At 45.2% G+C, this 71318-nt stretch overlaps 1 protein-coding gene across 4 annotated transcripts; it reads left to right on the top strand.

Moving 5' to 3' along the window:
- Positions 1 to 20669: 20669 nt before the first annotated feature.
- Kmt5b (lysine methyltransferase 5B) lies at positions 20670 to 70082 on the top strand. 4 transcript variants are annotated; one of them, XM_041660900.1, is made up of 12 exons: positions 20671 to 21621; positions 38438 to 38673; positions 44421 to 44568; positions 47715 to 47783; positions 53161 to 53326; positions 53937 to 54046; positions 55844 to 56010; positions 56255 to 56274; positions 56359 to 56495; positions 59134 to 59330; positions 65924 to 67326; positions 67841 to 70082. In XM_041660900.1, exons 2-12 carry the CDS (start codon positions 38514 to 38516, stop codon positions 67964 to 67966), a joined length of 2703 nt encoding a protein of 900 aa, XP_041516834.1. In that variant the 5' UTR covers positions 20671 to 21621; positions 38438 to 38513; the 3' UTR covers positions 67967 to 70082. The 4 variants fall into 4 exon arrangements, with proteins under 4 accessions (XP_041516836.1, XP_041516834.1, XP_041516833.1 ...); XM_041660899.1 differs by having other exon boundaries at positions 20672 to 21609; XM_041660902.1 differs by lacking the exon at positions 38438 to 38673 and having other exon boundaries at positions 20670 to 21609.
- Positions 70083 to 71318: the final 1236 nt, after the last annotated feature.

The raw sequence follows: 71318 nt of genomic DNA, 5'->3' as shown, positions 1-71318 counted from the left end.
CACACACACACACACACACACACGCACGCACGCACGCGCGAAGGGAAGAAGGGACCAAGGGAGGGGAAGACAGTATTCAGACATAGATGTTTAATGAAGATAAAAGGGCGAGCCAGTGAAGCAAGAATGTCTTTGAACAAATGATGGAACAATGGAACATCCACAAACAATTGGAGGAATTGAGGGGCAGGCGGTGGGGGGGGGAGCTCAGAAGAGAGAAGTTAGCAATTAGCCTCTGCCCATCCCTCATATAAAAATTAAACAAACACAGAGCCCAGACGTAAGTATAAAATAAAACTATAAAACTTTTAGAAGAAAATGATCTTGGCTTGGAAAAGTAATTCTTAGATTTGACACCAAACCATGGTGCTTAAAGGGGAGAAAAATGACGAAGAGACATCACATTTTAAAACTCTGGCTTTGCAAAAGACAACATTATGACAATGGGAAGCTCAGAGACAGGCTGAAAAAAGAGGGTGTAAGTCTCATCCTACAGAAGATTATGGAAAATATCCGAGTGGGAAGCCCCGCAGATTCTCTCCGCCTAGACATTGCACAGGCAGAATCTTGTCCGTTTCCATTATTTTCCAACTTTCCAAGGCAGCCCCGGTTTGCAAGCTCAGGGGAAAGGGGGGAACCAAAGCCACGCAGTTTGTTTTGGGCAATTTTAGTTCTTGGTGTGGCAACAGCTGTTCACTCTCTGGTCCCAGCCCGCGGGCAGCCAGCTGTGCACACACGCTCCAGGAACAGCCTGCCGCAGCCGAGTTAGAGTAAAGGGGTCTCTGTCCTCCAAACACTGGGGTTGCCGGCTCCGATCTCGGACTGCTGCAAGGGATTGGAGGTGCAGACAAAGAAGCAGGTGGCCACCGAGGACGCACCTCCCCCATTGTTGCAAGCCCCTCCCCCCAACAGAAGTGACACGACTGGGGATTTAAAGGGCCAATGTTCCTTTTTTCCCCCATTTTCTGCTTTCAGGGACCAGAATGTAAACCCCGGAGCGGTCAAGAACATGCAAGAAAAATTGTGTGTGCCTGGGGAAAGGAACAGGCCTCTACAAAGACCGGAGAGGACCTCAGAATGTGCTTCCCAGGCTGACTGTTACAGAGATTCTCTATAACAATTAGAACACTGATAGGGCCGGTGAGATGGCTCAGCAGTAAAGGCGTTTGCCGCCAAGCCTGATGATCTGAGTTCCATCCCTGGGACGCACATGGTGGAAGGACAGAACTGACTCCCAAAAGTTTTCCATTGACTGCTTCGTGTGCACCTGGTGTGTGCTGGGGAATACACAAAATTAATGGATGAAAAAAGATATCTAAAATACATATATTTTGGATGGATAAATATATAAATACACAAAAATAACTAAGCCCAGAAAACTCTCTGGAGGAGGAGAAATCTGATTTCTATAGTTGACATATTTTTAGACTCCCCCATCCAGTGTTCAACAACAGCAAAAATCACAAGGTGTAAAAAGAAACAGGAACATATGGACTTTTTCTTTCTTGGAGACAGTGTCTCACTGTGTAGCCTTGACTGGCCTGAAACTTGCTGTGTAGATCAGGCTGGCTTGGAACGTTCTCAGTAGACCAGGCTGGCCAGGATAGTATGGCCCAACAAAAATGGTCCCTGAAAAAGACAGGACAGCAGATCCCAGAGAGCAAAGGTCCCTTCCAGCTGCCACAGTCCTTGTCTTTCTTGCCGCTGATGCCACTGGGAGAACAGCTAGGGGCCAAAGGAATCAGGATCAATTATGGGAAATAGTTTGCCATGCTCTGAGCTTTGAAACTTCCAGTGGAGCTGGTCAACTTGGTACACGTCTGTATTTCCAACACCTGAGAGGTGAAAGCGTAAAGACAGAAAGAAGTTCAAGGCCAGCCTGGGCTACACGAAATTCTATCACAAACAAATAAACAAAGTGAAAAAGAAGAAAGGCAAAATAAATAAATGAATGAATAAATGGATAAATAAATAAATGTAAATAAAGTAAGTAAGAAAGAAATTTCAAATGGTGGTTTAATAAGAAGACAATTTTGTGTGAGGCAGTGCATGCATGTTTGTCATCCCAGCTACTTAGAAGGCCAGCCTGGTCCACCTACTGAGAGGCTATCTCAGAGAGAGAGAGAGAGAGAGAGAGAGAGAGAGAGAGAGAGAGAGGGAGAGAGAAAAGGGAAGGAGGGAGGGCCAAGGAAGGCAAACTCCAGTAGACAAAGTTGGTTGGCTGTAAGTAAAAGCCCATGGGGAGAGCAGGTTCTCTGGAAGGTTCTGTGAAGCTGGCGCCGATCTAACAGCAAGGAGATTTTTGTCGGGCAGTATTGAAGCTGGAAGTCAGGCGTGGTGGCGCATACCTGCACTGCAGCACTGGGGAAGTGGTTAGTAACTTTTCTGTTGCTTTGAGAAAGCACCACGATGCAGGCCAGATATAAACGGAAGCCTGTATTTGCGCTTAGATTCCAGAGCGCCAGGGCTCTGTCATGGTGGGACAGTGTGGCAGCGAGCAGAAGAGCAGCAGGCGGGGCAGCTGAGCGGAACATTGAATGCTCGCTCACATCCTCCACCACAGCTGCAGAGCAAAGAAAGCAAGTTAGAAATAAGCGATGCTTTTCGCTCTCAGAGCCCACCTCCATTCTTCTCATCCGTAGCACCGCAGGAGGTACAGGCAGAGGGATCCCAAGTTTGCCGAGGGTAGTAAGTTCCAGGCCAGCACAGTAACCAGTCACACAAAAAAACAAAAAAAAAAAAATCTAAGCTACCCTTGGCAAAACGTTCAGTGATTGGTTCATCCCGTGTGTGGTGCTGCAGTAGTCTGGATGAGGGGTACCCCAACAGTGTCTAAGTACATCCCGTGTGGAGTATTGCAGTAGTCTGGATGAGGGGTACCCCAACAGTGTCTAGGTTCATCCTGTGTGCTATGCTGCAGTAGTCTGGATGAGGGGTACCCCAACAGTGTCAAGATACATCCCGTGTGCAGCGCTGCAGTAGTCTGGATGAGGGGTACCCCACAGTGTCAAGATACATCCCGTGTGCAGCGCTGCAGTAGTCTGGATGAGGGACACCCCTACAGTTTCGAGAACTTGAATATTTGTGGCCTTGTTGGAGGAAACGTGTCCTTAGGAGTGGCCTTGGAGGTTCCAAAGACTCTGCTGTTTCCAGTACCCTCTCTCCGCTCCTGTTTGCTGCTGAAGGTGTGAACTCTCAGCTGTTGCCCAGCCTCCTGATGCTTCAGAGCCACCATCATGGTCGCTATCCCTCTGGAACCACAAGCCCAAAATAAAATCTTTCTGCCCGAAGTTGTCTTTGTCATGGTGTTTTAGGAAAATAATGACTAGCTGTATCGATTAGATATCATAATATCTAATAATATCTAATAATGACTAGCTGTATCGATTAGATATCATTAGCATGTGCATTTCTGAGTCACTTAAGTGTGCTGACCCCTCCCCTCTCTCCTCTCTCCTTTCCCCATTCTTCTTTCTTTCTTTCTTTCTTTCTTCCTTTGGTTTTTCAAGACAGGGTTTCCCTGTGTAACAGCCTTAGCTGTCCTGGAACTCACTCTGTAGACCAGATTGGCCTTGAACTCACAGAGCTCTGGCGGCCTCTGGCTCCCAAGAGCTGGATTAAAGGTGTGTGCTACCACTGCCTGGCTGTAAATAATTTTTTAAATCAAGAAATTTGGTGCTAGGGGTGCAGTTTAGTGGTCACATGCTTCCTTCGTATGAGATGCTCTTCAGCACCAAGGGGAAAACAAAACAAAACATTTTTAAAAAATGCTTGAAGATACTAAAAAAATGCTTGATCAAAACCAAAGAAAGAACACATAAACAAATAGAAATATGAAAGAAACAAAAAAACTAAAAAGAAACAAGAAAATTTTGGAGATGAAAAGTATAATTCAAATGTTTTTGTGTGTGTTGGTATATGTGTGTGAGTGTAGTACCGGAGGAGGCCAGAAGGGGGCATCAGATTCCAAGGAACTAGAGTTATAGGAGTTTGTGTGGCACCTGATGTGGATGCTGCAAACCAAACTTGGATCCTCTGAAAGAGCAGCACACACTCTTAACCCCTGAGCCATCTCTCTGGACCCTCTGCTCCTCTTCTTACAAAGTTCTCCTGGGCTGGGAAGATGTTCTGTAGATAAAGCGCGTACATGCATGCTTAAGCACTAGGCTGGCATAGAGAGCAACGTCAGATAGATTCCCAGAGCTCTATGGCCGGCTAGTCCAGGGCAAATAGCGAGCTCTAGGCTCCGTGAGAGAAGCTGTCTAAAGAAAGAAGGTGGAGGGGCAGAGAGATGGCTCAGAGGTTAAGAGCACTGTCTACTCTCCCAGAGGACCCGGGTTCAATTCCAAGCATCCACATGGCATCTCACACCTGTACATAACTCCAGTTCCAGGGCTTCTGACTGCCTCACGCAGATGTACATGAAAGCAAAACACTGATGAGCGTAAAATAAAAATAGTGAAAGAAAGAGAGAAGAAAGAAGGTGGAGAGAGTCGAAAGAAAACACCTGGCCGTGTCTTCTGAACTCCACATGGCCATGCACAGGTGAGAACACCCACACACATGTGTGCAGACACATATGTGCACCACATGCAGAGAGAATTGAAATTTGCTCATGGAATTCAAAGGCCAATTTGAGCTGTCAGGAAAGTCAGCCAACTTGAAAACAGGAGAATGGGGGAAATTATCTAGTCTGAGAAATAAAAATGTTTTTTGGTTTCTTTTTTGAGGAAAAGTGAACGTAGTCTCTGAGACAGTCTGTAACACACAGATAAGTGAGCCAACACACACTGTGGTGTTCCAGCGGGAACGGAAGAACAGAAGGATGTTTAAAGAAAAGATGTCCAGCTGGGCCTTTACTCCTAGCACTCGGGAGGTGGAGGCAGGTGCATCTCTGTGAGTTCAAAGCCAGCCTGGTCTACAGGTGAGTTTCAGGACAGCCAGGGCTACTCAGAGAAACCCTGTCTCCAAAAACAAAAACAGAGAGAGAGAGAAAGAGAGAGAGGGGGCGGGGGGGGGGGGGGGAAGGAAGCCTTTATGTTCCCAGATCAGTTGAAATATAAACATATTAGAAAAAGTTTACCAGACTGCAAGTCAGAGGAGTTCAAGGACCCACAAAACACAGGTAATAATTAAACTTCTGACAGAAAGATATACTGAGAATTTTGAATGCACTCCAGGTGTGGTAACACAAGCCTTTAATCCCAGCACGTGGGAGGCAGAGACAGGATCTGTGTGAGTTTGAGGCCAACTTAGTTCACATATAGAGACCCTGTCTCAAAAACCAAAATTAAAAACGTAAAACTGGGCAGTGGTAACACACATCTTTAATCCCAGCCCCTTGGGAGGCAGAGGCAGATCTCTGTGAGCTGGAGGCCAGCCTGGTGTACAGAGAGAGTTCCAGGACAGCCAAGGCTAAACAAGGAAATTTTTTCTTTAAATAAATAAAGAAAGAAGCAAAGAAACAATGAAAGACAGACAGACAGACAAACTGCTATACGTTGAACAAGCGAGAGAGAAGTGATCTGCTGCACAAGGGACTCTCAAAGGCCATCAGCAAATTTCTCATCACAGACTTTGCAATAGAACAGGTTTGCGCGGTCCCAGAAGCAAACAAGGGACTGGAGAAGTGGCTCAGAGGTTAAGAGTACTAGCTGCTGGGATATAGGAGCCGAGTTTGGTTCTCTGCACCCACACGGTGGCTCACAAGCACTTGTAACTCCAGCTCTAGAGGACTAACACCCTATTCTGAGCTCGAAGGGGAGACTTCACCAGTGTGCACAAATCCACACTCTCACACACGTATACATATGAAGCCAGAGAGCTGGCTCAATGATTAAGAACATTTACTTCAGCTGGGCAGTAGTGGCGCATGCCTTTAATCCCAGCACTCAAAAGGAAGAGGCAGGTGGATTTTGCAAGTTCAAGGCCACCCTGGTCTACAAAGCAAGTTCTAGGACAGCCAGAACTGTTACACAGAGAAATCCTGTCTCAAAAACAAAAAGGAAGAAGAAGAAGAAGAAGAAGAAGAAGAAGAAGAAGAAGAAGAAGAAGATTTGCTGCTCAGATAGAGGAATTGGGTTCAGTTCCCAGCACCCGCATGGCAGTTCACAGATCCAGCTCCAGGGACCTGGCACCAGGTACTCATACATTCAGGCAAACACTCACACACATAAAATCAAATAAATAAATAAGTCTTTAGAAAGAAAGAAGATGGGGCTGGAGAGATGGCTCAGTGGTTAAGAGCACTGGCTGCTCTTCCAGAGGTCGTGAGTTCAATTCCCAGCAACCACATGGTGGCTCACAACCATCCGTAATGAGATATGGTGCCCTCCTCTGGCATGCGGGCATACGTGCAAACAGAATACTGTATACATAATAAATAAATAAATCTTTTTTAAAAAAGAAAGAAAGACAGACAGAAAGAAAGAAAGAAAGAAAGAAAGAAGACATAAAACAGTGACCAGAGAATCCTGGGTCCTACAAAACTGTCCTTCAAGAGTGAAAAGAACATTAAATACATTAACAGGTAGACAAGAGCAGGGAGAGCTCCTTACACAGAGACTTGTTGCCCAGCATGCTTCTGTCAGCCCTTCTAAGAAGAAAGAAATGCCAGTCAACAGTAGCCTGAAGCTGTGAGACGTAAAGCCACGGTGCACAGATGAGCCATTGCACACAAATGAGCCATTGCAAATAGATCGCCATTGCACAAGGATGAGCCATTGCACACAGATCGCCATTGTACAAGGATGAGCCATTGCACACGGATCGCCATTGCACACGGATGAGCCATTGCACAAGAACGAGCCATTGCACAAGGACGAGCCATTGCACAAGGATGAGCCATTGCACACGGACGAGCTAATACATAATGATCACCCATTGCACATGAATGAGCCATTGCACAGTGAGCAGTCATTGCACACTGTTCTAGTTAGGTTTTCTATTGCTGTGATGAAGCACTATGACCAAAGCAACTTGGGGAGGAAAGGGTTTCTTTGACTTATGCTTCCAAGTCACCGTTCATCATTGAAGGATGTTAGGACAGGAACCTGGATGCAGCAGTTGCTGCAGAGGCCATGAAGGCATGCTGCTTACTGGCTTGCTTCCCATTGCTTGCTCAGAGCAGGATCACCAGCCCAGGGATGGTACCACTCACCGTGGGCTGGGCTCTACCCCATCAATCACTACTTAAGAAAATGCCTTACTGCTGGATCTTACGGAGGTATTTCCTCAATTGAGGTCCCCTCTTTTCAGATGGTTCCAGTTTGTGCCAAGTGACGTAAAACTAGCCAAGACACACATGGACCAGCCATTGTACACAGATGAGCCTCTGCCCATGGATAAACCATTGTATCCTGGCTTTGTGGCTAAGGATGACTTTAAACTGCTGATCCTCTTGCCTCTGTCTCCTTAGTGCTGGAATAATAGGTCTTTGCACCACACTCTTGACTCAATAATTTCATTGCATGACATTCTAACAAGAACTGGAGAAGACATCAGTAGCTATCAGGGCCGGGGAATGCAGGGTTTGAGGTGGCTGTGAGAAGGCACAGGCCCAATCCCCCTGCTCTCTGGGGTCACCTGATCTAGGGGTGGCAGCTGCTGCTTGGTCTTTCCCAGCTCCTCTCCTGTGCCCTCCTGGGTTTGTTTTCTCAGGTCTCATCCATACATTAGGCAAGGTTACAGTAATGCCTGCAGCGCTCCAGGTGTCTGCAGCGCTTGTGTGCTTTGTCAGCTCGCTGTGCCCTCCTGCCTGTGTGGACAATTTGCTGAGACTTTGAACCATTCCTCCCTGCAGCTCAGTCTTCCAGGCCCATGCCCAGAGGCACACCCTGGTCCTTCAGTCACCAGGAAGTCCTAGGCTCTGAAATAGGTCATAACTTAAGAAAGAAAGAAAGAAAGAAAGAAAGAAAGAAAGAAAGGAAGGAACAGCCTTGAGCTATTGGCTCCTCGGTGAGGGTAATATTACCACCAAGAGCCCAGCCCCTGAGACAAAGGATTGCTTGCCAACCCTGAGGACCGGGGCTTAAATCAGTTCGTAGAATGCTTGCCCACAAAGCCACGACTTGATCCCTAGCACCTCACAAAAAAGCTGTGGTGCTGTATAGCTGTAATCCCAGTACTGGGGATGGGGGTAGAGGCAGAAAGATGTGGCCTTTAGGGTCGTCCTCAGCTATGTAGGGATCTGGAGGCCTCGTGAACTAAACAAGTACTGCGCCACTGGCCTGCAGCCCGGTCATTATTTAAAAGGTTTTTCTATTATTTGACTTATTATTTATTTATGGTGTGGTGTGTGTGTGTGTGTGTGTGTGTGTGTGTGTGTGTGTGTGTCTGTGTCCTCTGGCTATTCCGTTGTCCATTTTTGTTTATGGAAGATAGCCAAGTCTGAGAAAGATCTGGTAATAACCAGGGCCGGGGCCTGAGTCACACCACTAGGTGAGAGACTGGAAGCAGCTTTCTTAGCAGGGGTGCTGGCTGAGGAGGAGAGGGGCCCCAGTCAGTTGTAGCGGCCCCGCCCTTTCCAAATTCATCTCCTTCTTCCAACTCTCTCTCTCTTCCTTTCTTTCCTCCTCCTCTTCCACCACCCTCTTTTTCTTTTTAGGTTTTATTTTATTTTATCTTATTTTATTTTACAGACAGAGTTTCTGTAGCCCAAAAGGCCTAATCCCTCTAACTTCCCACTGGGAAGAGGGTCCACCTGAACCGGGAGGAGTGACCCCTAGAGTCCAGGAAGGATTGCCAGTGATGTGAAATGTCCTTTACAGACTCATGTCTTTGAACAGTTGGTACTGCGGTGAACCTGCTTTGAAATGCTGTGGAACCTTTGGGAGGTGGAGCCTGGTGGGAGGAAGAAATCTTGGAGGGCAGCTCTTACAGCTCACAGTCCAGCCAGCTTCTTCCCCCTTCCCTGCTTCCTGATCCACCCAGACAGGAACAAGCGTCTCCCACTCCAGCTGCCACAGACCAGAGCCACTCCCAATGCCAAGCCCTTCCCTTATGGTGGATGGTAGACCCTGAAACCTTGACTAACGAGAAACCCTTCCTCCCCGAGTTGCTTATCAGCTATTTGGACATAGTAACTAATCAATTAGCCAGGTCATGGGCCCAAGCAGTCGGGACAGGGCTCTCATGCACTACTTAGATCCCTTCCCCAACTGAAGCCCCTGCATGCGGGCAGCCCTGCTCCAGGTCACCTCCGAGTGGCCTCCATCTAATGACAGACTGGAGCAGGATTTGGAGAGGGGAGGAGGCTCAGTACTCCTGGTCCAGCTCCCAGTTTGTGGTGGAGACTTTCATTCCTAATGACTCCTCCCTCCGTCCTTGTTGAACTGCTGCCTCTCCTATCCTCTCATCAGGCTCTTGCCTGGAACCCAGGAGCTTGGCGGAGCAGCAGCTCTCTGAAGAGAGCATGCATCCTGTGGGAACAGGAACGCTCTAAGCTTGACTGCTATGGACGAATAGGGCTGAAAGGGAGACATGAGGACCCACTTCCATGGGGCAGCCCCATTCTTCTGCATCCACCAACTGTCCCCACTGTGGCCACTCCAGTACCTGTGACTGGAATGGAGGTTTTTCTGTCCCTGGGGTCAGGCAAGAGGTAACGCTGGTCATTGGTGATAGACAGATTCTCACTCAGACCCTTTGCATCCTTGCTGGGACAACTCTACTCTGAAGTGTTTCCCCCACTGACACCCAGATGCCGAGTAGTCCTGAACCACAGTTGCCCACAGAGTTACCCAAACCTTCATACCAGCTTCTTGCTTCCTTCCCCGCTTCCCTAACTTCATGCTGGAGCTTCCTGGGGTGCTCTCTAAAGTCTTTTTCTCAGGGTCAGCTTTTGGGAAACCCAGGCTGAGAGAGATGATCTGGGCTATGATAACAGGAAGGAGCCTGTATCAGTCAGTTCTCTAGAGGGATTGAAGCAGTACAATGGATATACACTCTGAAGGGGGGTTGTTAGCTTGCCTTGCATCGCACAGGCTAGGGCGTTCTATGACGAGCCGCACACCAGATGAGAACCTAGTTCGGCACATAAAGCTGGACAGCTGAGCACTTCCAACTTGCCACTGAAGTCCTGGAAGGTTCCTAGAGAGCCACTGGTCTCCATTTCAGGGTGCGAGCAGAAGCAACTGGACTCCAATGTAGGGATGGCAACAGCAACAGAGCAGATGGACGCACCAGCAAGGGGCGGGCACTGGTTTGGGCTGGTGGGATGGCTCAGTAGGCAAAGGTCCTGCTGCCAAGTCTGAGAGCATGCGTGAGTTCCTTCCCTGGGACCTACATGGTGGAAGGAGAGACGTGGTTCCGACCAGTTGTCCTCTGGCTTCCACACCTGCCTCATGCTATGCAAATGTGTGTGTTCATATGTACGCAAACACACACACACACACATACACACAAATAAAAGTATAAAACAGCGTTTCTCTAAGACTTCCTTATATCTGAGCCACGGGTGGAAGGCGTCACTCCCTCCAGGACAGGGTTATTCTTCTGTCCAGGAAATACTCTTTCAGACTTGCCCATAGGCGTGTCTTTAATTGATTCTAGATCCAATCAAGTTGATAGCTGTGGTGATTTGAATGAGAACACCCTCTATAGACTCTTATGTTTAAAAACTTGGTTAGGAGTTGATGAAACTATTTGGGATTAGGAGGTGTGACCGTGCTAGAGGAGGTGTGCCACTCAGGCTGGGCTTTGAGGTTTTAAAGGCCCATGCCATTCCTAGTTGTCATGTTCTTCCTATGCCTTGGGCTTGGGACTGAGTTGTAAGCTTTCAGCAAGCGTGCCATTGCCACACACTTGTGCCTTCACCTGTGCCCTCACCTGTGTGTGCCCTCACCTGTGCCTTCCACCTGTGCCTTCACCTGTGCCTTCACCTGTGCCCTCACCTGTGCCTTCACCTGCAGCACACACGTTACGTTGCGCCTCTGCCCTCAAACACATATGCATGCATACACAACACATACAAAATGAAAGAGAGGAAGGAAGGAAGGAAGGAAGGAAGGAAGGAAGGAGGCATACTCAAACCAAGTGTAGAGATTCTTTTCCAGCAGCCTTGTTCCTCCCTTGTTTACAGAGGGCCTGTCCTAGGACCTGACGTGGGTGCCTGAAACCACTGCTAGTACTAAAGCACCATAGTATATGCTTTGGATTTCCTTCCTTCCTTCCTTCCTTCCTTCCTTAGGTTTATTTTGTTTTTATTGATGTGAACGTGTGGGAGTGTGCGCATGCATCTAGATGCTTCAGGGGCCAGAAGAGAGTGTCAGATCCCCTGGAGCTGGAGTCACAGGCAGTTGTGAGCCATCTGACATGGGTGTTGAGAATCATATTTCAGTCCTTTGGAAGAACAGGAAGCATGCACCCATCTCTTCAACTCCTAAAGTGGAACTATCCAAATATTCAGTTGTTATAAAGATGACTTAGTATCCCATCTGTGTCCTCCGTGGAGTGGATGACTGTGCCCACCTTGGGGAAGGTTGTTGCTGTTCTCTGTCCCCTGATTTGCTGACTTATTTCTTCTAGAAACATCCTTCACATGCACCAGAAAACAGTGTTTATCCAGCTATCTGTGCACCCTGAGTCCAGCAAGGCTAACAAATGATATTGGCCATGACATCCAAAGGACAGCACAAGCCTTCCTTTCTGCTCTGGTGAGCCAGCTCTTGACTCCTCACCTGGGAAGTCATCTCCACTGCGACCAGCGGGAAGCAGTCTTTAATCTCTCAGAATATGATCTGGGGAAATCATCACCGCAGCTTTTTGTGCAGGAATCACCATTCCTGGGAATTTACCAAGAGACAAGTCAGCTGCCCAAAGTGTACTCCTATGAGGGAACCATGAGGGAAGGATGATGTCATAGATTCATCCTTGCCAGAGGCTTAGCTTAAGAAAGGCTCTCAGTCCAAGCAGCGGCAGGGAGGCACCTTAGGAAAGTCTCAAGTGTTTGGAGAAGGTTCTAGAACAGTGTCCCTCTTCCTCAATGTCCTCCAGAAATAACTGGCACCTACCTGGCCAACGGAACTGGAATCTTCAGGTTTTTGCCTTGCACCTGGAGCTGATCTGTGAACTAAGCCAGTCCTGGATGTGATGACAGAAACATTCTAGAGGAAACAACATTGCAGAGCTCCCTGGGTCAGAGACACCGTGGGAAGACTGGAGATGTGTTTGCCGAGTGGGAACTAAACTCAATTAGCTTTTTGTTGTTGTTTTTTGTTTTGTTTTCCAGCTTCACCCTCTAATTTGAGTACATTTCACATAGAACTTAGATTTCACTTTTAGAATTTTCCAACATGCCCTCCTGAATAATTGGAGCCCAGAGACCCTTCTAGCTGACCTAAAGTCTGGGGTCTACATGGGCAAGCCACCTACCAGGGCACAAATGGCTCTTCAAGTCTCTTCCTACTGAATAGGTTTTTAGTTCTAGGAATTATGCAGTTTAAATCAAACCTTCCCCTCACCCCCTGAAACAGAGTTTCTCTGTGTAGCTTTGGAGCCTGTCTTCAAACTCACCCTGTAGATCAGGCTGGTCTTGAACTCGCAGAGATCCACCTACTTCTGCCTCCCAAGACCTGGGATCAAAAGTGTACACCACCACTACTCAGCCCATTTTTTTAAAATGATTTATTTATTTATTATGTATACAACATTCTGCCTCGATGTATGCCCACACGCCAGAGGAGGGCGCCAGATCTCATTACAGATGGTTGTGAGCCACCATGTGGTTGCTGGGAATTGAACTCAGAACCTCTGGAAGAGCAGCCAGTGCTCTTATCCTCTGAGCCATCTCTCCAGCCCCAGCCCATTTTTTTTTTAAACTGTGGCTCATGGCTTCATTCTGTCAACAAGATGTTTGTCAACAAATTCACCCATGCTCTTGGTAATAGTAGCTCATTCCTTTGTATTTGAGCAGCATTCATTCTTTCATTGACTGGCATTTGGGTTCTGTTTGTTTGTTTGTTTGTTTGTTTTGAAATGGGGTTTCTCTGTGTAGCCCTGACTGTCCTAGAACTTGCTCTGTAGACCAGGCTGACCTTGAATTTAGAGATCTGCCTGCCTCTGTCTCCCAAGTACTAAGATTAAAGGGATGTGCCACCACTGCCTGGCTGGCCTCTGGGTTCTTTACAGTTTTTGCCTAAAATAAATACAACTTCAAATAAAGACAAATACCAAAAAGAAAAAAGACTGGGCATGATGCTACATGTCAGTAATCCCTCTTGGGAGGCTGGCACAGGACACAGGCATGTTTAAGGCAGCCTGGCTAGCATAGTAAGATACTACCAGGAGAGAAGAGGGGAGGGAGGGGGCAGACAGGAGGAAAGAAAAACAGAAGAGAGGGTGAGGACAGGGAAGGAGACTGAAAGTAAGGAGAGAGGAATTTAAGAAGAAAGGAGGGGCCGGGTGGTGGTGGCGCACGCCTTTAATCCCAGCACTCGGGAGGCAGAGGCAGGCGGATCTCTGTGAGTTCGAGACCAGCCTGGTCTACAAGAGCTAGTTCCAGGACAGGCTCCAAAACCACAGAGAAACCCTGTCTCGAAAAACCAAAAAAAAAAAAAAAAAAAAAAAAGGAGGAAGGCCGAAGACAGAGAAAAGGAGAGGGGGAGGGAGAGAGAAAGACTGTTCAGCTTTCTGCTACTATAACAAAATGTCTGAGACTATCCAAGAGAAAAGGTTTTTTGTCGGCTTAGTTTTACAGGTTTCAATCCATCTTTGCTTACCCTGTTGCTTTTGGATCTGGTGAGGCAACATCTAGGCCAGAAGTACTTGGTGGAGCAAAACGTCACTCACCTCACAGCAGGGAAGGAGAAGAGAGGGAGATAAAAGGTCTTCAATCCCAATAACAACGCCCCATCTTTTAATGCTTAATATTATTGTTGTTTGTTTGTTTTGGTTTTTCAGGACAGAGTTTCTTGTGTAGCTCTGTTATCCTGTGCTGTGGGACATTGGTCTTGTACCCTGTCACTTATATTGTATTGTTTTAATAAAATGCTAATTGGCCAGTAGCTAGGCAGGAAGTATAGGCGGGGCAACCTGAATAGGAGAATTCTGGGAAGAGGAAAGGGTCAGTCTGCATTGTCACTCAGACAAGGAGGAAGCAAGATGAGAACACCTCTCTGATAAAAGGTACCAAGCTTTGTGGCTAACATAGATAAGAATTATGGGCTAATTTATGATGTAAGAATTAGTTAATAAGCCGGGCGGTGGTGGTGCACTCGGGAGGCAGAAGCAGGTGGATCTCTGTGAGTTCGAGACCAGCCTGGTCTACAGAGCAAGTTCCAGGACAGGCTCCAAAGCCACAGAGAAACCCTGTCTCAAAAAAACCAAAAAAAAAAAAAAAAGAATTAGTTAATAAGAAAGCCTGAGCTACTAGGCTAACCAGTTTATAATTAATGTAGACTTCTGTGTGTCTCTTTGAGACTGAAAGGCTGCGGGACTTGGCGGGACAGAAATCTCTGTCAACAATCTTGGAACTCACTCTGTTGTCCAGACTGGTCTTGAACTCACAGAGATCCACCTGCCTCTGCCTCCCAAGTGCTGGGATTGAAGGTGTGCACCACACCACCTGTCCATCTCAACATTGCTACCACCTGGAGCATGAACCTGTAGACCAAGATCTTCCCATGTTACAGACCAGGAGTACAGGATGGATAAATAAGTTGCATCTGTGGTGGTGGACGCCTTTAGTTCCAGTACTTGGGAGGCAGAAACAGGGGGATCTCTATGAGTTCTAGGCCAACCTGGTCTACAAAATGAGACCCTGTCCCAAAACCAAAATAAGATGAACGAGTAAAGAGCCCGGCGAGGAATGGACACTCCCCCCTCCCAGTTCCAAGCCCCTGAAACCTAAGAAGGAAAAGAAGTGACTTTCCAGCTGACATTGCACCATGAAGAGACGCAATGGAACCAACTTCACCAGGAGGCTCAAGCTGAGGTTCTTTGCCATCTGCCAGGATGCAGTCAGAAGACATCCTTCTGAGACCATCTGGCCACTGAGCCCTGACCTTGATCTGATCACAAGGAAACATCAGAAACCCAAATTGAGGGGCATGCTTCAAGATGGCAGGTGAGGCTGCTCAAGGGATAGAAGCAGATCTGAATCCCATCTCTGGGAGCCACACGGTGGAAGGAGAGAAACACTTCCTCAAGTTGTTCTCTGACCTCCACATGGGTACCATGGCATGCACACATCCTCTTATGCTCATTGCACGCACGCACTCACACACACACATACACATGCGCGCGCACACACACGCCCAACAATAAATAAAATAAAACATGAAAAAAATACAAAGTCAAAGCTCTGTTATTTTTTGTTTTTTTGGGGGGGTGTTTTTTTTTTTTTTTTTTTTTTTGATTTTTGAGACAGGGTTTCTCCGTAGCTTTTTGGTTCCTGTCCTGGAACTAGCTCTTCTAGACCAGGCTGACCTCGAACTCACAGAGATCCGCCTGCCTCTGCCTTCCGAGTGCTGGGATTAAAGGTGTGTGCCACCACCGCCCAGCTGGTTGGTCCTTTTGAGACAATCGTCCCACTGTATTGTGGACTAGGACAGGTGGCAACCCTCCTGTCTCAGTCTCTTAAGTGTTGGAATTACAAGTGTGAGCCCCACATTCAGTTCTGCTGGTCCTCAGGTGACGCCCTCTGTTGCTGTGATTAAACACTGACCGAGACAACTTGGGTGGAAAAGAGTTTGTCTCACACTTCAAGGCAGAATGTTGAAAACGTGAAGGAATATTGTTTATGGGCTTGTTCCCAGGCTTGCTCAGCTTCCTTTCTTACACATCCAGGCACACCTGCCCAGGGAGACACCACTCACAGTGGGCTGGTCCTTCCTACATCAATCAAGAAAATGTCCCCACAGACATGCCCATAGACCAAAGTATGCTTTGTTGTTTTTGAGACAGTTTCTCTGTGTAGCCCTGGCTGCTCTGCAACTCACTTTATAAACCAGGCTGGACTCAAAGATCCGCCTGCCCCTGCCTCCTGAGTGCTGGGATTAAAGGTGTGCGCCGCCACCACCTAGTGATTCAACAGGTCAGTGTAATGGAAGCAGTTGCTCTGTTGAGGTTTCTCTTCCCAGGAGTGTCTAGGGTTGTGTTAATGAAACTGGCAGCTGTGTCTCCCTGAGTCCATGCGTTGGAACTTCATCTTCAGGGTCACACTTTTGTTGCATTTGGAGGTGGGAATTTGGGACAGTTAGTGTTAGAAGAGGTCCTGGGGGTAGGACTCTGTGACGACATCAGTGGCTGTTTTCGTGTGACGTGCATATGTGCATTGCATTCGTTTCTGCATGTAGAGGACACTGACAATCTCAGGTGTCATGTGCATGTGCACGCATGTGTTTCTGTATTCAGAGACACTGACAATCTCAGGTGTCATGTGCATGTGCACGCATGTGTTTCTGTATGCAGAGACACTGACAATCTCAGGTGTCATGTGCATGTGCACACATGTGTTTCTGCATGTAGAGGACACTGACAATCTCAGGTGTCATTCTTCAGGAATTGTCCACCTTTTCTTATCTTTTTTTTTTTTTTTTTTGGACAGGGTCTCACTATGTAGCTCTGGCTGTCCAGGAGCTCACTATATAGATGAATCTGGCCAAGAACTCATAGAGATCTACCAGCCTCTGCCTCTCAAGTGATGGGACTAAAGATGTGGGCCACCAGGGTTTTTTTTTTTAAGACTTATTTTTACGTTTATGGGTGCTTTATTTGCACGTGTGTCTATGCACCACATGTGTGCAGTACCTTCACATGAGTGAGGTCACAAGATGGCACCAGAGCCTCTAGAAATGGAGTTACAGATGACTGTACACTGTCATGTGGGTTCTGGGAATTGAACTTGGGTCTTCTGGAAGCGTGGCCAGTGATCTTAACCACCGAGTCATCTCTCCAGCCTCCATCTTGTTTTTTGAGCCAGGGTCTCTCACTGACAGGATACTTGTTAGGTAGTCTACGCTGGCCAGTTAGCTCCAAGGATTCACCTGTCTCTGCCTCCCATACACTGGGGTTGCAAGCCAATGGCCATTCCTGGCCTTTCACATGGGTTCTGTAGGTTAAACTCAGGTCCTCACACTCGACAGCAAGCATTTTAATGATAGAGCATCTCTCCAGCCCACGAGGAGCTTTAGAAAATGTGAATCAGCGGGACAGGAGAACTGGCTGAGTGGTTAAGATCACGCTCTTTTCCGGAGGACCCAAGTCCCATACCCAGTATCCCTCAGGTGTTCACAGCTGCCTGCTGCTCTAGGGGATCTGATGCCATCTTCTGACCCCCAGTGGCACATACTCACATGCGCAGAACCACACAAGTATGTATAATCAAAAATAAATCTTAAAAAAAAAAAAGAACAAAGACTTGAACTAGCAGTGTTCTCCTGTCTCACTGTGTGAAGAGCCATCCAGAAGGCAGACACCAGACATAACATCATGGTGTCAGATTTGCCAGACTGCCCCAACTAATAAACTGCTATCCTTGTCAATGACCTAGCTGCTTAGCCACAGATATGTGGCTATCATAACAAAAGAAGGATGAATAGAGTCCTCTGTGCTTGCTTCCAGGTGTGTGAGTTAAGAAAATAGTATCTCATTGAAAATACATTTGTAAATTTTGGAAATTAGTATTACAAATATAAATTGCTTCAAAAGGTCTAGATTTAGTTGTGTGTATGTGGGGGGTGTAAAATGATGCTGTGTTGTGGGAACCCTAAGAATGACATCTTTTGGCCACATTTAACTTGGTATCTGATTATCCCAGGTAGATGCCCTGAACAAAAATCCAATGTTGTTCACTGCTTCTGAGTTCAAGAATATGAAGAAGAAACGCCATCAACTGAACAACCTTGAACCCCTAGAGCTGGGATTGGGGTCAGCCCCCTTATCCTTGGAGCACCAACTCTGGAACGTTAAATAACTCCTCCCCACTCCCTCCCATAAATCATAATTTCTGTCCTCCACATGGCATTCCAGGGGCAGCCTTAAAGGCTGGAGAGGCAGCGATGAAGAAGACAAGGCCCCTTAGCGGCAAAGACTAAGGGCTCAAAGAGAGAGTCAGCTAATAGAACAGTAAGTCAAAGAGGTAAGGTCCTGGGCCACTGGTGATCTGTGCCACTGCAGGCATTAAAGGACGAAGGGGACAGCACTGGAGCTGAGTGACAGAAGTGTCTGAGAGGAAGCAGTCCTCCAGGGACCTGGTGGTGCCCAGACCCAAGGCCAGGAAGCCAGCCAGTCACCCAGAGGGTTCCCAGAATGTCCAACTCTATCCTCCATTTCTCCCCAGTTTCAGATACTTGTTTTCAGCAGAGCAGTCTTGTATTTGCTGGGAAAGAGGCTGGAGAGGTGTGCATAAGCATCTAAACATCCAGGTGGGCTGTGGTGGCACACGCCTTTAATCCCAGCACTAGGGAGCCAGAGGCAGGTGGATCTCCGAGTTAAAGGCCAGTCTGGTCTACAGAGTGAGTTCCAGGACAGCCAGGGCCACACAGAGAAAACATGTCCAAAAAAAAAAAAAGTCCAAACATCCAAACTGCTTTACAAGTAGAAGTGACTTCCCTAACCTGGAATTCCAGGGTCAGCTCCATCTGCAAATACTCTGGGTCTCAGCGAGCAATCCCCTGCAAGCAACAGGAACTACTCAAGCTGACCTTTTGAGAAGGGGTACCCTGGGGTGGGCCAGGCTGCGTGTCTATAGAGTGCTCCTGGGCATACTAATCCCCGCCTGCTGTGGCCACCGGAACTGACTCTGTGGACTTTGTCAGTGTCCTGGCAAGGGTATTGCTTGCTCAGGGGACCTGTCAGTAGGACAGTGGCTCCTGCTGGTCAGCTTCAGGGTGCTTCTGCCAGGGCTGACTGAGACCCTCCCGCCAACTCTGCCTTTCTTTAGAGCTGTTAAGCCTTCGCCGTCCAGGCACTCTGGGTGGGGGCCTAGGCTCTGTGGCTGGCTCTCCCACCATAGAGCATCCAGAGGCTTCACGTTGTAAATGCCAAGGCTCCTGTCATGTGGGGGCCCAGCAGGTGCCTGGCCTTCTATTTCCTGACCCTGTTCCTTGCCATCTGGCAAGGGCCAGCTCTGCAGTGACCTCCCTAGATCGAGACCTCTAAAAGCTCCAAGATTTCAGCACGGCCAATAAAGGTCCTGAGCCCAGCCCAGTTTCACTAATGATCATGGTCGACCTAGGCCTCACAGGGGCCACAGAAGAGCAGCAGCTGATGTTAGGGACTCGGAGGAACAGCCTAGCACTGGGGTACTCAAGGCTGTGCTGTGCTCATGTATCTTCCATGCCCAGCTGGAATCCCAGCCCACTCCCTTAGAAGGCAATGCCCACACCACCAGCCTGGCATTCAGTAGGGAATAAATGGAACCACTGGCATCTGGGAAGGTTAGAGCCTTACAGAGTTGGGAAGTTGGGTGAGCCTGGAGGGTCATGTGCTAGTTTGGGGTGGAAAAGACAGGGTCACTTGGGACCAAGGGATGCTGAGGTTTAGTTGGACTCGAAATCTGAGCATCACATCCCTGAAAGCCAATCTAGGGCCATAGGTGCCCATCGGAGATAGATGGTGCCCCACGTATGCTCACCTCCTCAGCAATCAGTTTCAGTGTCTCTGGCATGCATCTGGAGCCAAGCCCTACAGAAGTCTTTGGGAGAAAACGTTCAGTAAGAAACTAGGGAAAAAATCAAAACAAAGATCAAAAGAATTGTTAGCTGTATCAGCAAAACGGGAATACAGCATGATGGACCTGATGCCACAGGTGACTGACTGCACTTGGAGCGAAAGGGCAGGAAGTAGACCTGGGCGTGTCAAGACCTGCTTCCCCTGTGGCTGGTCAAGGCTATGCCCACTGCCCACTCCCGAGATGGTCTGTGGAGTGAGGATACAGGTCACAATTCTGAGTACCCTGCAGGAGTTTTTGTTTTGACGAACTACACCCTCCCAATTACTCCTCACTGAGCCTGTTTCCCGTCGGTGGAAGGACAAACGTCAGGTCTACCACTCAAGATCAAAGAGGAAGCAATAGGAGGTAAGTTGGTAGTAGCTGGACTTTAGGACCACGTCCCCCGCTGAGCTACCTTCTAGAAAACGCCTACTGTGCCAGGGTATGTGCACGGGCGCAGGGTGGCGGTGGTGTTTGCCGGGGAACCAAGGCAGGCTGGGGTTCTGGAATCGCCTCAGCTGCCTGCCCGGTCTGATGCGTCTGCGGATCGGCATGCTTTCTTCTCTTCCACCGCCTGAACATTTTCATACGTTTCCCTAACACCCTCCACCTCACTCTGGGGTGCTTGCTTCTGTATGCGTGTGGCAATCTCAGACGTCTCCTTGCAGGTCCCAATCACCAGCTTTACTAATTTAAAGTCTGAGTTTTAGACAGAGTAGTGTGCAAGGGGCTCTGGCTCCAGCCCGGACCAGTTGAAAAGTCACTTAACCAGTTCGTGCCTCAACTTCCCTGTGTGTAAACTAGGACCCACAATGCTCTCTATCTCCGGGGATTACCCTGAGGAGTAAATAAGGTAGTGCACCAGCTCGCTTCGCTGGGAATGATGTCTGGTTGGGGACGAAGATGTGACCCTCGTTATTGTTGCGTGACACCCCTTATCCGACTGCAAGATCCAAGGGGTGGGGCTTCGCCATAACCCAGGCGTGGGTGCAAGCCACTCCGGATCTTCCGCCCTAAGCTCCCTGAGGACCAAACCTCCTTCCTCGCGCCGGTGGAGCCCGAGGAGGGTGAAGAGTGGCCGTGTCGCGGAAAAGCTGGCACTCAGTAGGTGCTCAAGGAGCAGCCAGTGTCAACACGGGTGACCCAATGCAACTCCTTCCCGCCTCCCGCGTGGTAACGCTCCGGTGGCCCACATGGTCTTGAAGGGTGTTTCTGCTCCCAACGACACCCATCCCCACAACAAAGAAACTCGCCATCCCCGGCCGCCTCCCCTCGGTGCACCCCAGAGGCACAGCGGGCCCGGAGCGCCGCACGCCGGTAGCTGTCCCCCGAAATCGCGGCTCGGGAGCTGTCCCTGGTAGGTGCAGGTGCGCGCGGGACGGGGGCGGGAGCCGACCCCGAGGGGCAGCGAGCGGCCGGCGAACTAGGTGGCGCCCGCCGGGCGCGCGGCGACACCGCCTCCACCGAGATTTAAAGGGCAGCCGGGCGGAGGGATCTTCGAACGACTCTCGCTGCGATCCCTCCGCCTCAAGGCGCAGCGACGGCCAACGACGCGGCTCCTTCTCGGAAAATCGCTCCTGTGCCTCCGCCGTCGGGTGCTGCGGAGCGGAACTCCATTCTCTCTGGCGTCTCTCCGCCTCCTCCCTCACAATTCCGTCGAAGCCATCGCGGTGACTGGCGTGGGGCAAAGGAGCGCGTACGCTCGTAGCCTGCGTGGTGTCCCTCCGCCGTCATCCGTGGACTTCTTTTCGTGTCCTTCCACCAAGCCCGGGCGGTGTCCGGGTGGCTCACCGGGGGCGGCGACGCGTCTGCGGCGCGGCAGCGAGACTCGGGGGCTATGAGGTGAGGACACCCGGGGACCGGAGGCGGCACCCGGCGCTGTGCGAGAACGCAGGACGCGAAGCCCCGAAGCCGGCGGATGCCTCCCAGACCCCGCGGCTGCGCGCGAGGCGGAGGTGAGGCCCGAGGTCTGTGAGGTCGTAGTGGCCCAGCGCTGCGAGTCAGGGCTCGGGGACCGGGGCTGGGCGCGGGCCGCGGTGACGGCCGCGGCGGCGGGGTTGGGGGGGCGCTCGGCGGCCGCGGACTCCTTTCTCTCGCCCCCCCCCCCGCCCGTCAGCGGAGGCAGCGGGCGGTGCTACGTCCATGACGCCATATTGGATTCTACTCTCCAGTTTTTTTCTAAGGAAATATTTTTTTGGTGATTAATTTTCTGGAGGGACGGGAAAGTGTGGCCGGGTGCTTCGGGAGTCCGGTTTGGGGGTCTTGGATGGGCCCGGTACCGGAAGGCGGGCAGTGCTGGCGGTGAGCCGCGGAGGGCGTGCGTGCGTGCGTGCTTGCGGGAACCGGGCCGCGCGCGGGGCGGGGCTGCGGGGCCGGGGCAGCTGGGCGAGCGAGCGGGCGAGTGAGCGCGGCCTGCAGTTGTGGCCGCGGCCGGAAGGGAGCGGTAGCGGTCGTCGGGGGCTGGGTCGCGGCCGCACGAGGGGAGCTGCTCGGCCGCTCGGGATTGGGGGACTGTGTTTTGCCTCTTCTCCAATGGGCGGCCGCGAAGCTTCTCGCCCAATCTGCTCGCGCTGGCGCGCCGAACTTTCGGTTGTTTTTGTTTTGGCCCGAGCCTCGTTTCCTGTCGCTCCAGGCTCAGCCTGTCGCCCTCCCCTCGGTGCTGTCCCGCGGCGTCTCGGGGCCCGGCTCGGAGGCGCTGTCGTCACCCGGTCGGTCGTCCCGATCGTCCGACCTGGGGGTGCGAGAGGGAGACGAGAAGTTCGTTTTGAAGAACTTTCTGACGGAGTTCACTCTGAGAGACTCTTCTCTCCAGGGGAGCGGGCAAGATGAACTGCCTGGATTGGTGAAGATTTTTTTTTTTTAACCTGCCTTCTAGACTTAAAACCGTGTGCCACAATGGCCTGATGGGTTGGAAGTCTGCTGAGCGGACGGATCTCTTAGAAGTCGCTTCCCCTGCAACTTTTACCCGTTCCGTTTTTGTTTTTTTGTTTTTAATCGACAGTAACGCCCGTCGATTTGTGTGTGAAGTCCATGCCTGAAGAGTGAATTGCCAAATTCACACCCTTACTGTGTAGATGCAGGTTTGACCGAGCCCCTCACTAGGAGCGCCCTGTGGTCCGGCGTTAAAGTTAGAGTGGAGAAAGCCCAGGTAGTGTTTGAGTCTACACCCTCTCCCAGGCTCACCTGCGCTAGTTTCCCAGCCCCTCTTGTCTCAGCACATACCTATCTTCAGAAAAGGCTCAGGAGAATGTGGCCCGCTGGAGCAAGCTTTCTGGCTGGCCCCCACAGAAAGCACCTCACGAAAGAGATAGTTTGTTAATCTCCAACTTGTCAGACTGGTTGGTAGTTTTTCAAAATGTATCTAGTTAGCGCCATTTAAAGTATTCCTTAAATTGTCTTTAAGGAAACAGAAACAAGGGCTGGAGAGATGGCTCAGTGGTTAAGAGCATTGCCTGCTCTTCCAAAGGTCCTGAGTTCAATTCCCAGCAACCACATGGTGGCTCACAACCATCTGTAAAGAGGTCTGGTGCCCTCTTCTGGCCTTCAGGCATACAGACAGAATATTGTATACATAATAAATAAATATTTAAAAAAAAAAAAAAAAAAGGAAACAGAAACAAAACCCTTAGCTTCAGAGTATTTATACTCCAAGAGAATAGGCCTCCACCCTTTCTCAGCGATTGAAACCAAACTCTTTCAAAAACCGTTTCCAAGGATTCTTTCCTTTCTCTCCCAAGTGCTCCCTAAAACGTGTTTGACTCACTGACGATACTGGGCTGCTACTCTGAGCTCTCCACATTTGTAGGACCATGTCCGGGAAGGCTGGGTGGCAGAACTATATGCAGATGAGAGGGGTGTGCCCTGGGAGTTTGTGTGGTTGAGTAGGGGTTTTATAAGTGGGGGGGGGGGGGGGCAGTCCCTTTAGGTCTTCCTCTGATGTGAGTTCAGAAATGATTTTCTTTTCCATAGGTGTCAGCTTGTAGGTTTATAGGGCCAGCTGTGTGGCTGGGTTGTACAACAGATTGTGTATAGTGTCTGAGCAGCTCCCTGTCTTTAGTACTTTTCCAGTGGCTTGCAGAGCAAATCCTCTTAGATAGATCAGCATGGTTCCATTCCTTTGTGCTTTGCTGTCACCTGTGAACTTTACCTTCTCTCCATTCACCAAAATCCTTCTCTGCTCAGAAGGTCTAGGACTTCGTTAGCTCTAGAGCATTCTTTTCTTGTAAAACAAGGGACCATGTGTCATCCCTCTATGGGGTGACATTATTGGCTACCTAGCATATATTGAGTAACTAGGCAGAGACAGCATGGAGTGGTTGTAGCTCGGGTAGAGCCAGCTCTGTTCACCAGAGACTAGCTTTATGTGTATGGTGTAACCTTTTACTTTTTCTGCCTTGTTTTTAGTTACCTCTTTGTTTTGGGAGTGGACAAAACACCTGTTTTACTGGCATATTAGTGGAGAAAGTGGATTTAGCTGTGGTAAGACTCATAAATCAAAGTTACTGCAAGGTCCTGACTTGCTCACTAGGAATCCTTGTTTGTACAATAAATTTATGGAATTCAGCCATTCAAACCTGCTAAGTTTGGGATGTGGAGAGATGGCTCAGTGGTTATGAGTACTTGTTACACTTGCAAAGGATTCAAGTTCAGTTCTCAGAACCCACACCGTGGCTCCTAACCATCTGTAACTCCAGTTCTAAGGGATTGGATGCCCTCTTTGATCATTACCTTTAAATAGGCTCATGAAGAGTGAAGATAGTGTCTGTACTCAGTGAGTCTCTTAGTTACATTTTACTTTGCCATTCTCTTCCCATGATGCTCAAGGACAGCCAAACCTGTTAGCATCTGCTGTCTCAGGCCCTGAGTTGGGGCTAGCTGGTGTGGGAATGGGACATGCACAGATATCTTGCAGCTCTCTAAGATTGTTAGTAAAATATCATTTAGGGACTAGTCAGAGTACTGTGTAGACTCTGCTGTCACTGTATTTATGGTACAGATAGGGCCAGGTCTTTCTATAGAATGACTAGACATTCTCACTGAAACTGCTTCTAGTCCTAAATTCTACTAAGGATGAATTCTAAATCCATCTTTCCATATCTTCCCATTTCTAAGAACCTCCTCAATCATATTTAACATCTCTGGTTGGTTTACTTAGCTCATCTGTAGACTTCATTTAGTCTTAGATCTTTTGAAGTGTCACAAGACACTTGGCAGTTCAGGTGGCTTTTCAAATTAAGATACTAGCATTCATCAGTGGTCCGAAAATCTTGATATTTAAGCCCCATATGGCTCCTACTGGCCATTACATCTTCGCAGCATCTCTTCATTTGTGTGTAGTAGGGCACACTAACCAAGTAAATAGACCCAGCTTCTGTAGGGTTCGCATGTGGTTCTTCAGCCTGAGCTGAATTTCGATAAGAGTTTGAGACCCAGCATTGCCACCTAAGAACAGCTTTATTTGAACAGCAAAATTCACTCCTGAGCCTTTCTTGTTTGTGATGCGAATACCTGCAGAGTAGGATAGCTGAACCGAGAGTCCTCAGTCACACATACTAGTGTGAACACTTGGTACAGGTAACTGTGTGCACCTGTGTGTGGATCTGTATGTGCATGTGAGTACAGGTGGTCATGGAGTCCAAAAGAAGATCCACTGAAGCGAGAGTTACAGGAGGCTGTGAGCTGCCTGATGTAGTTGCGAGATACTTAACTCAGGTCCTCTGAAAGAGAAGCAAGTGTTCTTAACCACTGAGCCTTCATCTTTTCAACCTTTGGAGTTGTGGCTCTGCGTGTTTTTTTCTTAAAGTGGAAGCTCTCGGGGGCCCTCTAGTGTTCCATGGCCACAACAGCTATTCCAGCACCACGAACAGTGCCTGAAAGCTCCCAGCAGGCTTTTGCAATGTTTGTGAAAGTGAATGGATTCCAGATCTGCAGAATGAATCATTTCTTCTGATCTATAGGACTAGATGAATTATCTGGTGTGTCTTAATGACTCAGTGATCTCTGAAAAGTATTTTTGTTTTCAAGGCGATGCTTATGTTGCATCGTGGGAAGTATGTAGAAGCATAGCCCACACACTAAGAAGAAAGGGTCCTTGACCCTTTAGCCAGTGAACTAGTGGAGTCTGGGGATAGAGAGGCCATAGGAGACCTTTCCCCTTCAAGAAAGAAGCAGAAGCAGGCTTCACTCAGGGTCCTAGAAAGTTCAGGCAAAGTTAGATGGCTCTTAACTTGTTTGGTGGATAGAAGTAAATAGCCAGAGTGCTTTTCTTTCTCACACCATGAGCCTTTTTATTTTTCCCAATTAAAGTCTCTTAGTGTAGCTTTTGATTTCCTCAAATCTTTGTAGTTCTTACCAGATTGTGCTTATTTAGATGCCTGCATATGGAGTCATTTCTTCCCACACTGGACTCAACTCCATGAATGCAGAAGACATTACCATTCTGTTCTAGAATCTTCACAGTTAGGGCAAATATATCCAAGATCTGTTTTCATTGAGGCTGTATTGCTTCTTAGTATAATGCTAAGAGCATACAGTTTTTCAATCTGACCTTGGTTTCATCTTGTCTAGTTCTCCTGGCCTTGTTCTCTTTAGTACATTGGGGATGACAGTGGTAGCATTGTGCATGTGTTACGGGGCTGCATGTGGACACACGATGGTGTGCCGCCCAGTTCTTGGCACAGCTCTTGAGTGAAGCCGTGCTCTGGAGTGCCCAGAATACTAGTTAGGAGACTGCTTCTGTTGTGTCAGGGCAGCCACGTGAGGTTTTCACTTTCATCTGAGCTAATGGCTGCATTGTGGACATTGGATAGATACTCAGCCACACAGTCCTCGTTCACTCACTGTAGGTGGGGTGCTACTTTGTAAGACATGGCTCTCTTGCATAGTGCCCATGTGTCTTGTCATCCTTGTTCCCTTCCTTGTCATTGAACTTCCTGTGGTAAGCCTAGACTATTTTTGTTTTGTTGTGTACCATGTGTTACTGGATATGGTACTTTGTTGGAAGTGAATTACTTTAGTCAAATAACTTACTACTACTTAAGCCTGCTCAGGTTTTTAATTTATTTTATGAGAGCTTCTTACTCAGTAGTGTAGGTTGGCCTCAAACCCTAAGTATCCTTGCCTTAGCCTCCCAAGTAGTTGGGATTACAGATATGGTCCAGTATGCCCAGCTAAGCCTCTTTCTTTCTTTGGTTTTTATCTTTACCCATGTTTGTGTGAATTTATGCTGTATCTGAGAGTATCCACAGAGGTCAGAATAGGACATTGGACCTCCTGGAGCTGAAGTTACAGTTAGACACCCTATGTGGGTACTGAAATCCAAACTCAGGTCTTCTGCAAGAGCAGTATAGCCTCTTACCTGCTGACCCATCTCTCTAGCTCCTGAGCCTGAGATATTTTGCAGTAGAGATGATGAACTCTATAAAGAGTAGAAGTCTTTTTTTTAAAAATCTATTTAGTGGGGGTGGGAGGTGGGCATAGGCATGCCATGTGGAGGTTAAAGGATAACTTGCAGACCTTGGTTCTCTCCTTCCACCGTGTGGGCCCTGAGGTCAGACTCAGATTGTCAGAGACAACTCACTGGCCAAATTTGTTGTTGTTAAAAATGAGTGACATTGTGTGTGTGTGTTTGTTGTTTTTGTGTGTGTGTGTGTGTGTGTGTGTGTGTGTGTGGGGGTGAGAAGATGGGGGCCCTATCTGGCCATCTTTGCTTTTGCCCTAGTTACTTGGAAAGAACCGTTAGGTACTTTTATTAGTTATTTCTGCTCAGCCTATGTGGCAAACCTTGAAATTGGGCCTTTCATTTTACTTAGGTGTTAGTTAAATGACTTATGCTTGGTCACACTGTCAGTAAGCATGGGGTGAAGCCAGTGTGGGCTCCAGTTGTTTTGACTTCAAAATGGTCTCCTACCCACTGGGTGGGCAGCCTTTGGTAGAGCACACCACCTGACAAACTCAAGCATAACCCTGAAAATACAGCCCAAGAACCACCCTTTTTGCTCAGTTGAAATTGAATACTGTTTGGAGCTATGGACAGCAGAGGCTGCACTTACAGGTATGCAGTGGTCAGTGGTATCTGTTTCTGGAGAGGTGACTGGAAATACAGCAAAGGAAATGCTGGTTGTATTGGGTGTTCCTATTGAGTGAGCCCCAATCAGGTGGGAAGATGGAGACTGTGTGTGTGTGTGTGTGTGTGTGTGTGTGTATACTTGGTTTTTGGTGTTTTATTTTTGTGAAGTTTCTTTCTTTTTTTTTTAAATAATTATTTAACTTTATTTTTATGTTTTTTGGTGTAAGGGTGTCAGATCCCCTGGAACTGGAGTTACAGACAGTTGTGAACTGCCATATGGGTGCTGGGAATTGAACCCAGGTCCTTTGGAAGTGCAACCAGTGTTCTTAACTGCCAAGCCATCTCTCCAGCTTCTTATGGAGTTTCTTTTTTTTAAGATTTATTTATTTATTATGTATGCAGTGTTCTGTCTGTATGTATGCTTGCTGGCCAGAAAAGAGCACCAGATCTCATTACAGTTGACTGTGAGCCACCATGTGGTTGCTGGGAGTTGAACTCAGGACCTCTGGAAGAGCAGTCAGTGCTCTTAACCTCTGAGCCATCTCACCAGCCCCTGGAGTTTCTTTAATAACTAAAGCCTTTATTTTAGAAATACCTGTTGAGACTGTTAGAGTCAAGGGGTTCTTACATAAACGCCGTGATCAGGCACCCAAATAAACTGTCAATCAGTATTTTCTCTGCTGAACACTTTGGAGAGGACTGTATTTCAGGTCCAGCTCTAGATCGGCAGCCAGGAACTGTAACTGCCTGTGAGAACTTACCAGTGGAGGGGGTTACTGTTTAAAATGTTTTGGTAAGGGGCTGGTGAGATGGCTCAGAGGTTAAGAGCATTGCCTGCTCTTCCAAAGGACCTGAGTTCAATTCCCAGCAACCACATGGTGGCTCACAACCATCTGTAATGGGGTCTGGTGCCCTCTTCTGGCCTACAGGCATACACACAGAAAGAATATTGTATACATAATAAATAAATAAATAATGTTTTGGTAAATTGAAATTTCTATCTCAATAGACTTTCCACAAATAGGATAATGTCAGTTATATCATTCTTAAGGAATTATGTTTATGTGACTTAGCACACACCACTTTAGTACCTAGATGTGTAATTGAGAAGCCAGCTGTATTTTTTGAACCCATATAAGTCTGTACCTGTGTCTCACACCTGTAGTCACAGCAGGAAAATAACTGACGGTGTTTTCAATCTGTTGGTTCTATAAGAACAGTGTCGATAGTGGCGGGATTTTGTGTGACTGGAAGTTTCTACCTTGGTGTACTTTGTTTGGTCTTTGTAGCAGTTTCCTGTGGCTGCTGGAACAAACTGCCTGGCTCTTGGTGGTTTAAAGCAAGTGAGTGTCACAGTGTGTTCTTGTATCACCTGGTTCAAGGCAGAGTGTGGAGAGGAGCTAGCCATAGCTTCTTCTCTGTCTCTTATTCAAGGATATTTTTTAGCATTAGGGTAGCTTACTTAGTAACGAACTATAGAAAAATGATACCTGAAAGTATAGTCTTGGGGTAGCTTACTTGGATGATTCAGGATTAATCTTTTTATAAAGCCCTAAATTTAATTTAATAATAGCATCTTCAGAGAACCTTTTCCTCATAATAGTCACAAGTACCAGAGGGTAGACCCTAACAAACGTTGCATTTTCAGCCCTCTGCCTTCTTCTTTAGAGTAAATTACCCTAGCAAACTTACCACGATCAATGGTTTTTGAAACTAGCCTTCATATTATCCTGAAAAGGTGGTAGGTGAGGCTCTATAGAGATGTTTTTGACCTCAGACCTGATTCTCTTGGTTCCAGATGAAGGTATGACATTGAGAGCATCTGGAAGAGTTCTTGATTGACAGAACAGGTAGATCTGACCTTAGTTGTATAGAATCTAGAAATAGAAATTGGAAAGAAATTGCAGTTTGTTGGTGTGTGTGTATCTTGTCATACAGGTATAGAGACCTGTTCTTTGATTCTTTGACTGTAGGTACTGATAAACACTTGTGGGACATCTCCATTGTAGGTGGAGGCATCCTGTGAGTTTATAGGAATAAATAAGCTTCCTTCTTTTGTTTCCTAACACTCTTACCAAGTATCCTGGCTTCTCAGACGGGATGCTTTCCAACAGTACAGTCACAGGAGCAAGAACTGGCCATAAATTCATGGTTGCTGCTGGGTGGTGGTGGCGCACACCCTTAATCCCAGTACTCAGGAGGCAGAGGCAGACAGATCTCTGTGAGTTTGAGGCCAGCCTGGTCTACAAGAGCTAGTTCCAGGACAGACTCTAAAAAGCTACAGAGAAACCCTGTCTCGAAAAACCAAAAAAAAAAAAATCATGGTTGCTTCCTAGAAAATTGTCAACCGGGGCTGGGGAGATGGCTCAGAGGTTGGGAGCATTGCCTGCTCTTCCCAAGGTCCTGAGTTCAGTTCCCAGCAACCACATGGTGGCTCACAGCCATCTGTGGTGGGATCTGGTGCCCTCTTCGGGCCTGCAGGCATACACACAGACAGAGTGTTGTATACATAATAAATAAATACATTTAAAAAAAAAAAGAAAATTGTCAACCGAGTATTTGTCCCATCAAACTGCCTAAAGTCTCTGTAAGAGCATCCAGTGCCCTCTTAACCATCTCTCCACCCCTCTCTGCAGAATTTTTACAAGCAGTTTGTGTAAAACATTAAACAAAAAAGTACCATCTTGAAGTTAAAAAGAATTGGAAGCAGAGTTCTCCAAGTGGGCCAAGACTGTCAGCTCAGGAGCACTGACCAGCACTGCACTTTCATCCAGAGACTGGGTGGGTCCATTGTTGGTGGACATAGGGCAGGTGTACTTCCTGAAACAAGTACGTTTCCTAAGATAACTATGCTTTCTTCTGAAATGGGCTAAACTATCTCAGCTTTGGTGTTTTTTCTGACTCTAAGTAAATAGATTCATTATAGTCGTTTAGGGAAAACAGTCCCTCCTCCTGTAAATGCAGCTGTCGTGTTCTCAAGGGAGGAGCCTGTGGTAGTAGATTGGTGCTCTTTTCCCTAGTGATACTATAGCACAATATGATTGCAAGTTTCCATTTCATTACTTTTGGAATTATTTTGTGCTAGTTTTGAGGCAGGGGTCTCACTATATAGCTGGCCTCATTCATGATCTTTTGTTTAAGCTTCCAGAGTGCTGAGATTACAGGTTGTCATGCCTAGCCTTTGTCATCCCCCTCCCTCCCCCCACAGGGTTTCTCTATGCAGCCCTGGCTGTCCTGGAGCTCTGTAGGCCAGGCTGGCCTCGAACTCACAGAGATCCACTTGCCTCTGCCTCCCAAGTGCTCGTATTAAAGGTGTGTGCCGCTACCACCCTGCAACCTTCCCTTTCTTTTAATTCCCTAAATTTCCATACTGGTTCTAAACAGCCCCCACGCTTCTGTTTAGTACTAGAACCTGAAAAACATTACCTCTTCCCCCAGTTGTTGATCCACTCACTCTTTGTCCCTTAGTGTTGGTGAATCAGCCTCTTGGGAATGATGCTGCCATTCCTAGTGCAATCACGGTATGTCTCCTCAGAACCTAGTTGCATCATTTTTAGATGCAGGGTCACCTCTTGGGACTTCATCATCTTCCAGCTAGATAAGCATGTTAAATAGCAAATTCTTGATGTATTCTTTGGCAATATCCTACACAGAAACATGTATCTTGATCATACCCCCAACTCCTCCCAGCAACCCCCAGCACACCCTTTCTACTCCTTATGCCTCCCTGTCCTTGTAACCCATTGAGTGCAGTTAGTGTTGCCTGTTGCCTGCTGGAGTACTGACCGAGGCTGCTGTCTTGATCTTGTGCAGATGACCACAACTGGAGTGCGCTCATGAGCGAAACGGCTCCATCATGTCCAGAAGACAGCACTTAAAGTACTCCTCCCCACCACCCTGCTCTTGCGTTCTTTCCACCCCTTCCTCTCTGATGCTCTCTGAGCCTTGGAGGTAGGAGTAGGTTTGATAGAGATGTCCCATTTTGGGCTGAGCACTCAATAATCATTTATTCTCAGCACTTTGACCAGTTTTGAATCTCTGGATTAAGTGCTGACCATTGCAGAAATAACTTCTCTGCCCAAGGTTGAGGGCAACACTGACCTGTATATATAAACATAAATATTTAGGAGGCAGTTTGACATGCCCATTTAGCAAGTCAGCAGTAATAGGTTCCTACCATCACTACCCTCCCCCATTTTCCTTTGAGGCAGGGGCTTATGTGTTTAGCTGACCTCAAGTTGAGGCTTGTGTTTTAACTACTAATCTTCCTGCTTCTGCATCCCAAGTTTTGGGATCATAGGCATCTATTACCATGTTCACCAGTTGTTAAACTTTAGCACTAGAGTTAGACAGGTGGCTCGGCACTTACTGCTTTTTCAGGGGCCCCAGGGTTCAGTCCTTCCCAGCATCATGTAGCAGTTCACAGCATTCTGTAACTCCAGTTTGAGGTGGTCCAGTATCTCCAGGTAGCACACTCCCTGAAGCACTTTAAGTCCCAGCATTCCAGAGGCAAGGGCAAGGTAGATGGGTGGTATTTGAGGCCAGCCTGGTCTACAGAGTGAGTTCCAGGACAGCCAGGGATACACAGAAACCTTATCTCAAAATACCAAAATAAATAAATAAATTTTACTTAAAAAGTAAAGAACAGTGCATGCTCTTAACTATTGAGTCATTTAAATCTTTAGTCTTCCAAATAAATAAATTAGACCCTAAAAGCCATCTCAAATTAATCAGTCTATTATTAAAATCTTTTTTTTAATATTTATTTATTTATTAAGTATACAGTATTCTGTCTGCGTGTATGCCTGCAGGCCAGAAGAGGGCACCAGATCTCATTACAGATGGTTGTGAGCCACCATGTGGTTGCTGGGAATTGAACTCAGGACCTTTGGAAGAGCAGGCAGTGCTCTTAACCTCTGAGCCATCTCTCAGCCCCCTATTATTAAAATCTTTGAGTTTAATTTACATATATCTTTCCTGACATTTGAGATTTCTTTCTTTTGCTAATCTTCTTTCTCCTGCCATCTTTTTCAGTACATACTCTATATTCTTCAGTGCATGTTTAGAGACACAAATCCATGTAGGATGCTTATTTCTTAGCAGGGCTGTCATCAGTGACCTGTCCTGACTTGCCTTCTGAATCTCTGCAGCCTGTACCCAAGATGACTCTTCCTTCAATTGCTGTTCCTGGCTGCTCTTTGTGCCTCCATCCTGCTCCTTGTCCTGGGGTGCTTTGTGCTCACCTTGCTCTCTTTTTTTTTCTTTTTTTTTTTGTAAGATTTACTTATTTATTATGTATACAGTGTTCTGTCTGCATGTGTGCCTGCAAGCCAGAAGAGGGCCTCTGGCCTCATTATAGATGGTTGTGAGCCACCATGTGGCTGCTGGGAATTATTCAGGACATCTGGAAGAGCAGTTTAGTGCTCTTAACTGCTGAGCCATCTTTCCAGCTCAGTTGGTCTTCTCAGTTCTTAACTTACTTTATCTACACTCAGGCCTAGACAAATTTGGTTCTGTGACTTGAAGTACCATCAGCACCGTGACACCACATGGTATCCCTAGCTTATTTCTTAGTCCTGTGTCGGTTGCTCTGGTCTACTTGGCTCTCTAGACAGTATTCTAGAAATGACCAAAGCCTGAGATTCCTGTAGTCTTTGTCAACTGCCTCAGGATTCTTCATTTAAACTTAATGGATCCTCATTGTCTCACTTCCACATTTAGTTTCTCAGTAAGTGCTGTCCATGAAACATTCAGAGAATTCCTGAAGCCAGCCATTTCTTACTACCTATGCAAGCCAGTGGTACATCTTTACTTTTAATTTGTGAGCTTTTCACAACTGTAACCTGCCAGCATGATTATTTAAAATTGAGGTGGATGCTAATACCACTCTGCTTCCTCTATTTCTGAAGGAATAAATGCTATCTTCAATGGCTTCTAAAAAATCTTCTTTCTGTGGCTTGTTTCTTTTAGCCTCTCTGCCCTGCCCTGCCCTGCCCCTCTACCCTCTTGTCTGCTCAGCCACACTAGACTGTAAAGGTGTTTCTGCCTTAGGCTGGTGTTTGCCTTCTCTATTCCTAGTACACTTTTGATTGCAGCTAGCTTCCTCTCTTCCCTTAGCTTTCTGAGAAAAAAAAGTCATCACACCTGCTTGACCAGAAACATTCCTGCTAATACTGCTTTTCTGTTCTTTAACAAGAATGTGCTGACCTTCTTTTTTTTAATGCTGTTATGAATATCAATGTACAGGTATCGTGTAGTTCCTGCTTTCAGGGTTTTTAAAGAGATATATTTATGTGTGTGTTATGCCTACATTGTGTGTAATCTGTATGCAAGCCTGTTCCTGGGGAGGCCAGAAGAGGTTGGTGAATCTCCTGGAACTTGAGTTACAGACAGTTCTGAGCCACCATGTGGGTGCTGGTTGCTGAACCTGGTTCCTCTGCAAGAACAAGTGCTCTTAACTGCTGAGCCATCTCCTCAACTTCTTAATTGATTTTTTTGTTTTTTGCTTATCCAAATTTATTACTGTGTCTGTGCCATGGTGCACATGTGCAGGTCAGGACAACCTCTGCCTTTATATAGGTCCTGGGAATGGAACTTAAGCTGCCAGGCCTATGAAGAAACCCCCTTATTCACTGAGCCATTTGAGTTTCTTTGATTATTTATCGTTTCCTGGTGTTTTCCCACAGGTGGGCCGGGAAGATGGGTCAGTTGGTAAAATGCCTAAGGAACTGAGTTCAGATCCCTAGCACCCATGTAAAAGCTAGATTTAGCAGTATATCATGAAATTAGATAGCAAGCCAGCTGGGTGTGGTAATCCATGCCTTTAAACCTATGTCTGGGGAGGAAGAGACAGAAAGGTCTCTGTGAGTTTGAGGCCAGCTTTGTCTGTACAGCATGCTTCTATGCAGAATCCTTCCATTCCAACAGAGTCCCCTTCAGGAGCATCTGGTGAGCGGTAGACTCCTGGCACAAGTGCCCCCTACACCGTGGACCTGTTTAGACAACAGCATTATTGACCACAGTGGATCAGCCCTGCTGTAGTTGTTCGCAGCTGTTGATCTATGGTCTGTCACCGTGAGAGCAGCTTGCAGTGACTGAAGTGCTGTTGCTAGGATGATTTGCTGCTGAGCTTTTTCCTAGAACTCAGAACAGATTTTTTTGGTAGAACTTCAGGTATGTTAAATTTCTGTTTCATGAATTTTCTTTTTCTTTTTTTTTTTTAATTCTTTTATTTATTTATTATGTATACAATATTCTGTCTGTGTGTATGTCTGCAGGCCAGAAGAGGGCACCAGACCTCATTACAGATAGATGGTTGTGAGCCACCATGTGGTTGCTGGGAATTGAACTCAGGACCTTTGGAAGAGCAGTCAATGCTCTTAACCACTGAGTCATCTCTCCAGTCCCATGAATTTTCTTGAAAAGAAAATTGGCCTCTTGTCTTTACCCTGGCAGATGGTACAATGAAGAAATGACTTAAAACAGTTGTTCTCAATGCTGTCGTGTGCACCACACACAAGTTTCATCACACTGGGCGTCTTTGAGTCCCGAGTCGGACTCTCAGCTGGAATTTAAAGATTCTGCACAGAATAGTTGCTGCTCTATTGGGACCCAAGTTCTGACCCAGCACCCAGGTCAGGCAGCTCACAAATCTGTAACTCTAGCTCTATGGGATATGATGCCCCTTTTTGCCCTTTGTGGGCACTGGCACAAACAACACATAAAAGCCATATCTAGCCGGGCGGTGGTGGCGCACGCCTTTAATCCCAGCACTCGGGAGGCAGAGGCAGGCGGATCTCAGTGAGTTCGAGACCAACCTGGTCTACAGAGCTAGTTCCAGGACAGGCTCCAAAGCCACAGAGAAACCCTGTCTCAAAAAAAAAAAAAAAAAAAAAAGCCATATCTATCAGGTCTGTTCTACAGAGTTAACACTTCGTACTCCTAAAAACACATTCTTCGGTCATTATTAATAAAGTGTGTGTCACATGGGACGGTCTTTGGACAGATTTCCAAAAGGACCAAAAGAACTTGAGGTTCTCTCTCTCTCTTTTTTTCTTCTTTTATTTTCTTTTCTTCCCCCTAGAGGCACAGAACCAAAGTGCTGAGCCAAAAGCATAGATAGTAGCAAATAGTAGCAAGAGAAGTAGGGAGGTCATAGGTGTTGTCTGTATGTCCTGCTGTATCTGTGTTTTAGCTTTAGCATTGTGTGTCTAATAAAAAAAATCTATAAAGAGGTCAGGCAGTAACTAATTCACAGTTTCAGGACAACATGGACATGTTTCTGCAGTGCATCAGTTTATACCCCAACCTTTATTAATAGCTGAGAGTTCTGGTCCACTGTGTGTTGTCCCAGACGCTGGGGGTGGAGACAAGAACACTGAATTCTGGGCTGGAGAAATGGTTCAGTGATTAAGAACACTGGCTGCTCTCACAGACCAGGGTTTGATTCTCAGCACCCACATGGCAGCTCACAGCCATCTATAACTCAGTTTCAGGCGATCTAAAACTCTCTTCCTCTTTGGGCACCGGGCATGCATGTGGTGCACGAGCATTGCATGCAGGTAAAACACCCATACACAGAAAATAAAAATATTGAGTCATTGGTTCTATAATTTAAAAAACTTTTATTTGGCCAATAGTGGTGGCACATGCCTTTAATGCACTCAGGAAGCAGAAACAGGTGGTTCTCATGAGTTTGGGGCCAGCCTGGTCTACAGAGTGAGTTCCAGGACAGCCAGGACTGTTAACACAGAGAAACCTTGTCTTGAAAACAAACAAAAACCTTTTTTTTTTTTTGCTTAGGAGGGTAAGTTATGTAAAGCGGTGCTCATGTGGCAGTGAAAGGTCGCCTTTCAGGATATGGTTCTCTCCTTTTACTTTGTGGATTCTGGGCATCAAACACAGGTTGTCAGTCTTGGTGACAAGCAATCTCACCGATTCAGTCATCTTGTTACTCTTCTAGAGGACCTGAGTTTGCTTCCCAGCACCCACAACTGCTTGTTAACTCCAGCTCCAGATGCTGCGCACACATTGCATACTGTAATGTAATTCTTTCTTCCCAAGCTTAAACATTGAACATGGTATTTGATCATCAGTAAAAGGTCTTTGGACACAATTCAAGGCTGAAGAGATGGTTTAGTGGTTAAAAGTATATACTGCTCTTGCAGAGGACCTGACTTCAATCTTAGCACCCACATCATGTATCTCATAGCCCCTCTAACTCCATCTTCCAAGGACTTGATATCTCTGTCTTCCAAGGGCACCAGAATTTTCACATTCCCCCCACACAGAGACAAATACATATACATATACTTACTAAAAATATTTTAAGTTTCTAAACAAAATTTGCTATTTAGATATTTAGCTTATATTTGATTTAGTTCACTTACCCTGTCCTGCAGGAACTTTTCTGAGTTTAATGAAGATCCTACAAGACCTGAAAGACAGGTACAATCAAAGTTCAATAGTACTTGAATTTGAATAGGAACAGACCCAGAGGATAGTGTCTCGGAGACCAGTCCATCAGCCAGTCATCTTTTTCTGTCAACTGAGCCTACCCACCTCCCTTTTTCCCTTCTCTGAAGTCATACAAAGAACTCTGAAGGCACAGAGTGTGTTTGTATCATTCAAGGTGTGCATTCCTTGGCAGTCTTCAAAATTTATCATGAGGCAAGGGTTGTGGTTCAGTGCAGAATACATGTTCAGCCTGTGTGAGAGCCTGGCTTCAGTCATCGCTCTCAACAGCAGTTGTCACTTGGAGGTTTCTATGCCTTCGTGAAGAGAAAGATCCAATGTCTGCTTTGGATAAAACCCGGAGAGCTGTACTTGGAAGTGCTGAGTTGCGTTGTTTCTGTTGCAGGCTAGCTGCAGCATTTCACTGTGCACTGACGGGGTTGTGCTAGTATTACAGACTCCCTCCAGTTCTGAGGAACTGCAATTTTACACATTCTCACTTGTGCTCTTTAGTCTGACTTGGACTAAAGTGTCATCCTTAGTGAAGTGACATCACAAGCAGCATTGTCACTCATTCCATTAACAACAGCAAATGTGACCTATCAGACTCCAAATAAATCCCTATCCCCAAATCCAGCTCATTAAAGTTGAGATAGTGACTACTGTGTACACATTGCTTCCCTCAATTTTCTTGCCATTGTGAAGCACAGTAAGGCACATGTTTCCAAATGGGTATGACTGGTACTTGAATACGGGTCATTAAATGCCTTCAAAGAATGGAAAAATAGGAAATTCGTGTCATGAATCTGGAGATGAGAGGACACCTTGGGAAAGCTGGTTCTTTCCTTCCCACCTGTGGGCCTGGGAATCGGGTGTGGTGTTGGTCAGCTTCTCACACAGCGTAATGTGGTAAAGGTTGCAGTAGTCCTTATTTCACCTAATGCCTTTTCCCAAGCTTTCCTAGCCCCGAGAGAGGTTCATTCCCTGTAGTTTACTAACAGTTCCTAGAGTGTTACCATTGTATCAGCAGGTTCTTGAGCTGTGTCCAGGCAATAACGGCTTTCCACTCTTGGTAACTGGAAAGGAAATGTTTATGGAGCTAGAGGCTGGCTGTGAGAAGTTTGGGGCACTGCAGTCTTGAGACGACACGTGGTGGTGGAAGGGAGACAAGAGTGGTCTGTGTGTCTTACGGTCTGTTGACATGGTCTTTCATATATTTACCTCCCCGTTTTGTTTTGTTTCTCATGTTTTGTTTCTGTTAGGAGAGAACATTGAAATTATTCTCTAAGCTATCTGAAGAGAGTGACTAAATGCTCCTGGGTCAGGCTGTCTGTGGGTATGAAGTGGTTGGGAGACTCCAAGAACATGGTGGTGAATGGCAGGAGAAATGGAGGCAAGTTGTCTAATGACCATCAGCAGAATCAATCAAAATTACAGCACTCGGGCAAGGACACCCTGAAGACTGGCAGAAACGCCGTTGAGAGGCGGTCCAACAGATGTATGTACACGCTTCGTCTCTGTTTTCCCTGTGGTGCCACCTTCTTCCTTCAGCTTCCACATGCTCTTGTCACACGCTCCCCTCTGCTCTCACACAGCAGGAGTCTTTTCATTCTCTGAAGTCCATTCTGATTCTTTTTCTTCTTTTCTCTTTTTTGGTGTGTATGTGTGTGTGTGTCTCCCATTATGTTGCCAGAGTTTAACTTAAACTCCTCGGCTCAAGTGATCCTCCTGCTTCAGCCTCCCCAGTAGTTGGGACTACAGACAGAATAGCAGTTTTGATTCTTATCATGTAAAATGTGAAACTTAAGTTTCATGCTTTATGTAATTTCTGTGATGCTTATTTACCCATAACTTATAGAAAGTTTATCTGTTCTGTAGGAGTTTTTAAAATGCTACTACTGAATTTCTTTTTTTTAAATATTTATTTATTATTATGTATACAATATTCTGTCTGTGTGTATGTCTGCAGCCAGAAGAGGGCATCAGGCGTCATTACAGATGGTTGTGAGCCACCATGTGGTTGCTGGGGATTGAACTCAGGACCTTTGGAAGAGCAGGCAATGCTCTTAACCACTGAGCCATCTCTCCAGCCCTACTACTGAATTTCTTATATTTAACTATAAATAAATGTCTTGATGTAAAATCCATAAATATTTCATGGAGCAAGCTGAACCATACAGTCACCTCTTCTACATAAGGAGTGGACGAAGAAGAAATGGCCCTTAGGGCACCCTCACAGTCCCTGCCATCTGTTCAAATTTCATGGACTGCTGAACTACAGGGAAAGCCTATAAAATTGTTGTGACTGTCTATGGTTTTTGGTGGGGATGAGGCTATTTTTTTGAGAGTTGAAGAAATTGTAGGATGGATGGTTCCTGTTTCTTGTCTCCCCTCCACAACAAAATACCCTAGAACAAGCCTATGCCTGAGTGGATAGTTACAGGAATATTATTCAGAAGTGTCTGCCCATGCTCAGGATGACTCTCAATTTCTACTTTTTCTAACATTGGTCAGTCAATATAGAATTCCTCAGTTGTGTTGGCTGGCCTGCTGTAGGTTCAAAACATGGTCTCCTTAGCCTTACTAGTCCATGCTGTTCTTTGGGCTCAGGTGCCTTTACTCTTTCTAGATCTGCTCAGATCACTGTTTCTGTGGAAAATTGGGCATAATTCCTGTTTGAAATTAAGAGTGTGAGGGAGCCCCAAACTAACTAGCTCTTCTCTGCGTGGATACCAACTCCCCCCAAAACTGCTGTCAGCATAGGCTGAAAACTGCTCTCTCCGTGGTATTGTAGTAGTCCAAAAACTAGGCATTTCTGAAACTTTTAAATAAGATTGTTGACTTCTTGTTTTTTAGTAAAAGGTTTTCATTTAAGTTAAATTGTTGAAGATATAGGATGTAGAGAAGACAGCATCATGCTGAATGTTGTTTGTTGGGCAGGTTGAATGATGCAGAGAGCCAGTGACAGAGGAGAAGAAGGAGCAAAGTGTTTGTGTCAAAGAAGATGGTCAACCTGACTTAAAACCAGGGCCCAGAACACATAAACCAAATGCTGACAGCACTTGAGATTTTCATGGACAGTGTAGCAGGAAATCGGGTACTACAGCGATCCACTTTCAGCAGTGGGCCCAACAATAGGCCAAAGGTGAACAGGAAAAGGGTAGATTTAAACAGCCCCGTAAATGAACTAGACCAGTCAGATATCAGAAGAACATTTTGTTCACCAACAGTGTTACTCATTATTCTCAAAGTACACATGAAACATTCTCTAGGGCATATAATATGTCAGGCTATGTAAAAAAACATAAGCAAACTTAAAAAGATTGAAATCATAAAAATTTCTGCCATAGGGCTGGAGAGATGGCTCAGCGGTTAAGAGCATTGCTTGCTCTTCCAAAGGTCCTGAGTTCAATTCCCAGCAACCACATGGTGGCTCACAACCATCTGTAATGGGGTCTGGTGCCCTCTTCTGGCTTGCAGGCATACACAGACAGAATAATGTATACATAATAAATAAATAAATATTTAAAAAAAATTTCTACCATAGAATGAAAATTAGAATCAATACAAATTTTCTACTACACCATCATAAATGACTTGATTCAAAGAAAAAAATCAAAAGGGAAAGCAAGTTGAATAAGGTGACACATAACCTTAATCCCAGCACTCGGGAAGCAGAGGCAGGCAGATCTCTGAGTTCAAAGCCAGCCTGTTCTACAGAGCGAGCTCCAGGACAGGCTCCAAAGCTACACAGAGAAATTCTGTCTCAAAAAACCAAAATAAAAAACCGTTTCAGGGGGCTGGAGAGATGGCTCAGAGGTTAAGAGCACTGACTGCTCTTCTAGAGGTCCTGAGTTCGATTCCCAGCAACCACATGGTGGCTCACAACCATCTGTAATGAGATCTGGTGCCCCCTTCTGGCCTGAGGGCATACGTGGAGGCTGAACACTGTGTACATAATAAATAAATAAATCTTTAAAAAAAAAACAACTTTCAGTTCATCAAAAATGAAGTGCAGGGCTAGAGAGATGGCTCAGCAGTTAAAAGTGTTTACTGTTCTTTCAGAGAACCTAAGTTTAAAGTCTATCACCCTCTTCTGGCCTTGGCAGGCTCCCACATGTATGTGGTGCACATAAACTCAGACAGGCATACATACATGGGTGTGAAGTACAGAACTGGGCATAGTGGCACATGCTTGTAATCTTATCTCCTGGCAGGGTGAGGCAGAAAGATTGCCTAAGTTTGAAGTCAGCCTGTGCTATATAACAATATTCTGTCTCAGAAAACAAGCCAGGCAGTGGTTGTACACACGTTTAACCTCAGCACTTGGGAGGCAGAAGCAAGTGAATCTCTTGAGTTTGAGTCCAGCCTGGTCTACAGAGTGAATTCCAGGACAGTCAGGGCTACAAAGAGAAACCCTGTCTTGGGGGGGGGGGGGAGGAGGAAGAAGAAAACAAACAAAAACAGAGGTTAAGAGCACTGGCTATTTTTCCAGAGGTCCTTAGTTTAATTCCCAGCACTCACATGGTGGCTCACAACCATCTATAATGAGATCTAGGCCCTCTTCTGGCATGCAGGCATACATGCAGGCAGAACACTACACATAATAAATAAATCATTAAAATAAAAAAAAATCTCCTAACTGCTGCAGTAATCAGCACAAGAATGATCCAGCACATCTGTGTTCCTGGAATAGATTTGAGAACCAGAATAGATCTCACAATTTTGATCTGTCTGCAAAGGTAGGAGGGTTTTTATAAAGGCTCATGGTTTCTAGACAAGTGCCTTCCCATTGAACTGCATCCCTAGCCCTGTTTTGTTTCTTTTTTTTTTTTTTTTTTTTTGTAGTGGCCAGGAAAAATACAGTGAAAGAAAATCAAATTTCTGCATCCAGAATGAAGGGAACCTGGCACAATATGTGTGTATGAAAAATTAAAAGTCCCAGGAACAAACACAGGCAACATTTTCCTGACTTCACATTAAGCAAATGTTAAGTAGGATGTTAAAAACACAAGAAACAAGAAAAAATTCAAAGTCACAAACCATGTGTTACAGGTAATCATCAAAAAGTGAAAAGACAAACTTACAAAATATGTTTGTAAAGGGCTATCTCCAGAATATGTGAAGATCTCTTGAACACCAGGGTAAAAGACAAAATCCAATTTTAAAATGGACTAAAGATCTTAGTAGACATATTGCTCCAGAGATACACAAGCAGCCAGTAGATATTTTGTGAGCCCAGCATATTTAGACAGCACTTCACTGTCTCCTGGATGGTTAGAATCAAGAGGAGAGGCAGTAGCTGCTATTGGCAAGGACTGGGAGCCTTGGACTTCCCCACTCTGGTGGAGATGAGAGCCCCACTGGGAAGACTTCGTGGACACACAGTATTTTACACAGAGGTTTGTACCTGCATTATCCATAATAATCGCCAAATGTAAAACAGGTCAGATGTATCTACCAGCTGCAGTGGAGTATTCTTTTACCCATAAGAACAAAAATATTGCCGGGCGGTGGTGGCGCATGCCTTTAATCCCAGCACTCGGGAGGCAGAGGCAGGCGGATCTCTGTGAGTTCGAGACCAGCCTGGTCTACAAGAGCTAGTTCCAGGACAGGCTCCAAAACCACAGAGAAACCCTGTCTCGAAAAAACAAAAAAAAAAAAAAGAACAAAAATATTGATAGCATAACATGATGAAATATGTCAATTGGAAGAAGCTAGTCACAGAGAATCACACATACTATGGTTCCACCATGTGAGGTTCTCGGAACAGACAAATTGAAAGAGACAAAGTAGATTAGTGGTTGCTGCAGTCTGAGCCATTGGGGAGGACAGTGAGGCTTCTTTTGAGTCAAAGGGGGGGGGGGCATGTTGAGAAAACAATTCTGTGACTCTGGTAATCATGGAGCTATTTGTTTCACCTGGTGAATTGTGTTGATCAATTTCAACACAACTTTGAGAAAATGCAGCAGGTGTAGGCCTGAGGCTATATATAGCTCAGTGGTCATTTTGCATGCATGATGCCCTAGGTTTGACCCAGGCAACAATTTAGATTGCTTTTTATTGTTGTGATTTTTATGTGTATGGGTGTTTTGCCTGCATGTGTGTCTGTATATGTACCTGGTACCTTCAGAAGTCAGATCCCATGCCACACAGTGATAATACATGCCTTTAATCCCAGCACTCAGGAGTCAAGGCAGGAGGATCTCTCTGAGTTCGAGACCAGTGTGGTCTACAGAGTGAGTTCGAGGACATCCAGGGGGTGGAGTCAGATCCCATGGGACTGGAGTTGCAGACAGTTGTGAGCTGTTATATGAGTGCTAGGAATTGAACCCAGATCCTCTGGGAGAGTAGCCAGTGCTCTTAATGGCCGAGCCATCTCTCCAGCCTCTTTGATAATTAGATAACTTTTCACATACCTGATTGCAACAGTCATATATCTACCTCTTAGCAAAGACTCTTGTTTATTTTGTGAAAGAATGGATGAAAAGGTTAAACCTCCCACTGTGACTCATTCTTCATGTGCTGGTTTTGAGAACCTAAACTCAGCACTTTGTAAATTGTGTGCTGATTCCAGGAGTGGACTGAACACTACCCATCAGCCCTCCACAGCGCTGATGAAACTTTATGCATGCTTTCTCTGCATTGCTTCTCCACAGTGAAACCCAACCACTTCATGCTATCCATTCAGTTCTCTCATTGAGAATTCTCTCAGACACAAGTTGGATAGAAATTAGCCTCTCATTTTCATTATACTTCTTTCCCTGCTTCTGTGTAATTCTAATCTCAGGCAGGTTTTTTAACCTTTGGCCTTAGTTACTCATAAAGAGAATATTGACCATTCACCTGCCCAAAAGTAAGAAGTCCCATTTAATACCTTCAGACCCTTTGGTTCCTGGGATCCACATTTGTGGCCTTTCCTGTGCATCCTTTTTGCTTCCTTTTCCCCAAGCCCTGTCTGTAATGGCCTTGTGTGCTGTCTACTGTTTCTGAAGAGAAAAATAAAGCCAGCTCTCAATTCCCTGGACCCTGTTCTTAGGAAACCTAATATTGTCAACTGCCCATAATCTCTCAATAGTTGGATTATCTGCATCTGGTTGTTTTGCATAAGAGATACTGACTTCTTAATCACTAACAGTGATTGACGTAACTCCAGCTAACAATGCCAGTTTGGATGCAGTGGGGATTTGTAAGCAGATTGAGAAGTTTTCACCAAGTTATGTTTCTTTCTTTTGTTTTTCACAGGTCATGGTAACTCAGGATTTGAAGGGCAGAGTCGCTATGTGCCGTCCTCTGGAATGTCAGCCAAGGAGCTCTGTGAGAACGACGACTTAGCAACCAGTTTGGTTCTTGATCCCTATTTAGGTTTTCAAACACACAAAATGAATACTAGGTAATTTTAAGTCTTTTTCCTGCATAGAACCAGTAATGATGTCAAACTTAAGAAAACAGCTGCTGGTGGTGGTGCACACCTTTAATCCTAGCACTAGGGAGGCTGAGGCAAGTGGGTCTCAGTGAGTTCAAGGCCAGCCTGGTCTGCATAGTGAGTTCCCAGGACAGCTAGAACTCTGTTACACAGAGAAACCCTGTCTTAAAAAAAAAAAAAAAAAAAAAAAAAAGGAAGAAAGAAAACAAATGATGAATCTTGTATTTAGAATTCTAAATGATAATAGAAGTAAAGTTCTTTGATGTAGAACAGTTTTCTTTGAGCCAAGAGAAGCAAGCAGAACCTGGAAAGACGACCTCCTTTCCTTCATGCGCTGGTGGGTCAGTTCATTACCTGCATTTTCCATAAGTAAGGAGGAACCTGTTTAGAGTCTAAGATGCTCTGTCAGAAGCTACTGCAGCAGTCTTGGAATACCTCATCTGTGATATCGGAGTGTGGGGTCGTGTGTGTGTGGAAGAGAGAGATTCCCTTTCTGAGTGGTGCTAGGCATGCACCACCATGCCCAGCTGTGGTTCTGTGACATCTGAGGTCTTTGACTCTTACTCTAGTTAGATCATCTTAGAAGTTCTTTCTCTTTCTGCTTCTGTGGCAAAGGGTTTTGGATCCAGTGGAATTGGTGCCACTGGGGATTTAGAGATAAGTCACAGACTGGGCCTATTTCTTCTCATCTCCATCACACACAGAGGTTTCTTGTAGCCTGATGTCCATGACCATCCAGGAAGAATTGGAAAACCAGGTCAGTGAGCTCTAATTGTCAGGGGAGATAGGAACAAGAAGGAAGCCTTACATACCCTTTCCCCTTTGAGATTTGTCCCTTCTAGAAGTAAAAATGGGACATAGTTTTTTCTCACTTATCAGCTCTGTTGTATGCCTAGAAAGAATGACAGCACAAAGGTGTCTTTGGAATTCCATGGTTCCTGCCACATGAGTCACTCACTGAACGGAAATGAAACATGCAAAACTGCACCCTTGTGCCAACCTACAACCTCACTTACACTGCTTTGAGTCCAGGTCCTTTTCTACTCAGTGAGCTTGTCTTATTATGCTGGGAAATGATCCTCATAGGATTTCAGTCACCCTCTAGTTGTATCCCTGGCTCTCTTGTGTTTTTTAAATAAGTAGATTATTAAGTTGTCTCATGTTGGTAACTTCTTGTATGTTGAGATGCAAAGGCATATGAAACATTTCAGAAAGTTATTCCATTAAAAGCACAACAAAAGTTTTAGTGGGTTATGGAAGAATGTCTATTCTGAACCCCAGGCTCTGTTCCAGAGGATGAAGGGGTATACCTGCCATTGGCTCCCCACTAGGAAGTGTTGTGATTTCTTTCTGAGCCACTGGTGTTTCTCAGCCCATAGACGGAAACTGGGATTCTGTATTTCTAACAAGCTTCTGATCTGTATTTAGAGTATTTTAGTCTTAACCCGGGTTTCCTGATCTGTATTTAGAGTATTTTAGTCTTAACCCAGGTTTCCTGATACTCACTTAAAACCATGTGGTCACAAAGCAAATAGAGTCTAGAGGGCTAAGGGTGGGACTCACTGGAGCACTCACCTGTCATGAGAAAAGTGAACAGAGAAAAAAAGAATCTCAGAATTGTCACATTTATTAAGGAGGACTCCTGAGTTAACTGTGTTCTGTTCCCATAGAAGCTGGAGCACCTAAGTGTTTCTCAGTGCAGCATTTAAGTCCACTCAGCTGAACCAATGTGGGGGAATGGACAGGGCTTCTCTGTCCCCAACAGCATGGCCCCAAGGCTCTTCAGGGGTCCTGGTACCGTTGACAGCTTCCTCACACAGGAGTTTCAGCAGCTCCTCCTAAGCTTGTTGAGAAATGCAGTTTCTTCTCTCTTTGTCTCTCTTCCTCTGCTTGCTTCTGGTTCTGGGGATGGCCTCAAACCTTCTAAGCAAGACTACCACTGGCCTATAATCTCAGCTCTATTCTCATCTACCATTTACCTCCTCTCTTCATCTTTCAGTGTGCTTTCAGGAATGTGTTTTAAAGAAATAGTAGTTTTATGATTTGAGAATTTACAAAGCCAGCTCTGTTTTGAATGCTTATGCTCTGACTTTTTATTTATTGATTTTTGGTTTTGAGGCAGGGTCTTGCTGTGTAGCCAAGATTGGCCTTCACATTTACAGTTCTTCTGCCTTGGCCTCCTGAGTGCTGTGTTAAAGGCGTGCGATACCATGCTTGGCTCAAGTGCTGATGTTTCAATCTGAGTGTCCCAGCAGAGCTATATCATGAGAGCATAGTAAACATAAAACACAAATTTCTATTTGCTGAGATTTTTTGAGTTGCTTCTTGTCAACTATGAAACTTACATTTTCTTTGTTGCAATAGACAAGGGCAAGAGAGATGGGTTAGTGGTTAAGAGCACTGGCTGCCCTTCCAGAGGACCCAAGCTCAATTCCCAACACCCAAATGACAGCTCACAACTGTCTGCAATTCCAGATCCATGGTACCTGACATCCATGGCAAAACACCAATGCACATAAATTAAAAGGGAATTGGGGTTAGACAGTGGTGGCACATGCCTTTAATCCCAGCAGAGCCAGGCGATCTGAGTTCAAGGCCAGCCTGGTCTACAGAGTGAGTTCATAGACAGCTGGGACTACATAGAGAAACCCTGTCTCAGGTAGGGGTAGGTGGTTAAGAGCAGGTATAGGTAAAAGAATTGATGTTTGTGAAGCAAGAATTATTGTCTGGAATTTTTACTTTGAAACTTTTCCTGATTTTTTTTTGTCAAGTTAAAGTTGCGTAAAGTCTTAGCCTTCCATCATTATAGCTGTGTAATAATTATTCTGCCATGTGTTTTCCTTATGCATATCCTCTCCTGGATGTGCATTTATAAATTATATATCGTTTTAGAATTTGATGCTTAGAATATATATAAATTTTTTTTGTGAATCAGTGGTAAAGGGGAGAAAAGATTTTAACAACCTGGCATTGCTATGTGTGGAATATCCTTGTGGATTCATAAAATTGTAAATATTGGTGTTTTAGAGATTTGTGCTACTGTGAGTGTTTAGAGACAATGAATACAGATTATACAAATGGTCTTTACTGTTGTTTGTTTTGCATTTGTATAGCGCTTTTCCTTCAAGGAGCTCAAGACATATTTCAAAAGCTGACGGGTTTTCTCACAGCAACCCTGCAAGGTAGGTAGCTCATGTTTCAGATGCAAGGCACCAGCCCATGGTTCTGTCCTTAGTAATGTGCCTTAATGCTAAGCCATTGGCCATGTCATTGAAATAGAACGTCTTTTTAATGATTTATTTTTGTTTTATGTGCATTGGTGTTTTACCTGTATGTGTGTCTGCCTGAGGGTGTCGGATCCTCTGGAACTGAAGTTACAGACAGTTAAAGGCTGCCATGTAGGTGCTGGGAATTGAACCCTGGTCCTCTGGAAGAACAGCCAGTGCTCTTAACACTGAGCTGTCTCACCAGCCCCCCAAATAGGACTTTTAAAACATTTAGTAAACCTTCTAAATAGTATAATTTTGCTTGGAGGCAGAGCCAGGATCTCTGTGAGTTTGAGGCCAGCCTGGTCTACATAGCAAGTTCCATGCTAGTCAAGGTTACATGGTAACACCTTGCCTTCCTTGAGAGAGAGAGAATAGAAGGGGAAAGAAAGTCTAGTCATAGCTATTAGTAATTTAAGCAAATTAAAAACAAACAAACATTGGTGGGCACCTTTAATCCCATCACTCAAGAGGCAGGGGCAGGCAGATCTCTGAGTTCAAGGCCAGCCTGGTCTACAGAGTCAGATCAGCCAGGGCTACACAGAGAAACCCTGTCTCAGAAAATCACTAAAACAAAGACTCCTACTCCAGGAAGAGCAACAAAGGGTCTGAAGTACTGGTCCATCTCTCCAATCCCATTAGGGAGAGCTTTTTAGCAATGCAAATTATTATAATTATGAAGGTGTTGAGACATGGGGTCTCACTGTGTAGCCCCTGGCTGATCTGGAACTTATTATGTAGGCAGACGGAACCTAGCCAGCTGGCCAGGGCTGGTGAAGTCACGGATCTTAGTGGAGAACCCACCACTGTCACTTGACTAAAGCAGCACAGTCCCCAACCACATTCTAAATATGTGTCCTTATGCCACAGATAAGGGTCGTCCCTGTCTTTGAAACAGACGGCGTCCATTACAGAAAACCACAGCCAATCAAAATGTAGACTAATGCATCTAAAACACAGCTCCTGCACCTGAGGCTCAAGGGTCACTGTGGAAGAGGGGCGGGAAGACTGTAAGAGCCAGATCAGAAAGTCTGCCGTGAGATTGTATCTTCTAGGAAAGTTAGAGAGGCACTTGATTGGCAGAGGCAGGGGCATCTCTGAGTTTGAGGCCAGCCTGGTCTACACAGTACATCTACATAATGAAGAAAAAAAACTTATAGCAACAACAAAAAAAAACCCCAGCTTATAACAAGAATTCTCTTGCTTCTAAGAAGGTCCTCAGTGACTTTTGCTCTGGCTTTTAATAATTGTTAACAGTTTTGTGTGATTGAATAATTTTTATCTCACACAGTATTGCTATAGCAGGATTTGACTTAAGCTGTTTGGTCAGGTGATGCTAGTATGTATCTGCAGGGCCACTGAATACTATCCTCCACCACCTCCCTTTCCTTGCCATCATTCATTCTTTCTTTTTCCAGACAGGGTTTCTCTGTGTAGCCCTGGCCTTCCTGGAACTCAGATATTTGCCTCCTCTGCTTCTGGAGTGCTGGGATTAAAGGTGTGCACCACCATGCCTGACTGATAAAAAGATTCTTGTTTAGTGGGTAGCAAGGGATAATTTTGTGATTTTGTTTGAGGCAATACAAATCAGAAAATGAGAAACAGAGGTCATCTCAGGAGAGGCAGACCCCAGCAAGAATATTACAAATAGAGTTATTTTGTGTTGATTTTAGCTCCTAGGTAGTTTGACATTGTGAACAATGAAAACTAGGGTGCTTGGAAGATATTTGAGATAGGAATGAACATGTATCAGAAAGCAAAGGACACACAAATCCTTTTAAAATTGCCTACCTCAGGCAAGTGAGATGGCTTGAAAGATAGGTAAGGCAATTGCAAGCCTTATAGCCTAAATTATTCCTATGACTCACATAATGAAAAGAGAAAGTCATCCTCTGACCTCATTACACATATGAACACACACATGAGTACATGCATACACAAACTCATTCGCTCTCATTTTTCTGTATTTTTGGATGAGTTTAGCCTTTTCTGTGATGCTGAGGACCTTACGCATTAGGCATATGTTCTACTCTGGCTCACATCCCCATGCTACATCATATCATTCTAAACAGAGTCACCATTGGTCACTTCTACATTAGACACAGGAGGACAACTATCTCTTCCTGTTGTCGGAAGTTCTGCCACTTCACTTCATGGATGGCTTATTGGAGTTATTCAGTCAGGAATGTTGCTTTTCTGATCACTGAACACAGTGTTATCTGTTTCCCACATTTCTTCATTTGTACTGTTGGAAATATGAAGCCGTGACCAACATTTCTGTTTGGCATATCTGTGCTGTTGTGCTGATGTTGGATGATTTTTTTAGACTGTACTAAATTGAACTGGGCTTTGTGCATTTAAATGGGAGATCTACCACTGCTTATCTGTTGTTCATACACTTATTACCTTGTAATGTAGGGTTGCAGCAAGAATGGTTTAAATCTAATTTTAATCCATTGTGATGGCTACAGATAAGTAGTTTGAAATGATTTGGTGCTTCCCCAATCCTGCATATCTTTAGAATATCTGAATGGTGGCCCTCCACCTCAACTCAGAACTGAAAATTGTTCTGAATTCTTTAGAAGACCCAAATTCATTAGTCTATGAGAATACATATACTGCCCAAATAGCAGTAAAACATTTCCTCTCGTATCTCGGGTGCATGTGAGTTTGAATTCTCAGATAGCTCCAGAACTATTAAAACTGAAGTATATAAACTGCTCAGTGATGGTGCACACCTTTAATCCCAGCACTCAGGAGGCAGAGGCAGGTGAATCACTGAGTTTGAGGTCAGCCTGGTCTATAATGTGAGTTCTAGAATAGCCTGGGCTATACAGACAAGCTCTGTCTCAGAAAAACCAAAGAAAGGGGGCTGGAGAGATTGCTCAGTGGTTAAGAGCATTGCCTGCTCTTCCAAAGGTCCTGAGTTCAATTCCTGGCAACCACATGGTGGCTCACAACCACCTGTAAAGAGGTCTGGTGCCCTCTTCTGGCCTGCAGACATACACACAGACAGAATATTGTATACATAAAAAATAAATAAATATTTTTTTAAAAAAAGAAAAACCAAAGAAAGAAAAACAAATAAGCCTTAATGAAATTTTGTTAATGGATGCTATCTGTGGTAGTGCATACCTATAATCCCAGCACTTGGGAGGTAGAGGCAAGAAAACTTAGCATTCAAAGCCATCCTTCTCTCCATTGGGAGATCAAGAGCACAGCCAGCCAGGGTTACATGAGATCCAGTCTCAAGAGAAAGTTAATGCTTTGTAGTAGCTTATTTTGAAGAACGTTATGACGTGTGCTGAACTTGGAGATCTTATCTCATTGTTTTCAGACTCTAAGGTCAGCACTTGAAGATTGATAAGTGCATAGTTCAAATACTTTTTCTCTTGAGCCACTGATATTTTTTCCATGGGCTTTATTTGAACAGCAGTCTCTAATTCTGTTGGGAGCTTTGTTTATTTATTGTTTTTTAACATAAAACTCTATTTGAGAAAAGTAATCAGATGAAACTGACTTGCAGAGAAATTTTTGTTTTATTGCCTTTTTTTTGCATGTGTTCTCAAGGTGATTTGTTCTCTACTCAGTGATATCATAGTTAAAATGATGAGCAGCAGTGCTCTCCGCTGTTGAAATGATATTTTTTTTAATATTTATTTATTATGTATACAATATTCTGTCTGTGTGTATGTCTGCAGGCCAGAAGAGGGCACCAGACCTCATCACAGATGGTTGTGAGCCACCATGTGGTTGCTGGGAATTGAACTCAGGACCTTTGGAAGAGCAGGCAATGCTCTTAACCACTGAGCCATCTCTCCAGCCCTTGAAATGATATTTTTATACTGTGCTGAGTATTTGACCAACACTTTTTTACATTGAAAAGTTTCTTGAAGGTTCTTCATAATTGCATTATAGAAGAAATTATGTCATAAGTAGTCAATTGACATCCAGTGGAAGCATTCATATGTTGCTTAATTTCCCGACAAACCCCATGATGAAAAGACTTAAAAATGAACTTGGAAAACACTGAAATTAGATTATCGGGTTCTGTTAAATTGTAACGTATGTCTTGATTAATTTCTGTTTATTAATTTATATCCACCAATTATAAAATAAATTTGGAGGAAACAGAAAAAAACATTCTGCCATTAACAGTTTCATCCCCAAGTTATGCTTTTGGAACTTCCCTGTTCTCTGGATGAAGTCCTACACCAGTAGGAGTGATTGGAAAATCAGGGTATATTTAAAGATCCTATTTGGACCATGTTGGGGTTTTCTGCTGTGCACACAGCCATTTTGTTATAGCTTGGTTTTGTTTGTGTCATTGTACCTCTGCACTCATTGCCTTGCACTCCTATGTAAGTCCACCTAAAATTCCTGCCCTCTGGCCTCCACTGGAATTGTTCTATTGTCTTTGACTTTGTGCTGTCCAAAGTAGGTGACTAGTGGAAGTAGGAGACTTGCAGCTTTTGAGTCGTCTCATTTCACAGTTAATTAGCAGCTAAACAAAAATATCAAAATATTGTTTGAAAAGAAAAAAAAGGAAATTAGGCCTTGGAGAGGTAGCTCATTGAATAAAACATGTGGCATATGAGTTGAGGACTGGTGTTCTGATTCCCAGAACCCTCATAAAAAGCCAGGGAGATGTGGCAGCTTGCCTCTAATCCCAATACTTAAGAGGTGGAGTCAGGGCATTCCCTGGGACAAGTGGCTAGCTTCACTAGCTGAATCAGCAATCTCTTAAGTTCAGCCAGAGACCCTGTTTGAATACATAAAATGGAGAGTGATGGAGGAAGGTACCCAGTATCAACCTCTGGTCTTCACATGCACATTTATATGCATCTACACATGCAAACATGCATGTGTACTACATGCATGCAGAAGAAAAGAAAAAAGGAAGATCTTAGGTGATTTTTGTAGTAATTGATGATTTAACCATCAAGATTATTGTTTTTTTCTTTAATCTTTGATGTACTAACCATGCTGACTATAGGATACCAGTTCCTTGAGATCTCTTCAGTTGGATACATAGCTCAAGAATTGTGATGGAGAGCTGGAGGTGATGGCTCAATGGTTGAAAGCACTGCTTACTCTTGCAGAGGACCCAGGTTCAGTTCCTAGCATACTTTACAACTATCTGTACCTTCATTCTAGGGAATCTGACTTCTCTTGTGGATATACATGTGGTGCACATATATACATGCAGGCCAAACACATAATACACATAATTTTAAAATTTTTTAAAAGAATTGTGATAGATAATTAAACTTGCTATCTTGATTTCTTTCAGATTTCGGCCTATTAAGGGAAGGCAAGAAGAGCTAAAGGAAGTAATTGAACGCTTTAAGAAAGATGAACACTTAGAGAAAGCCTTCAAATGTTTGACTTCAGGTGAATGGGCACGGCATTATTTTCTCAACAAAAACAAAATGCAGGAGAAATTATTCAAGGAACATGTAAGTTAAGTGTATTAATGCTGCTAACCTATGTCCAGATGAGTAGAAACTAGTAGTTGAAGCAGGAAGGTTGTCACAAATTTGGGGCCAGCCTGGACTATAGAGTGAATTTGGATCAGCTAGACTACAACGTTGAGGCTCTATCTCAAAACAAATCAAACAAAACAAAACCCATAGGCTTACAAGTAAACTGAAGCCTGACTATTCATGAGCACTGAGAATTTAAGTCTAATAGTGATTGATGGTGGTGGTTTACAGAGCCTCAGGTCGAACCCAGGGCCTTGCACATGCTGGACAAGTGCTCTGCCACTGGACTAGTACCAGCTCCTTGAGTTAGTTTTCATCAAAGCACTGAATGTAAAGAACTGTAGTGCGGAAGGTGACGTGGCTGATAATCCAAGAAAAAAATCTTCATTTAGGAGTGCAGTCCATTCTGAGCTTCTAGAGAGCAGAGCCATGCCATTGGGTGCTCACAGAAGTAAATGTTGAGACTGAAACTAATTTTTTCTTTATTACCCGATAGTTTACGTTGTTGTCAGTGATATGCTTTTATAATTCTGAGAAAGTCTAGCAGAATAGATAATTGTTATCACATTTTTCCCTGCTTTAGGTCTTTATTTACTTGCGGATGTTTGCGACTGACAGTGGATTTGAAATATTGCCTTGTAATAGATACTCTTCAGAACAAAATGGAGCCAAGATAGTTGCAACAAAAGAGTGGTAATTATTAAACTAGTCAAAACTCAGTGTACTTCTGTTTAAAGATTTCTGACATTGTCCTTGAAGTACGTAAGAAGTCATGGTCAGCCAGAGCCAGTGCTTCCTTGAGGGACAGTGCAGTGCTCTGACCTGCTGGTTTAGGGGTGGTGAACTCATAACTCTAGGTGACCTGGTTGCATCTCTAGGCCACAGTGTGTTGAGTCTAAATGACTACTCCGTATTGGACTGCTGAAAGGTGGAGGGTGCAAGGTCAGTTACCTGGCTTCCAGGGTCAGGCTGAAAAGTTGGGGATGAAGTCTTAGCAACTTGAGGTCAGTTTACAGACAGAGACACTTGAAAACGTTAACCTGCTTAAAAACATGCATGCATACCAGATTAAATAGAAATAGTAAAGACCATTTTTAATCCCAGCACTCAGGAGACAAAGGCAAGCATATCTTGTGAGTTCAAGGCCAGTCTGGTCTGCATAACAACGAGTTCCCAGCCAGCCAAGATATACAATGAGACTGCCTCTAAATAAAGTCAAACCTCAGTAAGAGGCTTACAAGCCATAGAGGAGAAAGAAAGAGGAGAGAGAATGTGTAGCTTTCTTTCCTATTAATAATGCCTGTTCCCTTACTATGGTAGTATGTCCCAGGAAAAGAAAGTAGTCCCTGTGACCCTTAATGTCCTGGAGAAACAGGGATTCCCTCTGACCCTTACCTTATGTCCCAGAAGAAACAGGCAGTCCCTCTGACCCTTACCATATATCTTAGGAGAAACAGGCAGTCCCTCTGAAAGGTTTTGGTGGGTTTTTTTTAGGGGGGGGGGGGCTTGTTTTGTTTTTGTTTTTTTTTTAATGGTTTTTCAAGCCAGGATTGTTTTCTCTGTGTAGTCCTGGCTGTCCTGAAACTTGCTCTGTAGACCAGGCAGACCTTGAACTCACAGACATCCATCCATCTACCTCTGCCTCCCAAGTGCTGGAATTACAGGCGTGTACAACCACCATCCAGCTCTGACAGTTCTTTAGAATTTCAATAGCAAAAATTTGAGAGGTCAGGTAACCAAAAATAGAATGTACAAAAGAACATTATTCCCAAGTAAGCCCCTGGGGTGTATTTGAAGGTACTCTGCCTTAGATTGTGATTGAGGTGCTGACCAGCTCTGGTGGCTCATGTGTTGCAGATGGCAGGCTTGAGATCTCATTTTGCAATAAAGTAGCCACTGGCCTCCTAGAGTCCTGGAAATGTAGTCTGTCTCCAGAACTCACATTGTGTTCTCTTTTTCATTCGTAGTTCCCATAGTGACTGCCTGCTAAAATAGTATATGTTATACTATTGGATATGTGGACTTAAAATATGTTGAGAGGAATTTCACCTCTTTTTCCTTGACGTGGCCACTAGGAAACTTAAGCTGGTAATTTGTGCTTGCAGAAAATACTACTAGATGAAGACAAAGTTCTGGGCCCTCATATCCCACCACTGTGGGACCCATTTGCAAATATGTAATACTGTACAGTGAGTAGTTGGGCTTTGCCTCCTGTGAGATGCTGATCCAGGCACTGCAGGGTGTTGAGAGTCACAAAGGCACAGTACCTGGCCTGGAGGAATTTCCATTCTCTCATGGGGATAAGGCAGATAAGAAATGAGGCCATGGGGCTCCAGAGAGGAAGAGAGGGTCCTCAGGTACACTCCGTGTCCGTCAGCAGAGTATGTGGAGCCAGGGCTGATCAGTTTCTGCTATTTAGTGGGAAGGCTTAATTTATTAAAAGAAGCCTTATTATAATTACTAGTAATTTTTATCACATATTTTAAATAGGAAACGAAATGACAAAATAGAATTACTGGTGGGTTGTATTGCCGAACTTTCAGAAATTGAGGAGAACATGCTACTTAGACATGGAGAAAACGACTTCAGTGTCATGTATTCCACAAGGAAAAACTGTGCTCAACTCTGGCTCGGTCCTGCTGCATTTATAAATCATGGTAAGCTGCCTTTTGAGGCGTCTATGCTGTGTGGGCTGGCTGCCCACGGCTAGCGTGGCCTGGCCATACTCAGGGGAGTTTGGAATGGCCGTTGTCTTCAGATTTATTAAATATGCCCAGTGTAACTTGAGACCTAAACTGATGGAAATTGTGAAGTTGTCTGGAAAGCCTTTTCAGATTCTGTAACTTCGTGTTTCAGATCTTATCAGCAGTTAATTGACTTTCTCTTTTGGACATTTTTCAGATTGCAGACCTAACTGTAAGGTAAGCATAAAAGAAAACCAAATACCTCAGAGATTCTATGTCTGCCTTGGGTGTGAGACTCTTAACAGGTTACTTCTATTTCAGTTTGTGTCAACTGGCCGAGATACAGCATGTGTGAAGGCTCTGAGAGATATTGAACCTGGAGAAGAAATTTCTTGTTACTATGGAGATGGGTTTTTTGGAGAAAATAATGAGTTCTGCGAATGCTACACTTGTGAAAGGTAAAGGATCTTGAACTTTTCCCCACTTGAACTTCATGACTGTCATGATGTTATGGTGCTGACCCTGCCCGACCATCCACATCATGTGAGCGTAGAGCTAGCACATGTGCTCTGTAGCACAGCACCCTGCAGTGTGAGAAGCAGAAGCACATGTGATGCAGCTGTTACTAGTGGGTCACCATGCAGAAGTGCTCAGGAGAACAGTAAGTGTGGAAAAAGACAGTGGTGAGTATAGTTAAAGTTTCTATATAAGTTGTACGTACATCATTAGAGAAATTTTGGAAGATAAAATCTGATGATAGACCCTCAAAATAAGATCTGAGTAAGTCAGGCAGTGGTAGTACATGCCCTTAGTCCTAGCACTCAGGAGGCAGAGGCAGGCGGATCTCTGTGAGTTTGAGGGCAGCCTGGTCTACAGAGTGAGTTCAGGATAGTCAAGGCTACACAAATGGAACCCTGTCTCCAAAACCAAAAATCTGAGTAAAAAGAATTGTGATGTTAAGCTGTTATGGTATAGGTACCGTTCTTTTCATGATAAATTGTGTGAGGCATTATATTTGGAATTGACCAAAACTATTTTAAAGGTTATAAAATAGTATATATAGTGACAACCAAGTCAAAAAAAATCTAAAGAACATTAGGGGAAGCCAGGCATAGTAGCTTATGCCTATAATCTCAGTACTTTGGAGACTGAGGCAGATGCATTAGAAAAAAATTCAAGGTAAGCCTAGGTTACATAGCAAGCTGTCTTCCAAAAACGAACATGAAAGAAACCTAGTCCCCAGCACCAAACAACAATCAAAAAAGGTTAGGGGAGCAGTTGATACAGGGCTGTGTAGAGCACAGGAAACACTGGAAAGATCCCAGAGTTGTATTAGGGGTTGGTGTGGTGGCACATGCCTGTAATCCCAGCACTCAGAAGGTGAGGCAGGAAGATCTTAAGTTCTGGTCATTCTTGGTTCATAGACCATATGAGACCCTATTTTTTTAATTAAAAAAAAAAGCTAGGTAGATAGTAAAGATTATTTTTTATAAAGCGAGTGATCAAACGATTTATTACTTAGGAATAGACAATAGCCAACAGAGTTCTAAAACAAGCAAGTGTGTATGGCATCTTAGTGCACATGGGAAGAGAGTGCTGCTTGTCCTCCTGGAGAGAGTAAGTTAAACTCCAAAATAAAGTTTAAAAACAATATAAAATGATTAGGAAAATGCCTTCCTAGGAGCTTAAGAGACGGCTCAATGGGGGCTGGAGAGATGGCTCAGCGGTTAAGAGCATTGCCTGCTCTTCCAAAGGTCCTGAGTTCAATTCCCGGCCACTACATGGTGGCTGACAACCATCTGTAATGATGTCTGGTGCCCTCTTCTGGCCTGCAGGCATACATGCAGACAGAATATTGTATACATAATAAGTAAATAAATAAATTTAAAAAGAGAGAGAGACGGCTCAAAATTCAAGAGCATGTATTATTCTTCAGAGAACCCAAGTTTAGTTCCTAACACCCATGTAGGGCTGTTCCTGCTACTACAGGGGAACTGCCTCCTCCTTTGTCCTCCGAGGGTGTGTGCATTCATATGTATGCACATAATTAAAAAGAAAATAAATCTTTACCAAAAAATTATCTGAGCTAAGCATGGTGACACACACTTTTAATCCTAATACCCAGAAGGCAGAGGCAGGCAGATCTCATGTGCATTAGAGGCCAGCCTGGCCTACATAGACAGATCTTGTCTCAAAAAAGAAAAAAAAAACAAAAAAACAGTTTCTATCTAACTTTAGGGTTTTGAAGATCTTGATAACATTAGTAAATCAAAAAAATGCTTGAATGACCAGATTCTAGTCAAAGAGATACCTGACCAACTGAGTGCGTACTGCTCTTTCCAAAGGACCCAAGTTCCAGTACCAGCCCCTGTGTCAGGCAGCACAACCCTCAGTAACTCCAGCTCCAGAGGATCTGTTGCCACTTCTGGCCTCTCTAGGCATCTGTGTGAGCATATATGTGAGCGTGAGCACTTGCATGTGCATACACACATTAGTTACCACAGAACATTGAAAACGCTCATGCATGTTCTATGGAAGTGTGAGCTTTCAAAACATGTTCATTGCAGGCTTACACAGAAACACATATGATACAAGAAAATTAAAGTGCTGGGTAAAATGGTAGTGTGGTATCTTAGTTTTGCTTGAAAAGAAATATAAATGAAGAATTGGCTACATAGTATATCTACAGATACAGGTCCACAGGCAGCTAATGAATGATTGAGACATTCATTGTAAGTATAGTTTTAAAAGTGGTTTTGGCCTGCTGGAGTGATGGTTCAATAGTTAAGACCACTGACAACTCTTCCAGAAACACACATGGCAGCTCACAACTGTCTATAACTCCAGTTCAAGGGGACCTGAAACCCATGATGAAATACTAATGCACATAAAATAAAATTAAAAAAAAATTTAAAGTGTTTGTGGTAGATACATGCTAGATCTCCCTGAGAACTCTAGAGCTGGTAGTTGTCTTGTGGTTGAGGTCTCAGCAGTTCATCTCAGCCCTAGACCTGATGTGCCCAAGTACCCTCAGCAGCCAAGCTTGTTTTAAGTAGTCTGCTCCATTTATTTGACCTTTGCTGTTTTCTCTTTCAGACGGGGAACTGGTGCTTTTAAATCCAGAGTAGGACTGCCTGCGCCTGCTCCTGTTATCAATAGCAAATACGGACTCAGAGAAACAGATAAACGCTTAAATAGGCTTAAAAAGTTAGGGGACAGCAGCAAAAATTCAGACAGTCAGTCTGTCAGCTCTAACACTGACGCAGACACCACTCAGGAAAAAGACAATGCAAGTAAGTAAGGGAGCTTTACCATAAGGTGCTGGTTACAGTCTTCATTGCTCACAAAGCATGCTTCAGTAGTTTTGAAGCTCTAAATACTGATAGAACTGGGACTTGAGGCTTCAGCTGCACTGCAAATAATAGAAATGCTTTGAGTCCATAGCAGTTTGTGTCCACTCCACATTCAGGGCCAACCTCTATATGTATTTTTGAATACTTGGTATTGAGTGTTGAAGTATTCAACATATGTTCCAGAACCATCATCTTTGAGGAACACATTTTCAACTCATCAGTGATGGTAAAATGGTGTGTTAGGCGCTGCAAGAGCTTGGCTAGTTATTCAGGCTGCTTATGTCCATCTCCAGCCAGTCTAGGAACAGGATGGACTCAGAGTTCATTATGCTTCAAGGCTTCTATCTTTTTACTACTTGCTTAGCTGTTTTTGAAGTGCATCAGCCTGGTTCACTATGCTCAGAAGGATGCCAGAGGAGTATTTTGATGTGGCTGTGCTGTGGGGTGTGTGATTACCACTGTAGGAAGTAGCAAGCCAGATGAAAATGAAAAGGAAGCAAGCTGTGAGCTGCCAGTTCTATGTTAGTGGAATTTCTCATAGAAACTGGGGTGGTAGTGAATAACAGAAAAAAGAAAAGAAAAGAAACGCTCCATAGACCAAAGACAGCACAGCAATTGTGGAGCTTGAAGTGTGGGACATCTGTGGCTGCTGTCCTTCATCTGGGTAACACTAGTGTTCTCTAGATGCCTCTACAACAGCATGTTCTCCTTCTGACGTGTCTCAACCAGAGTCGTCTGTGAGAAAGGTTTGCCTTGGTTGCCCAGAGTGCCTATTTCAGGACTCTAGTGTCCAGTGACTCTGAGCACGTAAGAGCCCCCTCAGGCACTGGGTGTTCCAGGATCTTCTCCATGCCTTCAGATGTTTTCAGTCCACACACGGGTACTACCTTCCCTTACAGAAAATTTTGAAGAAAGGGGACGGTGTCTCTATGATGGCAAGTGCCACTGTGTGGATATCTGAATCTTCTTGCTACTTGAAGTCCAAAGCCAGGCGTAGCCTCTAGTATAAAAGCAATAGTGTAGCTCAAATTCACACTTCTTAGCTGAGCCCAAAGTGAACAAAGAGGAGGTGTTAGTCTCTCATTCACTGTTGACTGTTGGTTCTATTAATAAAGGCAGTGTAATGAACTTTGTTTTCTTGAGTCTGGTTCCTTGAAGACACTGGAGGCTTGTGAAGCCCATTTCATAAATACTTACATGGAAACACTGAGGTGTATGCTGCCTTCCAGACAGCCACAAAGCTGCTCTCAGAGAATGGCTCTGATGAAGTGAGAGAGTTCCTGTGTTTTTGTGTATGAACTTGATCACTAGAATATACATTTTAAACTCAGCACACCATTTAGCTTAAATACGTAAGCTTTAAGTACTTAAATACAAATAGTTTCTGAAGGGGTTGTGTGTGCTGATATGTTACAACATGAGAAATATTTATTACTCAACCCAGTAGTTTTTGGAGAAGTACCAAGATGTGGGTGGTTCTGGACCCTCCTGGAGAGCTTATGCCTCCTCTCCAAGACAAGTGCAAAGTCACAGCTTTTTCTCAAGGGCAGAAAGACTGCATAGCACCTTTGAGCTGTAGTCTCAGCACTTTAGAATAGAAAGCTCACCCTTGCTAGTGGCTGCCTATGTTAGGTGATTGATTTGCAGCGTGAGTGGTAGAGTAAGCCAAAGCTGTCAGTGATCTGGAAGCATGGCACAGGGGTCAGAGGGAACAAGGCCTGGGTATTCTCTTTCCCACTCTCATGTCTGTCCATAAAGATGGTCCTACAGTGCTTAGGATTTTGATGACATCTAGAAGTATATGGGTCAGCCACATAGTGTGTCCCTTCACCCTCTACAACTATTGTGCATCAGATCATGTTCACATAAGTACTTCTCTATTTCTTACATACATTTTAACCGTTTCTTTTACTTTTTACTTTGTTTTGCCTGGAGAGTGGAGGCATGACCCATGGGTCACATGTGTGGAGGTTAGAGAATAAGTCAGTACTGTCCTTCTACTGTGTTGGTCCCAGTAATGGAGCTCAGGTTATCAGTTATCAGGCTTTGCCTGCACATGTGTGTACCTATTACATGTTGTTTTTTAAAAGACATGGTCTTACTAGATAGTCCAAACCATACACTCAAGTACTCCTGCCTCTCACCGTCTACGTGTTAGGGTTTAGAGATGCTGGTCCTCGCTCGCCTTTTTACACGTTTCCTTCAAGTCTGTGTTTGTGCTTATGCTTCATCTTGACCCTGTAACAAAGGGAGTGAAATAAAAACAGGCTGAGAAAAGCTAGTGAGCATCAGAACTTCCTCCTAGGCCTTCAGGCATACCTAGTGTGTAGCCAGGGACTGCTTTTGCCCTCCCTGCTTCTCTTTCCCCTGCCTTACCTAGCAATTTGGCAACATTGCTACCTAGGCATGAGGAAAACATTCTTGCTTGACACAAGGCTGAGATATGATGTCCTAAGAGCTTCAGCTTGGCTTTCTGCTTTAGCACCCAGGAGTGGAGGCAGCAAGAAATCCCATATCCAAAGTGAGTCTTCCAGTCTAAGCTCCAGTACCCTTTGGAGGATCCTGGATTTCCAGGCCTTGGTGACTCTGATAATGAATGATAAGCTGTGTGAAACACGAATACTCAAGCAGCACCCGAAGCTGTAGACAGTCACTGCCCAGGGCCCAGCAGACCAGCCAGTAGGGTGCGTTTGTGTGGGCTGAAGGAGCACCTGGCTGGCATGAAGGCAGCGCTGCCCCTTCTCTGTGACAGTGCTACCTCTAGTTGATGTGTACCGCTGCCAGGCCTGCCTTTCCATTCAGTCACTCACATCAGGCAAAGGGACTTGTGCCTGGAAAATAGGAGACTTTCAAGTGCTGCTGAGGGTTTTCTGTTTCCTAACTGAGACATGGCCCTTGTGACAACTTGACTCGCATGCACTGACAGTCTAGCTTGAGAGCTCAGGAGAGCACTGGTGTTCTTCTGTCATGTTTCTTCATGGTGCACACTAAGTGTCATACTTAGGGTTTAAATGACACCTTGGAGCCACCACAGTCAGTGGCCATACAATGTCTCCTGAGTTTGGACTGAAGCCATATTACAGTCAACATAATGGTGATCTGAAACTCAGGGTCTGGGGCCAGAACCAAGCCCAGGTCCCACTTCTTAGCAGATGGAGTTTTGGGACCTACCAGACCATGAGAGCTTGGTTCCTTCATAGGTGTGGTAAGAGCCCCTTTAGGTCTTCATATGACTTGTGCACAGTGTCTGGCATGTAGCAGGAGGAATGTACACCCCACCAAAGTTACCATCCGTGATATACACTTGGAGTTTATTGATCAAAAGAGAGTGGCTGGGCTGGAGAGATGGCTCAGAGGTTAAGAGCATTGCCTGCTCTTCCAAAGGTCCTGAGTTCAATCCCCAGCAACCACATGGTGGCTCACAACCATCTGTAATGAGGTCTGGTGCCCTCTTCTGGCCTGCAGACATATACACAGACAGAATATTGTATACATAATAAATAAATATATTAAAAAAAAAGAGAGAGTGGCTGCACCAAGGGCACGTCTGCCCTCAGTCTCAATACACTAAATTTGTCATTGTGGCTACCAGCTTCTTCCTCTAGCCTTACCATCACTGAATCTCCACCCCCCCCACTCACATACACACATGTGTCTGTATAGTGATTGGCCCCTGGCATTCTAGGAGAGTCTCGGGTACATTTCTCTGCTCATTTTTCTCTGGGAGCTTACCTTTTCACTGGGCTTTGGATGAGATGGTACTTTTCAAACAAATTGTGACAGACACATAAGGGCGTACCTACCAAAGTAATGTACCATCTAAGTGCAATCCATTTTGTGCTGGTTCAGGTCACAAACACAAGGACCCCTCTGTCAATGTTGCCCCTGCTATCAGCAGGGACCCTAAGGAAGGAGGAGGGGCTGACTCAGAATCACCTTAAAATGGAATTCAGCTAATGAATTAAATTTATTTCAGAGAGAGAAAGGGCTTTGGATGCCAAGAGTGCAGTCAGAAGATGCTCCCTAAATGATGAGCTGGCCAGGTGAAGCATGTCCACAGCGGAGGGACTCACATGCACATGCCCACAAGTTGAGGGCTTTAGTCAGAAAGCCTGTGGCTTCTGCAGATGGAGAGGATAAAGGATATGACTTAGCTGAAGATTTCAGGCTTTATTCTCAAGGCATTGGGTAGTGAAAAGGTTATGTTCCACAGTAACATGGGATAGTAGCCTACACGTCATTCTGGCTTCGGAGGAACGAGGGACAGGCAAGTGCCATGCACAGTCCAGACAGGAGGTAGTGGCATGCTAAACAGAGGCAGATGGGATTCCAGTGACACTGCAGGGGTGGATGGTGCTGCAGGACTGGCAAGTAATTGTATGAGAACAGTTTAAGAAGAGTCAAGGGTGGCCAACTTCTTGCTTGAGTCGTGGGCTGATGGTAGGCATCAACAAGGGGAGAAGCTGTCAGAGCTCTAGGGGACAGTGCAAGCCTGTCAGCTCTGGAGCAACTGCAGTCAGTTGTTAGCACTCTGGATCTGTGGTTCAGAAGAAAGGAACTAGAGGCTTGGAAACTGCCAGAATCTAAATGGTGGTAACTGACCAGGTGATACCTGTCACCTGGAAAAATATTGTCAAGGGGCTTGAGCTGGCAGGTGTCTGAAGAATGGCAGTTGGGTGGCCAGAGTCAAAGGAAGACCAGGAGCATATGCTCTTAGACAGCCCAGAGATGAAGATGGTCCATAGAAATGAAAAAGAGGACTGGAAAGTGAACACTGGTTTTTGTGCCGTGGTCCATCACACAAAGGCTGTCCCACTGGAGGGACAGAATCTGGACTATAGAGGGGTTCTGACAAGAGCGTGTCATGGATCCTGTTATTGTGTGGGTTGATTTCATTTTTAGAGCAACAGAGGGATGGGAAGGGAAAATGAAAGGCTAGAGACTGCAAAGCCTGGTCATGGATAGTCCTGCAAGAACCCATGTTTGGGAGATGCAGTCTCGGCTTGTGCCTGGAAGCAGCCAGAACATTAACGTGTTTAGATGGCTTGTCAGAATCATCTATTTGCTAAGTATTCCCTAAATATCCCATCTTTTAACACACACACATACACTCATCCATATATGAAAGAAAGCATGCAAATGTGTGCAGTTGTAGGACTTTCTGGTCTATAAGTCACTTAGCCTTGAGTGGAATCCCATCCAGACTTCATTACACAACTCTAGAAATAAGTCGTATCCTTGGCAGCAACCCACACAGATATGTGGATGCTTGGTCCACTCAGCAGCTCTCGTCACTGGTAACTCTGTTGGTTTGGGTAGGGTATGTTGTAGCTGCTGGCAAGTCAGTCCCTGAAATAGATAACCTTCTACTCCTGGTGGTTTATAATTTCAGAATGCTTGTTACACATTCTTGTACCTTTTTGTTGGTAAAGAGTACTGCTAGCTCCTTGCTTTGCTGTATGAGGAAAAGGAACAGTCTGTCCCTACAAACCGTTATTGAATAGACCCCATGCTTCTGGCTTTACCCTGTTTTTTTGTGAGGGTGCTGATCCCTTGGTCACCACAACTTCTCCGCTGACTAGTTTTAATAAAGGAGGATTTGTTTGCTTTTTAACTGTGGAACTAAAAAGTCATTAAAACAACTGACTAATGTAAAATTTCGTGATCACCTGGGAGGTAGACGACTATGGCAGCATGACCTTGGACCACATCCTCCTGAGAGGTACTCAGTGGTCACCTTAGGTTGTACAGCTTTTCTGTTTCGGAAGGAGGAAGTTAGATCCATTGTCCTGAGTTGCTTGTTGCCATCAGGGCTCTGCAGCTCTTGAGCCTAATAGTCGCCGGCTGTAGCTTCTTATCCTTAGAGGTGAGGGGAGCAAACAGCTTGATACTGTGCTTCCTTACTGACGTATGAGTATTGGAGGAGACAACGTACGCTTCTTAGAATCTTTTCACCTTACACCTAGAGTCCAGTGGTTAGTGGAGCTCATCTCTCTGCTGCTATACTGGCTAAGTAACGTACTGTAGGTAGAGTTAAATGGTGACTAAGAGTTCAGGAGAGAAGTCGGGTATTGCATCACACACCTGTGGCCTCAGCACCTGAGAGACAGAGGCAGGAGGATTGCTGTGAGTTGGGCCAGCCTGGTCTACCAAGTTCTATCAAGCCAAGATATACAATTATGATATACACAGACACATACATTCGTATAGAAAATGAAGGCAGAAACCATGGTTTTCATTTACCTTCCTTTCAAATCTTTTATGCAAGAGAACTACCTAGTCTGGAGCAGTAAGCCCTGACATGTGAGAGATGCCAGGAAGCAGCAGCCCGGGCCCTGTTGTCTGGTGTCCTTGAACCACAACAGAGGCACTGTAGGGAATGAGTCTGCCTGAGGGCCACCTTGCATGCCTGTGTGTCCGCAGTTTGTAGCCACTGGATTGTTTTGGGGATTGTTTAACCATGTCATGTTGTAGTACCAAGCTTGTTTCATTTTTTTTTTAATGTTTTTATTTTTGTCTTGTAAACTTCCCAGCTTCTAACCGAAAGTCTTCAGTCGGTGTAAAAAGGAGCAGCAAGAGCAGAACACTGACCAGGCAGTCCATGCCAAGAGCCCCGCCCGCTTCCAACTCTACCTCACCTAAGCTAGCGCACAGGAACAACTCCAGGGTACCAAAGAAATTAGGAAAGCCGGCAAAGCCTTTACTTTCCAAGATCAAACTGAGGAATCACTGCAAGCGACTGGACCAGAAGAGCACATCACGGAAGCTCGAGATGGGGAACTTAGTGCTAAAGGAGCCCAAAGTTGTGCTATATAAGAATTTGCCAATTAAGAAAGAGAAGGAGCCAGAGGGACCAGCGCATGCTGCAGTGGGGAGTGGGTGCTTGACTAGGCATGCTGCAAGAGAACACAGGCAGAACCCTGGCAGAGGTGCTCACTCGCAGGGCGACAGTTTGCCCTGCACCTACACAACCCGGCGCTCATTGAGGACAAGGACAGGTCTGAAGGAGACCACTGACATCAAGCTTGAACCAAGTCCCTTGGATGGCTATAAAAATGGCATTCTGGAACCTTGCCCAGACAGTGGCCAGCAGGTGACCCCAGAGGTGCTGGAAGAACTGGCTCCTGAGACTGCACACAGGGAGGAAGCTTCCCAGGAGTGTCCCAAGAGTGAGCCATGCCCTTCAAGAAAGAAATTTCGACAAGGGAAACCCATGAAACACTTAGCCAAGGCAGAGGACTGCAGTCTGGAGCCCAGCTTCCCTGGGAAAGATGGGCTGCCAGATTTGTCAGGGCCCCATCCTGACCAGGGTGAGCCCAGTGGCACCACTGGGGTACCTGTAAGCTACACAGACTCTGCTCCCTCACCTGTTGGCTGTTCCGTTGTCACATCCGACAGCTTCACAACAAAAGACAGCTTCAGAACTGCACAAAGTAAAAAGAAGCGGCGGGTCACCCGGTACGATGCACAGCTGATACTGGAGAACAGCTCTGGGATCCCCAAGCTGACGCTTCGCAGGCGGCACGATAGCAGCAGCAAGACAAACGACCACGAGAGCGATGGTGTGAACGCCTCTAAAATCAGCATCAAGCTCAGTAAAGACCATGAAAGTGACAGCAACCTCTATGTCGCCAAGCTCAGTAATGGGGTTAGCTCGGGGCCAGGTGGCAGCTCTACCAAGCTCAAAATCCAGCTCAAGCGGGATGAGGAGAGCAGGGGGCCATATGCAGAGGGGCTTCATGAGAACGGAGTGTGCTGCAGCAATCCCCTCTCCCTGCTGGAGTCCCAGATGGAAGTGGACGACTACAGTCAGTATGAGGAGGACAGCACAGATGACTCCTCGTCTTCTGAGGGGGAGGAGGACGAGGAGGACTGCGAGGACGACTTCGATGATGACTTCATCCCTCTTCCTCCCGCGAAGCGGCTGAGGCTAATTGTAGGTAAAGACTCCATAGATATCGACATTTCTTCAAGGAGAAGAGAAGATCAGTCTCTAAGGCTGAACGCATGAGCTCTCGCTCTGCAGTTGTCCTGGGGAAGTAAAAGTAATCCCAGCCACAGCTTCTCAGCGCAGCACTTCTGTGGTCTCTTCACCTGTAGGCGTAATACTGTAGAAAGTGTACAGCATCCCAACTCTTAAGTCTGATTTGTGCAAATTTTTATCGTACTTTTTAACTAGCCTTCTTATGTGCAATTCCGAGTTAGAGGGAAGCCCTGTTGTAGGACAGAGGCTCCAGCAGACTCTCCAGTGACAGCCGCTCTCCACACAGGACTTTGAGACACTAATGTGCTTACACCATGTTGTAACTTACCTGTAAGAGAAAGTGCCAGCCCTCTTCCATAGATGACTAAGCTGTAGTTAGGGCGGAGCAGAGCAGCCTCGTAGGAAGGGTTTCCAGCATCTGCTCGTTTCACCAGCAACGACCTCTGGCTTTTGGTTTATTTGCTAGATGTTTCTCCTTGGAGGTGTCGGTTTCACACTGTTTACCGGCCCAGGTGTCCTGTCCGTGGCCTTCGATATCACAGAGACCATTTGGCTGGAAGTCAGATTGATTTCTTTGAAGAAAAGAAACTAAATTAAAATGCAGTCTTCTGCGTGACAGCTCATTTTCAGTACATTATATGTACGAGGCTGGTGGTGTGCAGGATGAGTTTTCAGAGCAGCTTATTTATTGCTTGTCATGTAAATTAAAGACCGTGTATTTAACACTTTCCAATCCTTTTAGATAAAATTGTTCTTTGCAAGAATGATTGGTGCTTATTTTTTCAAACCTTTGCTGTGAACAGCGTGGCAACAGCAAGCAACGTTTGTCTGATGAACTTCAGCTATCTTAATTTGGGTCTTCAAGTTTCTGTTGCACTTGTAAAATGCTACAAGGAATATTAAAGAAATCTATTCACTTTAACTTATAATAGTTTATGAAATAAAAACATGAGTCACAGCTTTTGTTCTGTGGTAACCTATACAAACATTTGTCTTGGGGATTCAATGTAAAGAGCTGAAAATGATGTATATGTTGTAAATATTTGTGTGTTGTGAGAAATTTTTGTCATAAGAAATTAAAAGAACTTACCAGGAAGGTTTTTAAGTTTAGAAATATTCATGCCAATAAAATAGGAAATTATAAATATATAGTGTAAGCACTGCATCAGTGGACATTCTTGGCTTATGTTAGTTTATTATGAAAATATCAGATTTTTTTGATTATATTATCAGTCAGACAAAAAGAGAAGTCAGATTTAATTTGTTTTTGAAGCACTTTGAGAAGAAAAATTAATTTTAAGTAACTTAATGAGCAATTTTTGATTACTGCTTTATGTTCAGTACCAGGCTTATTTGTTTCTCTGGATTATTTTGCAAATCAAAGAATTTGAAACTATCAGTTTGTAGCAGGTGTTTGACACCAGTGGGTCTGTTTATTTACTGGGAAATGTGTAGGTGTCCTTTCAGATATACAGTGTTCCTGAACAACACAAGTTAACGGGACTCAGTGTTGAGCAGGTCAGAGGGGACCTGCAGGGAGTGAAAGGTCCCCACAGATTATCTCGGTGCCTCCCTGTTGCTGGTGATACCTACTAGTGTTCAGCTTGGGGACACTTGGATTCCTAAAACTGTGACCAGTAGGTTCCAGGTAGTGAGATCCGTGAGCACGTCTAGGATTCAGATGTCTTTGCTTCTGTGCATATGAGTGAGACTCCCTGCTATGGTCCTGTCAGTCTTGTCCTTGTTGCCAGGCAGTCTGACCCTCAGGCATCTCCCGTTTGGCAGCAGGAGGGAGACTGCGTGCCTGCATATATACACTACCTTTTGCTATAGCCATGAAATAGGGCAGCCCTGTGTCTCAGGACCTCCTGTCTCAAGGCACCGAGAGCACCTCCCATCTGTGTGAGAGCCCCGTGCCACCTCTAGGAAGCTGAAGGTGGGCTCAGGAGCCTGCACGGGGCAGCAGGTCACCCTCGTTCCCGAACGTTCACTGGGCTATTTGGAGAGGCTCAGAGACTAAATCCTCCCCTTTCCTTGAAATCCAACAATAGACATTTCAGGAATTTCAGTCTTAAAGAAAAGGTAACAAAATATCACATTTCTCACTTTCTCCATTTTTAAGCTTAATTTTAGTAACTTATTTATGATGTTTATTTTAGTTTTGTGGCCTCATCTTTGGAGGCTGACCTTCCCATGGGTCTAAGAGCAGTGACGTGTTGAGGAGTTGCTGCCTCTCAGGAGTCGTATGCACAAGCATTCAGCAGAGCTGCTGATGCCTTCTAGGGAACTTTATTTCCGTTTCTCAAGGCAGGGGCCTCGGACTGTTCTCTATCTGCTGTAGAACTTCACTGTGGGGTGCCAGCACCCACATGCTTGACCAGTCTGGAAGAGGTCACACTCAATAAAACTCTCAGCTTGAGCTTATGCAATGATTGGTAACGTTTTTGGCAATTGTAAGAATTAGGAAATGATCCTAGAAATATATGTAAAGTATTCAATTTTCAATCATTTTTCAAATTACTGTTTTAAATTGTTTTGCTGAGTTGTAATACTTTTGAGATACAATGTATTCCTTGTACTGAAAGAATGAAAAGGACTTTTTCAGCATTTGAGGTAAGTTCTTTAACGTTTCATTAAAAACATTTTTTACAGATCTTTTGTACATGCACTTGCAGTATTGAGGTTAATCATTTTAATAAATTCGGAAATTAAAATGATTTCGTCAGTGTTCACTGTATCTTGAGGAGAAAAGTGAGTCTTCCACCAGATACTTACAGGAAGCAGTTTCTGAGTTGAAGAGAGCCATTATAGCACACCTTTAATCCCAGAACATGGGAGGTAGGCTCAGACAGATCTCTGTGAGTTCTAGGACAGCCAGGACTGACAGAGAAACTCTCTCAAAAATAACTCTGGTGGCCGTGTGTGCACAGTGACTCCCAGAGTGGAGGGCAGCCTGTTTCCCCACAGGAAGACTGCTTTCAGCATCCAGACCCACATGCTTTGCCCTCAGCGTGACACTGGAAGCCTTCCACCACCCAGCTAGCTTGCGCCAAGTCGCCCAGAAACCTTTCAGCTCCTCAGTTCTGTGTCACTAGTGTGCAGCTCACTGCCAGACTGGGGTACAAAGATACTGCCAGGCTCCAGGACGTCTATGGTCCCTGCAAGAGGGCAAGTGAGCTCTTGGCATGCATGAAAAGACTTCAGCCTTCCTCCCTAGTATTCCAGAGCATGTGGATGTTGTTTAGAAATAGATTCCAAACGGAGAACAACAGAAGGTCAGGTGTATAAATGACCACCGACCCTCTCCCCACCTCTGCCACACTCACCCTCCAAGATCAGTGAGCTTATATATAACCCAAACAGTCAATCTAGGACAGGTTACGAGATGACTTGACACACTATGAGAATTACTCTGTGCGTGTCATCAGATCTTGGAGTTTCCTGCTTAGGCACAGGCATGGTAGATGGGGCTGGCCCAACAAACACAGTCTGCTCTGCTGAAAGGAAACTGCTTTGCTGGGCCACATGGGCAGGTGCCCCAGTCTGAGACCTGAACAGGCATGTGTTACATGAGCCCACAGAATCTGTTAAAAGGATCTAAAATTTTATTTAGATACAAGATAGGAATAAACACTGATACAGAACAGATTAGGTGCTGCGATCCAGCTGCTATATCCTGCCATTCTGCCCAGGAATCAACTGCTCCTTGCTCTGGCTCCAACCACCAAAGAGAGAGCTAGAGCAAGAGAGCACATGACCCCCTTCCCTCAGCTCTTACGTGGTTATGTATGTAGACAAGATCACGCCCTAGGGCTTGCTGCCCCAAAAGCCCTTAGCTAAATGAGTTGAAATTCCACATCCCCCCCCCCTTTTTTTTTCAAAATAGGAAGGTTCTAATCCTAACATAAAACTATGTACCATGAGAACAACTATCAAGTTTTGTA

This window comes from Microtus oregoni, unplaced genomic scaffold, assembly GCF_018167655.1.
Source record: "Microtus oregoni isolate MIOR12 unplaced genomic scaffold, Mior012 000012F_ref0000307, whole genome shotgun sequence".
Taxonomy (NCBI): Eukaryota; Metazoa; Chordata; class Mammalia; order Rodentia; family Cricetidae; genus Microtus; species Microtus oregoni.
Note: the sequence above shows the minus strand (reverse complement) of the source record. Positions and strands in the feature narration are given on the sequence as shown.

What these genes read in the sequence shown, in the direction of transcription:
- Kmt5b (XM_041660900.1), top strand. Translation starts at nt 38,514, where the DNA reads ATGAAGTGGTTGGGAGACTCCAAGAACATGGTGGTGAATGGCAGGAGA. An exon ending in TCTCACAGCAACCCTGCAAG is followed by an intron (nt 47,784 to 53,160) that starts GTAGGTAGCTCA and finishes GATTTCTTTCAG; the next exon opens with ATTTCGGCCTATTAAGGGAA. An exon ending in CGAAGCGGCTGAGGCTAATT is followed by an intron (nt 67,327 to 67,840) that starts GTAGGTAAAGAC and finishes TTTATTTGCTAG; the next exon opens with ATGTTTCTCCTTGGAGGTGT.